Raw genomic sequence first — 71,054 nt, 5'->3', positions numbered from 1 at the left:
TTCGTGACAAACTGCTTCTTCCTTTCCCATCCTGAAGGCAGCTAGTGGTGGCAGCTGTGGCAGCCACAGTCACGATGTGCCTTGTGGCCGATGCCCTTCTACAAATGCCCAGTTGAGGCCTGCATGAAACTCTTTCTAGTCCTTGAAAACAAATTCATCTTCATTAGTTGATTCCTTAAACTATTAAGCCAACTACCAAGTTTTGGGTGTGGCTTGCTTAAGAGCAAAAGTAAGTTTATTCCTGTCATTTCCTGGATTCTGTGGTTATATTCACATTGTAATCAGTTCATTGAAATGTGATTAGCATTACATGGATGAATTAAAATGCCCCAGGGAAATGGCAAGAGCCAGTGTGTAATTTGACCTCATTAGAAGTAAGGGAATCGCCGGGCGGTGGTGGCACACGCCTTTAATCCCAGCACTCGGGAGGCAGAGCCAGGCGGATCTCTGTGAGTTCGAGGCCAGCCTGGGCTACCAAGTGAGTTCCAGGAAAGGCGCAAAGCTACACAGAGAAACCCTGTCTCGAAAAACCAAAAAAAAAAAAAAAAAAAAGAAGTAAGGGAATCGTAGGCTGGGTGTGTCTCAGTTGACAGAGCGCTTCCCTTGAACCCACTAGGCCCTGGGTTCAATCTCTAGCACTGCATACACCCAAGCACAGGGACACATGCTTATGATCCCAGCACTCAGCACATGCAGACAGGAGGATTAGAAGTTCGAAGTCATCCCCTAGACTTAAATGTAGTGAGTTCAAGGCCAGCCTGAGATCCAGGATCACCCTCACAAACAACAATAAAAAGAATAACTGCGGGGCTGGAGAGATGGCTCGGGGTTAAGAGCACTGCCTGTTCTTCCAAAAGACCTGGGTTCAATTCCCAGAACCCACATGGTAGTTCATAACTATCTGTAACTCTAGTTCCAGGGTATCTGGCATCCTCACACAGTCATACAGGCAGGCAAACCCCCAATGTGTGTGTGTGTGTGTGTGTGTGTGTGTGTGTGTGTAAAAGAATAACAGGGTCTTGTCTTTCAGAGATCAATTGGTTAACATGTACTTGTGTATTCAGCACTGAATTCAGAAAAGAAAACAATGTCATTGCGCTTCAAGAGTTTATTGATTGACTTTGAAAATCCGATGAAAGATGAACAAAAGCAAGCCTGCCTCTGAATACAACACCCCACCCTTGACAGCAGCCTGCAGACCACCAACTACCCCCGAGCCTGGCTGGAAATGCAGCCGCAGGTCCTGCCAGCCCACTGGGTCCTAATCTCAGCAAAGGACCCAGGACTCCAGCTGAAGCTCCAGGTGTTCACAGAGAGACGGAAGGAGGAGCACTAGAGCCTCTTTTTATTCCGGGTAGTCTCAGGAGATACTCGAACAAGGACATGGCTGCCAAGTTTCAGAGACTCGCCTGCGCCCTTCTGATTTTCCTTCCTCTCCCCACGCCTCTTCTGCTGAGAAAAACCCTTACCTTTGGGGCTCTTGCTGGCCTCTCCTTTACTACCCAGGCGGAAGAAGCTATGACAGACCCTACTTACAGCCGAGGCACGGTAGCATCCCTCCTACAGCAGGATGGAGGTGGGGACAGGGGAGCCCTTGGAAGCTCACAGGCTAACCAGCATGAGATAGGCAGTGGTGAGCACTAGGAGACACTTCTCACTTCTCACGTAAGGTGGAAGGTGAGATCCAACACCCACATACACACAGTGACATGTATGTGCGCACGCGTGTTAAAGGAACCATCTGAGCTCGAGGCAGGTGAAGGTCACGTTTCTCTTACTATGAGGTGGTTTGTGGTAACTGAAAGCCAGGATGAACTGAGGGCTGTGCACAGTTTCCCAGACTGCCTGCCCAGTGATCCCCTGCAGCTTCTGTATACAACCAGTCTGTTTCCCAAGCTCTCCCCAGGACAGCACAGTGTGGGCACAGAAGTCATCTTCCCGAGGCCTGACTGGTCTCTCCACCGTATACCATGTCATAAGTCACCCTTTTTGTATTATTTCCTAGATGTAAGTTTGGATATAATTTTTGCAGCGAGCTAAAGCCGTGAACCCTTGCCTGGCACTTTTCCCTAGAGAGGGAACGTGCTCTTGAGGACGAGCCCTCCATTTCAGGTGACATCTTTCCCACTGTGTTTTTCTCTTACTATCTTCCTACACTCCAGCAGGCCTGTGATGTAGGTGTTCCACAAATATTTTTTTATGTGAATGAACAAGCTAAGACTTGTAACCCCAAGAGTTCACTGAAATTATCTTGTCTCCCTCATTCTTTTAAAAATATTTTTATTTTATAATTAATTTAATTTTACATATCAGCCACGGATTCCCCTGTCCTCCCTCCTCCCACCCCACCCTCATTCTTTTGAACAAGCTATAGCCCAGGGACTTTGCTAATGACATTCTCCAAATCGTATAGCTGGCTAGGAGCCTAGCACAAGACCCTCAGATTAACCAGCCCTTTGTAGACAAAGCCTTTTCTTCATGGACTTGGGTGGGAGGTGGCTGAGGACAAGACCCAAAGCCTCCTCCCACCACCCACAGGTCTCACTACCAATGCTGATGGGGACAGAGCAGCCCTCCCTTAACCATTAAGAACATTTGAGGCCACTTGTTAATCACTTGCTGAGGAATTGACTGAAAGCAAAAATCAAGGTCCTCTGCTCTTGTCTTACTGTCTTGAACCTACTTAAACCTAAGAGTTGATTGACAAAGGTGAGGCTTTTGTCCCAGGCTGTCATGTTCACAGAAAGGACATTGTAGAAGGAGAATGTTTTTGAAGAAACAGTTCTTTACCACAGCTGTCACAGTAAACAATGTTCTATTGGCTACCAACTCAGAGTTCAAATTTTGTGATGCCACAAGGTGGCCCAGTTGCTGCAATAGCTGCAAGCGTTATTGACATCTGTGTTTTATGGCAAACTTAAAATATTTAATTGATCATGGGGCTCAAGGGTAGACCTCCATCTAGCATGAGCAAAGCCCTGGGTTCAATCCTGAGAACTCTAAGAAGTCTTGAAAAAATTTAGGGCTGAGGATGCTGGAAGAGTATTTGCCTAACGTGTGAAGCTGTGTGCTCCAATCCAAGTACTACAAAAAGAAAAGCCTCATATACACATACATATGAGGATACACACACACACACACACACACACACACACACACACACACACACACACATGCGCACGCACACACATACATGATTACTAAGCCAGAGAAGTCAACTAATCTATTCCTGCCTCCTTTCTTCCATCCTCTTTTCTCTCCCTCCTCTCTCTCCATCTCCATTGTTGTTTGTCCACAGCCTTGTAGGTCTGCTCATGGCCTGATGTACAGGTGTCCATGTAAACAGAAGGAACAGAGTGTCCCAGGTACCATGCCTAGCCTGGAGAGACTTCCTGTGCCCCGGGATTGCCTGGAAGAAAGGATTCTTGTTAACTCTAGCCAGGCAGGAAATGCAGGTTCTACTGCTGCTAAGCAACTTGAGCTAAGAACCAGGTAAAAAGAGACAAACATTTTAGCTAATGTGACTTTGACAAACAGCTAATGTGACTTTGACAAACAGTCAGAACTTTTTACCTTAGATGAGTGCTCTACTCCTGAAACTTCATGAAATTAAAACTGGAAACTAGCCGGATGTGGTGGCACAGGCCTTTAATCCCAGCACTCCAGAGGCTGAGGCAGGTGGGTCTCTGTGAGTTCGAGGCCAGCCTGGTCTACTTAGTGAGTTCCAGGACATCCAGGGATATATAAAGAGGCTGCCTCAAAAACTAAATAAAAATAAAACTGGAAACTAACAACATTGCTTAGGGGCAAGGAAAGTAGATTCTGGTCATAAAGAACTGGGTTCAACTTTGAGCAGTTACACCTTGTGACCATATAGTGGACCTCAGACATGGAATTCTAGCTCCCTGCACCTTGGGCTCTTTATCTGCAAAGGGGAAACATTAGGGGCATGTCAGTTCCCAGAATATTTGATGTCGTGATTTTTTTGTTTGTTTTGTTTTTTGTTTTTTTTGAGACAGGATTTCTCTGTGGAGTTTTGGTGCCTATCCTGGATCTCACTCTGTAGAACAGGCTGGCCTCAAACTCACAGAGATCCACCTGGCTCTGCCTCCCAAGTGCTGGGATTAAAGGCATGCAATACCACTGCCTGGCGATGTCATGATTTTTTGATTATTTGTCTTTGTCCCTTATGGGGTATCCCTTCAAAATCATTTTAGAATTAAGAACCAGTGGTGTTTGCTTATAGCCTTCCTTAACTTCCTGAACTGGTAGTGGTCGCTTGCCATAGCAAATAACAATGGTAAACACCAGGAAGGTAACAGAAACACAAGTATTGGGTAATCCACAGACCTCATATCTCCCAGATCCCACTGAGACACACCCCTACATTTCCTACCCTTAGTTATGGCTCCTTGGTGCCCTCCAGTCTGTGGTAGAGTCATGGCCAGTTCTTCCACAGACTCTCCCCATGCCTCTTGGGGTGCTGAACAAATGTTGTTTCTCACACTTCTACCATCAATAGATGATTCTTGGACATACTATTTCTGTAGTGTTTGCCTAATGGTAGTTTTATTTATATTATTTATTATGTGTTTATTCTTTGGGATTCTGTAATGAAGAACTGTTCCTTCTACTCCTTGTATTAACTCAACTATTCACTTATTCATTTGTATGACTGTTAACTCATGGGTATTCTTTTATCCAACGGGTGAGTAGTACTTGCTATCCCAATACTATTTTATTTTTGCTCAGAATGTCTTCACAGGTTCCTTGGGTTCTGTGTTAGTTTTTGCTCACCATAACAAAACACTCAAGGCAAAAACTTAAAAGGAAGATGTTTGTTGGCTCGTGATTTTAGGTCTAGTCTGATTGGGTGGTCTCGCTTCTTTGGGCTTGCAGCGGCAAGAGAACACAAGGTGGGCAGTACATGATGGAGCAAAAGCTGCTCACCTCCTGGCAGCTGACAAGGAGTTTGGGAGAAGAAAACATCAAGATCCCAGCACTTTCAAGGGTATGCTACCGATGACTTTACTTCCTTCCAACAGACCCTCCCTACCCATTAATGGTTGCACCATCTCCTAGCAGTGCCGCAAGCTGGTGGCCAAGCATTTGGGACATGTAGTGGAACATTTGACCTGGAAGTACTACCCCTAGTGAAGCTTCTGGTAACTGCCACACCTACCTATGACCTGCCCCTGGGGCAGGGCCAAGACGGGAGCCCTTCAGACCCAAGATTCGGACATGCCAGCTCTCTTGGTTCCTTGTGATCCTGGATGCTGGATGGTAGACCAAGCAGAGTCTTCCAGAGAACACTGCTGGATTGCACCTCACCTTTCCCGGATCCTGTAACCAACCCCTTTACTGACTGTAAGTTACCCCCAAATAAACCTCCTTTTTAACTATGTGGAGTTGCCTTGTAAATTCCCCACACTAGACATGGTCTTTAGTGCTGTGGGATGGTCTGTATGTCAAGTGTGTTGCTGATTGGCCAATAAATAAATCACTGATTGGCCAGTGGCCAGGCAGGAAGTATAGGTGGGACAAGGAGGCGAATAAAGCTGGGAAGTGGAAGGCTGAGTCAGAGAGACACTGCCAGCTGCCACCAGGACAAGCAGCATGTGAAGATGCCGGTAAGCCACGAGCCACGTGGCAAGGTATAGATTAATGGAAATGGATTAATTTAAGCTGTAAGAACAGTTAGCAAGAAGCCTGCCACGGCCATACAGTTTGTAACCAATATAAGTCTCTGTGTTTACTTGGTCGGGTCTGAGCGGCTGTGGGACTGGCGGGTGACAGAGATTTGCCCTGACTGTGGGACAGGCAGGAAAACTCTAGCTACACTTTAGAGAACATTGCAGATCCAAACCATATCAGGGCCTCTTCGGGCTCACTGTAGTGTTCTCTTCCCACTGACCTCCTCATCATCTGAGTGCTTCATGAATCTCTGTCACCAAATGCTAAGTTCATTTTGCATTCCTCCCTGCCCTGAGTTCAGTTCTTCTCTGACAAACCCTATGGAAATTCATGTGCTTGCACATGCTCATGGAGGCCAGAAGAGAAGATACTGGATTTCCTGGAGCTGGAGTTACAGATAGTTATGAGCCAGCACCTTCCCCTCCCCTCCATGGGTCCAGGGAACTGAAGTGGGTTCTCTGCAAGAACAGCAAGTGCTCTTAGCGACTGAACCGTCATCTCTCTAGTCCCCAGCACTAGACCTTGTAAACTCACAAGCCCCAGTAAACTCCAGATGATCCTGTAGCTGTTCCTACCCAGGTCCCTGATGCTCGGCAGGCCTACTGTGCAGTCTTTCAACAGGAAGACCGCTGTGACTGGCATACACACCCTTGTCACATCCCCTTTCCGACTACAAAGGCAAGTCGTTCAGCTTGTTTTGTGCACCAGCTGGAAACACTCTCCTGTGCTGCCCCTGATGTTGCAAAACTGGCCCTGATGAGAAGTTCCTCTTGAGTATGTTTTCTTGCCTACTTCTGACCTTTCCCATTGGTAGAGTAGGCTGGTCCGATGAAAAGAGGGAGAGGATATCACACAGTGCAGCAGAGCACAGCTCCAGCAGAGACAGGGAGCAGCGATGTCAACAGGGCAGCTAAGTTACAGAGTGGCCCGTGCATCCATGATGGCAGCAGAAGGTTGGGAAGAGCTGAAGACAAGACACTGCAGCCATGGCTGCTAGAAGAGTTCCTTCCAAGGAGCTTTCAAGGGGGCAAAGGTCTCCTAGATCATCGCACCGTGCCACCAGCTGCCACCAAGGGGTTAGGACCCCGGCACCCTGAGAGCCACTAGAGAATGGAGGACTTAGCACCAATTGTGGAACAGAGTAGACAAAAGCACATACCAGAATGGGGTGAAGATCAGTATGAACCTGTGACTATTAGAAGGTCCTTTCGGGGACAGGGAATAGCCCAGTGGTTAGTGCTTATCTTGCAAGTATAAGGACCCAAGTCAGATCCTCAGAACCCATGCAAGACCCATGCAAGAAAGCCTATGGTGCCATATACTTATAATTCCTGTGATAGAGACAGACACACACAGAGAGAGTTTGCTAGTCAGTGAGCCTAGCCTTCTGAGGAACAACATTGGCTGTTGTCCCCTACCCTCCACATGCGTACTTCCCCACAGAAGTCCTTTTTGGTGATATCTACTGGTACATAAGAAGCAGAGCACCTCTGTTGCATGAGTGTGTCTTCTGGTTTCTTTTTTTTCTTTTTCTTTTTAAAGATTTATTTATTATGTATACAGTGTTCTGTCTGCACATATCCCTGCAGGCCAGAAGAGGGCACCAGATCTCATTACAGATGGTTGTGAGCCACCATGTGGTTGCTGGGAATTGAACTCAGGACCTCAGGAAGAACAGGCAGTGCTCTTAACCGCTGAGCCATCTCTCCAGCCCGTCTTCTGGTTTCTAACACCATCCCTCATAACCAGAGTTCCCTGCAGTATCTACATGTCAGGAACAGGGGAAGAATAGGAGTCAGGAGGAATCTTGTACCAGAAAACATGGAAGCTTTCAGAAATCAATGAGTTTATGTCGAAAGGTTATCTTTTAAGGTATTCCCAGAGGCTAAAGGCATGGCACTAGAGTGCTCCCCCACCCTCACCGCACCCCTTCACAAAATAATGCTAATAGTATAGTTTATGGGAGCCCACAGAGGTTTCCTAGTGAGAACTTACTCAGAGTCAGAGTCTGAGCTTGCTTTACCCAGCAGGACTGCATAAGGAGATGATTTGGCCACAGGCGTGGTTACTAGGTGTTTGGAAGGGTCTATGCTTGGCTGTATGGTGTGCTTTGATCTTGCAAGGGGGAGGTCTTTTAACTCTCCCCTTGGCATGTTATAAAAAGCCCTTTTCGCCTTTAATCCCAGCACTCGGGAGGCAGAGCCAGGCGGATCTCTGTGAGTTCGAGGCCAGCCTGGTCTCCAAAGCGAGTTCCAGGAAAGGCGCAAAGCTACACAGAGAAACCCTGTCTCGAAAAACCAAAAAAAAAAAAAAAAAAAAAAAAAAAAAAGCCCTTTTCAATAAAGGACGAGGCCCTCCTGAAGCTATCCTGTGTTTCTGTCTTTCTTCTCATCAGCTAGGTCTCTCTTTCTAATTTTTTCTTATCCCTCTCTCCTCCTCCTAAGAACCCTAGAAAAGGTGGGGAAGGTAGGAGCTGGACTCCCACAGTCTCCCACAATAGTTAATGGAAGCATATTAAGTCTACAAACGTTTGTGAGTCTGTGCCATGATTAAAACATAAAGATATGTTTAATCTTTAATCTCAGCACTGGGGAGGCAGAGGCTGGCAGATCTTTGGGAGTTTGAAGCCAGCCTGTGTTAGAAACCCACCACAGAGCCACTCCCTTGTCAGTGGTGGCCGAAGGCTGTCATGTCTCAGATGGATGGTCCTCTCAGAGCACCAGAGAATGAGCAGCTCTGCCAGGGGGCTGAAGAACAGTGAGGTTTGGTGCCTGTAGGCCATGGAATAGGTGGGTAAACTGAGGTAAGGTGATTGTGAGCTGCCTAGGTTTCATAACGAAAGGGTCAAAAGAGCCAATCCAGTATTGTTACAGCCACCCAAACCAAGGCAACATTCAGTGAGTCCCCTCTTCCAACAGCCCTTAGGGTAAAACCAGCTCTGTGATTTCTAACCTTGATGGCTCCTCTCCATAGACCTCTAGTCTGTGATGCCCTGTCCCCAAGATACTAACCTGCCCAGGCCGGTCATGCCTACTCACCTTCACTTGTGACGCTGCAGTCTAGGTGTCTACCAAATGTCTTCTTAGCAATCCGATGCACTGTCACTGTCCCCAGGCATCATGTCATTCATTGTGTTCACACCCTCATTACTGTCTGTAAACGCTTCACACTCATCTTGACAACGCCTAAGAAATCTCAGGTACAATGGAAAGTCAGAAAGTCTGCCCTCAGCTTAAGCTTCTGAATGACAGCTGCTTCCTGAGTAAGGTGTGGAAGGGGCAGAAGAAACTGAGTGGTGTGACCTAAAGCCAGCTGAGGTCAGAGAATTATGAAACAAAAGGCCATTGATTTCTCCAGAACAGGCAGCCCATGCGGTTCGCCCCTGGGGCGGACTCCCACTGTGTGGGCTGGAGATTCTTGGTTATACAGGAAGGTTTCACAATTGTCACCTCTGCCCCAGAACTCAATACAAGAAAATTGCTACTGGAGGTGAAACCAACGTGGCACAAGAGTTTTGACAACTGAATTAGTATCCTCTTAAATGTTAGTCACAACTGAGTCTATTTTGCTATTGGAAATGAAAAATACTTGTAGCCCTTATTTTTAAGAGTCATGGGACAATGTAATTTATTATTTTAAAAGTTTGTTTTTAAGGCAAAGGCAGGCAGATCTGAGTTCAAGGCCAGCCTGGTCTAGAGTGAGTTCCAGAACAGCCAGGGCTACACGGAGAAACCCTGTCTCGAAAAACCAAAAAAAGAAAAGTTCGTTTAGTTGGACTTTTAATCAGTTTTAAGTCAGCCCAGCTGTTTGCAGTTTTATCCTGCAGCCTTTCCGTGAATGCCCGGCCTCTCACAACAGTGTTTTATCTGCCTCTTCTCTGACACACACCGCAGTGCTGAGGCCACACGCTGTACTGAAAAGGTCGGAAATCACATACTCTCCGATCAACTGACCAGACATCAATCAAATGCTGTGAAAATGGGCTCCACCAAATACATATATAAAAAACAGGAGCCCCCAGGGCTGGCAGAAACCATTTCCAAATCTTTTTTGTTGGTTTGGTTTGATTTTTTAGAGACAGGATTTGTGTGTAGCCCGGGCTGTTCTGGAATACACTCTGAGAACCACGCTGGCCTCAACTCAGATCCACCTGCCTCTGCCTAACCCTTAGCGCTGGGATTAAAGGTGTGTGCCAACACAGCCTGGTCTAAATCTTTTTTTTTTTTTTAAATTACATCCTATATATTTATTTCATTATTTGTGGATGTGCACACACACACACATACACACACTATAGCTCAAGTGTGGAAGTAGAAAACAGTTTCCAGGAATCAGTTCTTGCTACTGTGTGGGTGCCAACAATCAAACTCAGGTCTCCTGGCTTGACAGCAAGTACCTTTATGTGCTGAGTCTCCTCATCAGCAAAGAAATCTTTATTTCCTCATCTGAGTTTCACAAAGAACCTTTTCGTGAGAAACCTTCGGAGAACTATTGGCTTGCTTTAGGGACCCCTCTGGGTCTCGTCTGCTGCTCTGCTGCTGGGTCTCTGCAGCTCTGTCTTCACCTGGACTCTTCTTCATGGTTGCCCTGGGGAGCTGGTCAGTCTTCCTGACGGAAATAGGAAAAGTCTTGGGCTCTCTCCTCAATGTTCAAGGCTATTCAGTCAGAACTTTCCCCAAATGTTGAAAGAACAAGATTCAAATCCACAGAAACTGGGTGGCTAACTCCTGGGGATCAGAGGCCCGGGAAGGCCATGGCTGTTATTCTGTAACTGCACTTTACATAATAAAGCAGATGAAACAATCCATGGCTCCCAGTGCTGGCTCTCTGGTGTCTGTTAGAAAGGGTCTGTGACAGGCATGCACTGGACCATTCCCAGGGGGCCCCTGGCTATGGCTGCAGATGCAGCTTGGCAGTGGGGAGCCTACAGTGGGGCCCCTTGCTGTGGCTGCAGATGCAGCTTGGCAGTGGGGAGCCTAGAGGGGGGCCTCTGGCTCTGCCAGGTTATCAAGTATTTTGCAACTTCTAAACTACCATCATCCCACCCTCACCAAAGAACAGTACTTCTTCAGAAGACTGTGAGGCCTAAGAGTGAGAACAGGGACCCAGGCGTGTGCATTGTGAACAGCTGAGGCTGGAGGACTCTCCAAAGGACACCCCCTTCAGCTCTTCATTCCCTCAGGTCACATCAACAGTTCTCAGGGAGTCCCATTTTTCTTCTGAAACTACCCTTTCAGGTGTTTAGTCCTGCAGTTTCCTAACCAACACAGCAAGATATACAGTCACACTCAAATAGCAAATATTTAAATCCTTTATTGCCATTAAGTTACAGATCTCAATCTACACACTATGGAAAACACTGGAAAGTATGTGTAGACATGTGGCCAACTGAGGGATGTACTATAGTCATTAAAGAAAGAGTCAAGAATTTGAATAAGTGCTTATAGTTATAAAATTTTGTTCCTTAGATTTTTATTACACAAATCCCAATAGATAATATACATATTACTACAGAGTACTACAGATAAAACCATCATTCAAAATTATTAAATTAGTTGCATATTTTGAACTACTCTTGATGAAGACAAATACATTTTAGCAGTGATAAGGCAGCAAAGAGTTGGCTTGGGAACTCCCAGCTAGTCTATAATGTTGGCATGGTAATTAAAGATAGCTTTCGTGTTTTCCCCTCAGCAAGACCACGTGTGCTGATGCGATCTGTGGCTTGGCAGCAGTGGCTGGGCGCTGTACCTTTAAGAGCTGGTCTGTGCACCGCTATGCAGATGCCTTCTTACTCATCCTGGAAACAGAGAGTTCCAATGAGAAACAAATTCTCCTGCCAGCCTCAGAGGCTCCGCATGGTTTTAGAAGACACATTTCTGTTATGTGGTTTTGTAACAATGGTACATCCTATTTCACACTCATTTTTGTTTTTTTAATAGAGTTTCTCACTAATTCCTCAAAACAATATATTAAAATTTGCTTACTCATAGTTGATAAGCCGTCCTCCCTGAATGAGCTGAGCTACTTCATTTGTTACATGGCAGGCAAACAGAAGCCAGTTTCGAGGTTGTACCTTGTAGGCAAATCTCATGAATGTCAAAGAATAGCAACAGAGGGCTGTAGAAACATCAAAACAAAAGAACATGAGCATCTAGGATACCAGGCTGAAGGAAACAACTCAATATGTCCAATGCAAAGAACTTCTAAGCCTCTATAGAAGGCTGGGAAGCTATGGGAATACTCCACTGTGTCATGGGCATGTCTGTTGTTTATTACCTGAAAGTTTAGGAACATGCATTAGCAGGAACAAGTGGAATTCAGTTCTTGCCACTTCTGCTGTGTGCTAGAGTTTTTATATCAATCCTTTGAAAGAATTGCTGCTTATACTTCCCCTTCATGTATGTTCAAATACTGGAGTCAAGTAAACCCTGCCAGATCAAGTTTATAATCAAATCTGTTGGCTACGAGGATGATTAGAATGACACATACTGTAACTAAGCAAACTACATCTGAAGCAAATAATTTTCACATCTCCCAAATACTTCAAATTACTCTCTCAGAGAGAGCAGCACTCTTCGATGCCCTTATATTCTTCATGTGACTTCCTAATAGCAACCATAACGTGTGGTGAGATGTATGCAGAAGCTACATCATGTGTCATGCCCTCCGTGATCTCAGTGTGTTCTTACCAAAGGTCATCCGCCCACTGATAATCTCTGGAGACTTCTTCATGTCATTGATTGCAGCAATGGGGAGACCCCAGTTGGCAACTGGGCCCCAGAAGTGCTGCAATAAATAGAGGGGAGAGAAGAGGGAGTTAGAGTGAAGCCACAAACACCTGTATTTCCACCCTTCTAACAACCACAGTACATGACAACAAGTCTGATTGTTCACTGTGTCCCTGACTCAGTTCTTCTGTGAGCCCAGAACTACGAAGGGCCGGCTGTTTATTCCAGCTCCTCACTGGCTTCCACACTACAAGTCAGTGACCCCTGACTATGCAGCCAGAGAAGGGAAATGTTACAACTTCTGACAGTCCATCCTTACACAGTTTAAGCCTTGTTACAGCTACTGTCTACAGTATGTTTAAATCTATCAAAATGCTTGGCCTCTAGTTTTCATTAAGTTACCTGTTAGTAAAATGCAGAGCATAAATTGGACACTTTTTCTGAAGAAAAGTTCACAGTAGGAAGGAAAGAATACTTTTTTAAAGATTGATTTTTTTCCCCCAAGACAGGGTTTCTCTGTGTAGCCTTGGCTGTCCTGGAACTCACTCTGTAGGCCAGGCTGGCCTCGAACTCACAGAGATCCACCTGCCTCTGACTCCTGAGTGCTGGATTAAAGGTGTGTGCCACCACTGTCTGGCTTGATTTTGTTTTTTTTGAAATACAGTCTTACTAAGCAGTGCTGGCTACCCTGAAATTCACTATGTAGACCAGGCTGTCACCAAATTCACAGAGATCCACCTACTTCTGCTTGGATTAAAGGCAGGCACACTATGCTCGGCTTAAAAGATTTTCTTGAATTCTGTGTCTATGTGTTTGTGTTTGGAGGGGTATCTATAGGTCTAAGAGTAGGTGCCTTTGGAGTTGAGAAGAGGGCATCAGGTACCCTGGGAACTAGTTACAAGTAGTTGTGGGCCACCCAACGTAGGTGTTGGGAACAGAACTCAGGTTCTCTGCAAGAACAATACCTGCTTTTAACTGCTGAGCCATCATCTCTTCAACTCAAGTAAAGAAATATTTTTCAGCCTGTACATGAAATATATTAAGATCAAAGAACCTGAAAATCTACGGCCAGGGTCTCCCACATTAGGAAATTAAGATTGTTTGAAAATACTTTTTGAATACAAAAAAAAAAAAAACAAAAGCAGATCATTCTAAAACTATGCTTATCTAAAGTAACTAAAATTAAGCTGTTTAATAGCAGCTATGTCTAGTTTATTCTAATTTCTGAGGCAAAAATGTACTAAGTCAATGATTTTTGTCAACTGAATTAAAATTGTTTGCATAGAGTTTGAAAACACTAAATGGTGAAAACAGCCTTCACTGGACTTCCAGCTCAGGGGGGATTGTGATGAATAAAGACTGAAATATATTTCTAGACTTTGCTTTGAGTAGTGGTTGTTACAATCTTAAAAACCCTCCAGGAAGTGGGAAAACAAGGGCAATACAAGAAAAATAATTTAGGACCGCATTTGGCATGCTGGGAGAATACACTGAAATGCTAACCCAACATGCTTAAATGTTAGTTCTGAGGCTCATGCTTTGAGTAATTATGCTACAATTTCTATTCAGCCAGCATGATAAGGACTGCCCAACTCTATAGAACACGGCTTGTTGGTTTAAGGAATCTCTGGGCTTCTGTGTTGAGCAACTAGTCTTCATGCAGTCAAACCGCTATTATCTAAGTAAGCTGTTCACTGCTTATGTCCTCATTTTTGTAATTCAACACGAGATTAACTTTCAATTCTCCCGTACGCCCAGACCTTTGTAATGTGAGTCCTTCCTCCTTGATTACTCTGCTGACTTCTCCTCCTACCTGTCTCTTTATTAGATGTTGCTTCATCCTCAACTTTACTGCTTGCTCCATAACAATGTTGCTTTTCCTCTTTTCTCTCTCTCCATTTGGTCTAGTTCCATCTCTTTCCCGTTAATCTCTTTCCAGTGCTCTGCACTGTATGGTTGATTTGATTTGATATTTACTTTATGACGCAGATTGTGACTTCTCTAACAAAGCCTCAAGAGTTACTCTAAGAGGGGCTTACAGCCCTGTCTACCACCAGGTGTAACCTGCCTTCTGCCCAAGTAGGAACAGACAATGGAATCGATCTGAAGCTGTCTAGATGCCTGAAAAATTCCTAGTTAACGCCTAAAGAATGTCTAGTTAAATGATGGCAACTTTAAGAATAAATTTTTGATTATATGACATGGAATTCTAAAAGCTAAGAAAGACACACAGAACTATAGCATTGAGCTATCTATTAATTTTATTTAAATATATTCCTTACAAAGGCAAGGGTGCTGGGTGTGTGGTACATGCCTCTAAATCCCAGCACTCTGGCATCTATGGCAGGAAGATGGTGAGTTCAAGTCAACCTAGCCAGGTATGGCAGTACACACATTCATAGAGGCAGGGGGATCTCTGTCAGTTTGAGGCTAGCCTGGTTTAACATATCAAGCTCCAGACCAGCCAAGGCTGCTTGCTTAGTGAGACCCTGTCTCGCTAACAAAGGAAATAATTAATAAATTAATAGTAAATCAGCCTGGTCTACACGGGTCTCTGTTACCAACAAATAGACAAACACACATAAGGCAAAAATCATTTCAACAAAGAAAGCTTTTTGTTGTTGTTTGTTTTGTTTTGTTTTTCTAGACAGAGTTTCTCTGTGAAGCAGCCTTGGCAAAGAAAGCTTTTAATGCACATTTTCTATCTGGTGCAAAATTGTAATTCTCTCTTCTCTGTTCTGAAATATGTGTCTGATCTAAGTTGCCAGAAATTGTAGTCAATTTATAGAAAAATAAGGAATTTTGTCATTAATATTTATCAGTTATATGCAAAAATGTTACTGTGCTATTTTTATTGTGGCTATAAAAAGTTCCAACAGAAACGAGCAGCATGGTGTAGGATCTGTCACATGGGAAGCAGGCCATGGAAACCACCCAGTCTGCTTCCCCTTCTCTCCCCTTCTCTTCATCAGCAACCAGTTCTGAAGTGACTCCAGTTAAGGAAGAAGTGCAGGCTCCTGTCTAAGCACAGGGGAGCTGTGGTCTCCAGAGGCGGGGCCTGCCAGCGTGCTTCACTTACAGCTCACCATCGAGCATGGCAGTCAACAGGCCACCCCAGCATGCCCACTGTCTGTAACCCCTACAGCACAGAGTCCGCAAGTGCCCAGAACGGACACAGTTTCTTACCGTACTGTTTGGGGAGGCACCAAGGTCCAGACAGGAGACATGGAGGAAACAAAACAGAAGAGAAGAATCAGATACTTCCGGGCACTTCCAGCCCATTTCAAACTAACATGCATCTAAGTTTCAGTTACATGCTAGCAACGCAGTTTACGTTAGGGCTGGCCAGATGGCCCAGTGGGTACAGGTGCCTGCCACCAAGTCCAACAACCCAAGTTGATTCCTGGGGCCTACGTTGTAAGGAGAAAAGCAAATCCTTCACAAGTGTGCTCTGACACATGAACCTCTCCCCACATAAAATAAGTGTAAAATGATTTTTAAGGAATCATATGCAATAACAAGTGAAGTAAAATCTTCACTCTATGAAAACAAGCTTCATCTTTAGAGCTGAGCTGCCTAATAGAAATACAATGTGAATACAACCCGGGCTGTACGTGTGACTTAAATTCATCCACAAGTCCCCTGAAGTGAAAAGAACAGAGTATGGTGGTGCACGTCCGTATTTGAGCACTCAGGTTAGAGACCATTTAATGTCACCAAGCAAATCTGAGGCTTGAACTATATAGTGAAACCCTGGTGAGTGAGTGTGTGTGAGAGTGATACAAATCATTCTTAAAGTTGTCCTAGAATATAAAAAAATTTAATATGAACATGTCATCACTAAAATTACTAGTTAGCCATGTCACATACTTTTTTATACTCATTGTTAGAAGTCTAGTGTGATTCTACACTTAATGAACATCTCAGTTTGGACTAGCCACAGTTCAAGTGTAGGCCAGTGGCCTATGGCTTACAGTGGACAGCACAGTCTTGGAAAGTGTTGAATTTTATTATTAATGAACCTTCATTATCACATAAAGTTAGTCTCATGAAAGGCCTGTATTTTTTTTTATAACTGACGTACCTAAAGTGGTGTCTGATGTGCAAAGTAATTATTGAATGAATGAAGGATGAATGAATGAGTGAATGAATAGTATTATTTTACGAATGTTATATTTTTTATCTTTTAAAAAAGATTTTTAAGGGAGTCGGTGGCACACGCCTTTATCCCAGCACTCAGGAGACAGGGCCAGGTGGATCTCTGTGAGTCTGAGGCCAGCCTGGTCTACAAAAAGCGAAATTCAGGACAGGCACCAAAACTACATGGAGAAACCCTGTCTCGGGAAAAAAAATCGAAAGAAAAAGATTTTTAAAATAAAAGTTTTGTAGGGCTGGAGGAGAGATGGCTTAGTTAAGAGCATCTAACAGAGGTCCATCTTGCATAAGACCTACGATCAATTCCCAGCATACGTGGCAGCTTACAACTATCTATCCCTCCGGTTCTACAGGCTCCTATGCTTCTTGTTGCCTCTGTGAGCACTTGCATACAAGTGCAGATATGCAGGCTCACAAACATACCCATTAAAAGGTCTTTTAAAAACAAAACACAGAAATCTGAAAAGTGAGCTAGAGAGATGGCTCAGCTATTCTAGAGAACTGAGTTTGGTTGGGCAGCAGCTCATAACTAACTACTGATAATTCTAATTCCAGGTGAGCTAACACCCTCTTATGGCCTCTACAAGCAGCCACACATTTAGTATACACCCATACAGACCCATATTTAATAAGACAATTGAAAAATAGAGTCATATTTCATGTTTTAGGCACATACAATTTGTGTTCTGTTTAAACAATATGAAAAGCATATTTGTGCAGAGCTACACTAGAAAAAAAATGCCTCCCCATATGTAACAGTCCACGTCCAGACAAAGGAAACTTGTAAGCAACACACACATCACAACTTGACCTTGGTGGAATAGTGGCAAGCATGGCTACTTTCAACTATAGCTTGGGGCAGTAATGTAAATCATGTGGAAAATGTTTGATTTTCTCTTTGTGTGGTCATCTGCTGTATTTCGGTCGAACATGAAAAACTGCGTTTGGATTGACACAGTGAACTCCAACTGTCATGGTAGAGAAACTATATTTATTCTCTGGACTGGATGAGCACGTGCCACATTGACACACTAGACAAGGTCACCGGTGGTTCTGCTGCCGTAAAACCCTGCACTCTGCCTTCTCTTCCTCTCTTACTCTTAACCCCTGGAAACCTCAGGTCTTTTACCTGACTCTGTAACTTTGCCTTTCCCAGAATGTCACATAGTTGGAATCTGTCCTAGTTTGTTCTGTTGCTGTGAGGAAGACCAGAGCCAAAAGCAACTTGGAGAGGAAAATGTTTATTTATATTATGGCCTACAAGCCATCATGAGGGGAAGTCAGAGCAAAAACTCCAGAGGCAGGAACCAAAGCAGAAGCCCTGGAACACTGGTTACTGGCTGGCCCTCCATGGCCTGTTCAGCCTGCTTCCTTACACAGCCTGAGACCATGTACCCTGGGGTAGCACTGCCCATAGTGGGCTGAGCCCTCCAGTCTGAATCAATAATCAAGAAAATAGCCCACAGGCCAGTCTGATAGGGAGAATTCTTCAAATGAAGTTCCCTCTTCCCAGATGACCCCAGTTTGTGTTAAGTTAGGCCTGACTAGGGGTTCCAACAGATCAGATTTGGCTACTCATGGCACTGTTAGGAGGTGTGGCCATGTGGAGTAGGTGTGGTCTTGTTGGAGGAAGTGTGTCACTGTGGGGGTGGGCTTTGGGGTCTCTTTTGCTCAAGCTTTGCTCAGTGTGACACTCAGGCCACTTCCTGTTCCATGTCTGCCTGCACGCTGCCATGCTCTCTGCCATGATGACAATGGACTGAACCTCTGAACTGTAAGCCACCACCTCAGTTAAATGTTTTCTTTGTAAGAGCTGCTGTGGTCATGGTGTCTCTTCACAGCAACAGAAACCCTAACTAAGGCACAGCTCCAAGTCCAATCAAAGGCATGGCTGTGAAGCAGGTTACTCGATATGGCCACACAGGAGGAGCAGGGGACTCTCATTCTACAGGCTACCGTCAAGGTGCTGGCAACAGCTTATAGATTACTATAGTATATAAATAACAGATTGCACTGGGGAAGGAACAAGAGCAGGGACAAGGTGTATGCATAGCAAGCAGTGGTCAGCTGTGTTCTGGGTGATCGTTTTCTCAGCTCTGGTTCTGTGTGGTCCTGCTGTGGAAAATTACCGTGTGTGTCAGGGGGCGGTGGGGGGGTGTTCAGCTCTTGCTGTGAAATAATTTCTTCACTTGACGGGGAGCTTCAGTTCCATCATTGAGTGATCTGCCTGCAAGTCTTATTGTTCCTGGAATTTTGAAAATTCCTTAGCTACCCTGATCTTGGTGTCCTCAGACTTCAGAGGGGAAGAAAGACTAGGTCACTTTAGGATGAATCAGCTTTGTAGTACCAGTTTTAGACTAACACTCCTTAAATAATTAACATGTTTACTTGCAGAGCTGGGCAGGAATCTGACCTCCAGTTTAAGGTAGTAGAGACGACAGATGCAAAACGAAGGCAAAGATGCTTTTCTGTGTGGACATGTTTATGTGCACATATGTGTAGGTCAGAAGACACCCTCAGCTGCTACCCTTGTCAGGTGCTACCCATCTTAGTTTTTGTTTGTTTACATCGGTCTGGAGTTTGCAAAGTAGACTAGGTATACTGGCCAGCAAACCCAGGCTTCTGCCTGTCTCCACGGCCCCAGTGCTGGCGTTACAGTGTGCCACCACTCCCAGCCTCATCCTCCCTTTTGAGACAGGGTCTCATTGTGTATCCCTGGCTGGTTAGAATTCACAGTTGATATGTAGACCAGGCTAGCTCTGAACTTGAAGAGACCCACCTGCCTCTGTGCTGGGTTTAAGGGAGTATGCCTCCACACCTGGCTTCATGTCAGCTCTTTTAACACGTTTCTAGAGATCACATTTGTCTTAGTTAGCACTTGTATTACTGTAATATAAGTGATAAAACACCATGACCAAAAGACAACTTGGGAAGGAAAGGATTTATTTCAAGTACACTTCCAGGTAATGGTCCATCATCTGAGGCAGTTAGGATAGGAACTCAAGTAAAGCCAGAACCTTTAGTAAAGGTAAATTAAAGGAGAAGCTGATGCAAAAGCCATGAAGGAGTGCTGCTCATTAGCTTGTTTCCTCTGGCTTGCTCAGCCTGCTCGAATCCAGGACCACCAGCCCCATCACCAACAAGGAGCTGGGCCCTCCCGCATCAATCACTAAGAAACTGCTGTACAGGCCTGGCTACAGCCTGGCTTTATGGAGACATTTTCTCAATCAAGGTTCCCTCCTCTCAGAAGACTCTAGCTTCCATCAAGTTAACATAAAAACTAGCCAGCACAAAACAGAACTATCACCCCAGGCAAATGCTAAGCTTTAATCCTGCTTTGAGTTGCCCACCAGACATCCTTTTGCAGGCAAAGAGCTTTTGACAAAAGAAGCCTGAATCCTGATTACAGAATCTTCTACTATTTGCTGTTTTCAAGTTATTTCATTTAGTAATGTTAAGTTCCCTTTATGTTTTCATGATTTTGTAGCTCATTTCCTTTTGGTCCTGAACAATATTCTACTGTCTGGATGTGCTATTAATCACTCACCCACTGAAAGACAACTTGTTTGATGGGCAATTATGCATAGAGCTGCTATAAATAGCCGTATGTTGGTTCCTGGGTGGAAATGAATTTTCAAGCTCTGTTTATATCAGGTGGTATGACATCAGATATATAATAGGAGCAGGTCAAGCTTTGCAAGAAAGGCTGAACTATCCTCCAGAGAGGCTGTACCATTTGTGTTCCCACCAGCAGCAAAGAGTTCCCCTGGCTCCAAAGTAGCTGCAGTACTGCCAGTGCTGCATGTGGGCGATCACAGTAGATGTTCTGTTCTATTTCATTGACTTAATGTGCACTTCTTTCTATGGTAACGCAGGACGAGGAGCAACTTTCATATGCTTACTTGCTGTCTGTGTGCCCTTATGTGATCTGTTATGACCTTCATCCTGCTTCAGTTTAGTTATCTCAGGAACTTGGTCTATTTCAGGTAATGGTTATCGTTTTCAAATACTTTTAACATTGTTTTCTGAGACAGGGTCTCCTTGTGTAGCCCAGGCTGGTTTGCCTCCACATTTTGAGTTGGCATTTACAGGCATGAAAAACTTAGTCTTAAGGAAGATGTGCCCATTCTTTCTCTCACGGATCATGACTTTGGCGCTGTATCTAAGTCATTGCCAACCCCAGATCACTTACATTTTTCTCCCACATTCTATAGTTTGCACTTTATGTTTAGATCTACAAATGTAAATTGAGTAAATTTTTTGTTAAAGACATAGGATGTGTCTAAATGTTTTGTTTTGTTTAATGTGGATGGCCAGTTGCTCGGTGCCATTATTTTGTCTTTGACCCTTGGTCAAAGTTCACTTGGCTGTACTTATGTGTGTTTACTTATGACCTGTCTAGTCTGCGCCACTGACCTATTTGTCTATCCCTGTGTTAGTGGCACAGGTTTGATTACTGTAGCTTTACAGTGAATTGTAAAACTGGGTAGTATCAGCCTTCCAACTTCGTTCTCCCTCAGCACTGTATTGCTTATACTGGGTCTACTGTCTCTCCATATAAACTACTTATCTACTAATCCATTCTTATTATTTCAAACTATATGAAGTCCAGAATCTATTTCCTGATACCACAAAATCATTTTGTGGTAGTTTGACTGGTACTGCACTGATTCTCTAAGTTAAGCGGGAAGAATGGTTATCTTGAAGATCTAGAGTCTTTCCATCAATGGACTTGGAGTAGCTCCTCTCCGATACTTAGTTCTTTGATTATCTTTTAAAGTTGTTTTCTTAGATAGCTCTTACATATAATTTTGCTAGATTTTTTTGTATCTACATCTATTTCATTTAGGGATAGGGATGTAGCTTAGTGATGGAATGTGTGTTTAACATGCACAAGGCCCTGGATTCAATCCCCAGCACCCAAAACAAAATAAGACTCCAGCATTTGAATGTGATAATGTAAATGACATTGTATTTTAATTTCAAATTGCATTTATTAGTTGAAAGTGAATAGGAAAGCAACAGACTTTTATATATTAACATCGTACCCTAATCCTTGCTATAATCACTTGTTAGTTCCATAAAGTTTTGGTCCTTTGGGATTGTCTACATAGAAAATTATATCATCTTTAAGTTTTGTTGCTTTCTTCCCATTATGACATCTATCTTTTTTTTCATAACCGCATTAGTCAGAACTTATTTGATGTTAAAAAATAGTACTAGGGGCATCTTTGTCTTGGTTCTGATCTTAGTGAGAGTTAAGCTTCTCATTATTTGATATACATACATATATACACAATATATAATATATATCTATTTCTTGTGGGGTCAACAACTGCCTATTATACTGTTCATTCTATACTGAGAAACACAGTAAGCACTATGAATTTAATCAAGTGCTGCTTCTATTACTCAATTACAAGTTTGATGACATAGAATGATAAAGACAACTACCATGGGATGTGCTTATCTTTGGTTTTCCCTTATTCTGAGTAGTGACTGGCTGGCTCAGAGTTCTTTCCTATGCTCATTTTTATTTTCCAGCATCTGATGAGTCTGCTGACTTCAGTCTCTTTGGGACTGATAGGTTTTGCTATATTTCTTTGAAAACACTGAGAGCAATTTAAGGAACATAGTTTACTATAAACTCATTTAAATTTTTTCATTTATTTTACATCCTGATCACATGGGATGAGATTTTAAGGTTGTCTGGATTATAATTCTGTATTTTGCTAAAAATGCTCACCTATATTTCAATTATTTTCACAAAACTTTATCTATTATTTTAGTTGTTATGTAACAATTAGAACCTGTGTTAAATGATAGTAAAGACCCCTGTAAACTGGATAAACTGGACTTTCCAGTTATCAAGAGACTCATAGCTAGGTCTCAACATTTTCATCTTCATTAATTCTGAAGGTCAATAACAGAACAAGAAGTGCTGAGAGAGTCCAAAGGCAGAATGTGAGAAATAGTGTTGCAGAGAGAAGGTGTCAGGGGCAGAAGGTACCAGGCTGGGTGTGGAGGTGCACACCTTTACTCCCAGCACATAGGAGGCAGAGGCAGGCAGGTCTCTGTTGGTTCAAGTTCTCCCAGGTCTACAGAGTTCCAGGCCCAGCCATGGTCACATGAGGTGAGCTTGCCTCAACCTCTACCCCCACCTCCCCCAAAACAACCTGCTCTCTTCCGAAGCCATTTCCATGCATCACTCTTCCTGAAGTCTTAAGCTGACAATTTTCTTTTGGCTTCACAAGTTGAGCATTCAGAGGACCTCAAGTTTTCTGCTTGGTCTAAACGTCAGTTTTCTCAAGTTGCAGGTGAAATGCTCGGTTATTTCCACTCTAATATTCCATGTCGGAAGCATTCCCTTTATTTCCACTAAAACTTTTCATTTTTTTTTCATTTAGGTAGACAATATAAACTCTTAAAGCTTTCCTGGGAATGCAGAAGTTAAAGTCAACTTAGAATAGAACACCTTATTAACTTGAGAATATTCACTGCCAACATCTCACTAATCCCAGAGTTGTAAGCATGCTGAATGGCTCTCTCTCTCTCTCTCTCTCTCTCTCTCTCTCTCTCTCTCTCTCTCTCTCTCTCTCTCTGTGTGTGTGTGTGTGTGTGTGTGTGTGTGTGTGTGTGTGTGTGTACACAGTCACCTCTGCTCCTATATATAAACTTGAAAATAAACCTCTAAAATAAATCTGTACAAGTGCTGATTTCCTCAGTCCTTAAAATACAAGTCTTACCTGACTGCTCATTCTAATTTAATCAAAAATCTAAGAGGAATGAGAGAGAGAAAAAAGGGCTATTTTGTTTTATCCTGTCAGTAAGGTACATAAGGAAATAGTTTCTTAAGAAAAAAAACTTTGCAGCCAGGTGTGGTGGTGGCACACGCCTTTAATCCCAACATTCAGGAAGCAGAGGCAGATAAATCTGGGCCTAGTCTACATCTGAATTCCAGGACAGCCAGAGATATGTAGAGACCCTGTTTCAAAAACAAAACAACTAAAAATAAAAATAAAACTGGGGTTGGAGAGGTGACTCAGCAGTTAAGAGTGCAACTGCTCTTACAAAAGACCTGGGTTCCATTGCCAGCACCAACGTGGCGGCTCATAACTGTCTGTAAAGCTAGTCCAGGGGATCTGATGCCTCTTCTCACCTCCATAGGTACATATACTCAGGCACGTATCAAACACATAAATTAGAAAAAGAAATTGGAGGGCTGGGGTATAACTTAGTAGTACACCTTGTCGGGCTTACAAAAGGCACAAGTCCCGACTTTGGGCCTCAATATTCAAAAAGAAAGAAAAAGAAAAAAAAGAGAGAACTATTAAGAAAATACTGAACTAGAAATCTAGAAAGTTCTTGATCTGCAATTCTTATGGAAAACCAAGTCTGGCAACGTGGTTACTCTGGAGGTTGGAGGCGCTCAATTGAGTCTAGGCATTGAAGGCTAGTCCCAGGAAAAGAGAACCTCCTCTCCAAGGAAAAGACATCCTTATCAAGGTGAGTAAGGAGAGTTAGAGACATCCAAGGTATCAAACATATAATATCACAATAAAAAATCATGGTATGTTTGTCAAGCATTGCAGCTACTAAAGCATAAAACTAATCGTCACAAAGCTAGGAGGCAGCAGGACCAGCTTGCCTAGCACCAATCCAAGAAGCCCTGGGCTTCACACCCAGTACCACATAAACCAGGTGTGGTGGCACATGCCTGCCATTCCAGCACTCAGGAGGCAGAGGCAAAAGGATCACAAATTCAAGATTATCCTCAGCTATATAGGGAGCTGGGAGGCCAGTCTGCATTAAATGAGACCCTGTCTCAAAAAAAGAAAAACAGGCCGGGCGGTGGTGGCGCACGCCTTTAATCCCAGCACTCGGGAGGCAGAGCCAGGCAGATCTCTTTGAGTTCGAGGCCAGCCTGGGCTACCAAGTGAGTTCCAGGACAGGCACAAAGCTACACAGAGAAACCCTGTCTCGAAAAAACCAAAAAAAAGAAAAAAGAAAAACATTGTTTTTCTAATTCTAGAAGGACTTCAGTTCAGAAAATCTGAATAGTCAGCAGGCTGTAAACTCATGCAGATCTTTAGTTGGCAACGGATGTAAATAAAGCATGTATAAGTCATTAATAAAACACAAAGGACTAGAACCTTATATGTACAGAGCCATAATTAGATTTTTCTATGTATGATTTATTCTCCCTTCCTAAAGTAAAGCCAAGTTGTTGAGTGGGTGGCATCTAGAAGAAATAACTGAGAATATATATCACCATGGTAAGTTCTAGAAAGAAAAGTATTTTTTTCCTAGGGGAGAAAAAGCTAAAATTAAGTTTGCATTCAACACTTTACCTCTTTAGTACACTATTAACTATTAAAAAGAAAAGCTAAAAAGCAGACTTCCACTTACCTAGGTTTTAAAAATCACAAGAAAATAAAATTATGCTTGGAAACATTTTAAAACTGTTTCTAAGTTTTATGAAATACTTATACATAGAAGCGGTCAGCAGAAGACTTTAAGTGAAAATGAATTCTAGAAAGTGCCTCTTCGATCTCTCAAGGTCAAGCCCCCCAGACACACCGCTGTAGGGAAAAGCCCAGTCTCGGACTGCTTGGCTGCAGCTGACAGACATTGGTCGGTCCTGCCCCACCCTCCCTGCATGTCCTGTACCTTAAAGATGACAAAAGAAAAAACGATCTCGACGCAGCGGCAAACTCTAGCTCCCAGGACCCATCTCCGCGCGTCCGGGAACATTCCAACACCGCTCCCGCCAAGTCCCAGGCCCGTGACGATGGGGACACGAGGAGGGAGGTGGTGGCTGTCACCCAGTGTCCCCGCGTCAACCCACGCAAGGGCACCTCGACTGCCTGCCCGCTCGCCCAGTCACGGTCACGAGAGGGAGTGGTGTCCCTCCAGTCACCTTCCGTTCCCTGTCACCTGCCATTCCCTAGGTCGCCCTGCCCGGGAGCGCCGTCCCCTCGGTCACCTGCAGTCCCCTTGATCACGGGTGGGAGCACCGTTCCCCTCGGTCACCTGCAGCCGCCCCCTTGGTCACGGGTGGGAGCAGCGTCCCCTCGGTCACCTGCAGTCCCCTTGATCACGGGTGGGAGCAGCGTCTCCTCGGTCACCTGCAGCCGCCCCCGTGGTCACGGGTGGAGCACCGTCCCCCTCGGTCACCTGCAGCCGCCCCCGTGGTCACGGGTGGGAGCAGCGTCCCCTCGGTCACCTGCAGCCGCCCCCGTGGTCACGGGTGGGAGCAGCGTCCCCTCGGTCACCTGCAGCCGCCCCCTTGGTCACGGGTGGGAGCAGCGTCCCCTCGGTCACCTGCAGCCGCCCCCTTGCACAGGGGAGGGAGCAGCGTCCCTTCCGTCCCCCGGCGTCCCTTCGGTCACGGGTGGGAGCACGGTCCGCTTGCCCGCGCGCGGCTCTCCCACCTTGGCACCGCGCCACACAGGGTTGTCCCGTGGCGGGGCGGCTCCCCACGGCCCTTCCCCGACGCTCACCTCATGAGATAGTCCCGGAAATCCTTGCTCCGGACATAGTCCGCCGCTTTGCGCACCAGCGTCCCAGCCATGGCCGTGCGGTTGGTTCGCGGTGCAGCCGCTCTCGGGACAGATGACACCAGCGTCGACCGGGCAGCGGCCCTCGGCCTTCTCACCCTGCGCCCGCCTCACGACACCCGGATACGCCTTACGGCCGCCCGGCGCCCCGCCAATGAGGGCGCGCCAGGCTGGAGCGCGCGGCCGGGATTGGCTGGCGCGGCCGACACACCTCCCGCCTGCCCTCCGGGCGGCGCGCGCCCGCGGCTCGGTCGTAAAAGGGCCCCACCCCCCCCCCACCCCGGCGGCGAGCGCAGGCTGACGGTTGCTAGGGACTGTAAGGGTGACACGTCTCTGTCCCCGGGCCTGCGTGGGCCTTGGGGGGGACACGGCGGGTAGGTCGGGCTCCCGTCGTCCTGCTCCCGTCCCTTGGCCCCGCCGGCGACGGCAGAGAGGCAGTGAGATCCTGCAAGCCGGCGGCAACCGGCTCGGGATGGAGTCACCGGGAGCCGAGCAGGAAGGCAGTTAAAAATAGCAGGAAGCCTCAGTCTCCAGAAGTGTGTGGCTGCTGCCCACGTGTGGAAAGTGAAGGTTACGTAAGTCCCCTCCGTGTGCACGCTGGAGGAGCGTTAGCTGGGACACCCGCCCGAGCCGGTGTCGAGGCTCAGAGCCGCGCCCCCGGACGTGGCGGGTGCAGGAGTGCAGAGCGAGTTGAGCTGACGGAAATGAAAAGGCCTGGGTACGTTTGCTCCTGTCACTACCACCTCCCCTAAACAAAGGAACGGCGCCCCGATCTCCTCCGCTTTAAACCGGATAGCACAAAGAACTCAGCTGCCTTCGATCCTCACCCTAAAATCTCATGGTCTCAGGAGACAGGGCCGCTCCCAGCCACACCTGAGTGGACCTCCCATACGAGCTAGTTAATGCCTGTCCCCTGATTCAAGTGCCAGTCTCTTCCTCTCTATAGGGGCTGGGACTATTACACCGTAGGTAGCATTCTTGCCTGGCATGCGTGGGAAACCCTGACTGGGTTCCATCTCCAGTAAGGCACAAACCAGGCGGGATGGTGAATTTGGGAGGTGGAGGCAGTATGATCAGAAGTTCAAGGTCACCACTGCCTGAGTCCTCAGGGCGGGGAATTTCGATGAATGCTGTTAAGCAAATAGTAATCTCACTTCTATGACTTACCCCTTCTGCATATAGTAAATGTGTGCGCCCTTTCTGAGATTTAACTTTTGTCAGTTTATCCTAACAACCTTCTGAGAATAGAGGAGACTCTACTTTACAAAAAGTACAACATGAAGCTGGGTGTGGTGGCACATGCCTTTGATCCTACCGCTCAGGAGGCAGAGGCAAGAGGCTGAGTTTGAGCCAGCCTGGTCTACAGAGCTAGCTCCAGGACAGCCGGGGCTACTCAGGGAAATCCTCTTCCCCCCCCCCCCCCCCCCCCCCCCCGGTTTTTCCAGACAGGGTTTCTCTGTGTAGCTTTGCGCCTTTCCTGGATCTCGCTCTGTAAACCAGGCTGGCCTCAAACTCACAAAGATCCGCCTGCCTCTGCCTCCCGAGTGCTGGGATTAAAGGCGTGCACCACCACCCGGCTGGAAGTCCTCCCTTTTAACTGCGTGGAGTTGCCTTAATAATTTCACCAATACCTGTCTCAAAAAAAAAAAAAAAAAAAAAAAAGGAGGAGGAAGAAAGAAAAACAAAAAACAAAAACACAATTTGGGGATTACACCCCAAAGCAACCGAAATTGAGTCATTTAGAATGCTTTCTGGGGAACACGGGCTTTGGAACGCACTGGCAGAAATGGATATAGGAAGATAAACCAAGCACTCAAGGGAATATATTCGTATTAACAGTGGGCATGCCTTTTGACCCAGAAAGTTCCTTTCTAGAGCTGACCTTTAACAGGCTAGTTTGTGCATCTTGTTTTAGTATGAAAGCAATCCTCGAGGAGGGTTAAACATATCACAATACACGTCTTTAGCAGATTATATAATATTCAGGGTAAGTTCTGGCATGTGTGGTGGCACATAACTAATTCCAGCAGGTGAGAGGTGGAGAAAGGAGTTTCAGGAGTTCAAAGCTGGCCTGGGCCACAGAACACCCTGTCTCAAATAACTAAACAGTCATAAGCCAGACCTGGTGGTTCACACCTTTAGTCCTAGCATTCGGGAGGCAGAGATGGATCTCTGTGAGTTCTGAGGCCAGCCTGGTCTATATAGTGACTAGCCAAGGCTACATAGTGAAATCCATAGTAAGAAAAAAAGAAAAGAAAAAAACAGTTGTTTATGTTCTGATGTTAAATAATTATAATATTTGCAAGAAAAAAAGGATAGGGAATACTGTGTAAAGTATGCTACTCATTTGTGCATAGGGATGTGTGTGCAAAGATACTGGAACAACATTGTCGGTGGCTGTCCCTAAGTGTAACTAATGGGACATGAGATGGAGAAAAAGCAATTTCATTTTTTACTGTGTAGCTCTGGCTGATATGGAACAGGCACAGGGCAGAGAGAATGCTGGGAGGAAGAAGGGTGAAGTCACAGGAGTCTGATGAGACGCAGGAGAACATGCCTTGCTGAAAGAAGGTACCACCATGTGGCAGAGGGTAGATAAGAAATATGGGTCAATTTAAGTTGTAAGAGCTATTTAGTAACAAGCATAAGCTATAGGCCAAGCATTTATAATTAAGTCTCTGTGTGGTTATTTGGGCACAGGCTGAAAGTCCACCTACAGTAGCTCACTACAGAGAGCCACACTGGAGATGGTATGGGCCACAGAGCATCTAGCTCCTGCCCAGTAGAGAGTTTGAAGAAACACTACAGAGGCCTTTGTACTACTGTCCCATTGCTGCCTCTGAAACAATATCAGGACATGTTTCTTACTCAGGGCTTCTGGACCTTGGAGCTTTCCATTAGCTCACACCCATGGAACACAGTGACATGGAATGTTGAAATATAGGAATAGAATCAGGAAGTCCCACTCTATTAAAGATCTTGACTGGAACGTGAACCCAGCTTTCCTGGATTCCAAAAGCCACACTTTCCACTGATGAAGAAAGAATTTCCCTTGTGTTAACATACATCTGCCTGAAGTAGGATTTGGGCAGTTCAGTCTAAAGCCTAAGAGAATGTGACAGCAGGCAGGCACACTGCTGATAATTTTCTGGAAGTTTAGAAGGCCAACTCCATATGCTCTTGCATGTTTGGACAGTGTGTGGAAGGTACAAAGACTAATGAACCCATCGCTGGCTACTTTGAGCCCAGTGTGCAGGTTGAGTTTGAAACGTCAGAAGGCAGTCCACCTCCTGAGCCCACGGATGCTCTAAATACATACTGTCACTGAGCTACATCCCAACCTCAGCATCTCCATATATGTATCCAATGTTTAATGGTCAGATCAGGATCACTGGCATATCTGTCACTCAAATACTCATCAGTTCTTTATTTTGGACCCTGAGAACAAGTGTCTTGGTGCATCCCAGCACTGAGAAGGCAGAATCAGAACTCTATAAAATTGAGGTCAATCTGGTTTATATGGTGAGCTTTGGGCTGGCCAGTGCAGCATGAACTACAGTTTTTATGGTACACAAGCTACAGCTTGGTGCCTAGTGTATTACTTCTGTCATTGCTATGGCAAAATACCTCACATTTTGGCTCATGATTTTGGCACAGAGTGTCCATAGCAGGGGAGGCATGTAGCAGAAGCTCCTCACATGGCTGTGGACTGGAACCAGGACCAGGCTGTAAGTCAAAGGCCTCCAAGCAGAGATGCTCATCTGTGGCACCCAGGCCCTGACACCTGGATGTTTTGTAAATGCCCCAACACATCATCACCAGCCCTGGAGATCAGGCTTCAAACTCATGATCCTGTAGGAGACATTTGGACATTTCACATTCAAACCATAACACCTAGCATGTGGGCTCTGGCTTTGATCTCCAGCACACATAAAAAGAATGTTGAACTGAAAAAAAAATAAAAATAGCTTGCCAGGCTCAGTGCCAGAGGCCTGTTAATACAGCACATAGGAAGCAGACACTGAAAGATTGCGAGTTTGAGGTCAGTTTTGAGTTACATAGGGAGTTCCAACCCAGCTTGGTCTATACAGCAGAACCCTGTCCCAAACATCTCTTATGGCTTACCTGCAGGCCCATGCTATGGGTTTTCCTTTGTCTACACAGCATATTCATCACGGTCTCGCTAATTCCCTCATGGTGTTGCTATGTATTCCCACCCTTTGACCAGGCTGCTCTGAAGCAAGTGTACCTCTGTTCTCCTTCCTCTTCACCTTTTTATTTTCAGTTTTTGATGTTTGAGGCGGGTTCTTACTGAACAGCCAACTAGAGACTCACTCACAATCCTGCTTATATAGCAGTGCTGGGATTACAGGCCTGAGCAACCACACCTTGTGCATTTTCTGTCCTGTCAATCAATGGGAAAGAGGGGTGAGGCTGAGGGGTTCCAAGTCTGAGCTAAAACCCTTCACTCTCCAGCTCAGCTCTTATCCAAGCATCATGTGGAGCTGAGGATGGTGAAAATCTACTGTCTGCCTGGCAGTGTTGTTGGTACTATAGCCGAGAATTGGAATTTAGATGCTTCAGGAATAGCTTGCTAGATGTGAAAATAGCCACCCTGGAACCCTGGTGCAGGAGAAAAGTTATCTACCAGAAGAAATCTCTCCCAGGCTGGTAACTGGGACCCCCAGTTCATCTATACATGACTTTTGCTTCATCTCTAGTATAAGTAACTACATTACTGTGGCAATGTGCAGGCAGAGAGCTTCTGTACCCAGTTTTGGCCCAAACTGTAAATAAAATCCTATCACCCATGTCAACTGATGTGAGCATCTCAGACCCAGCTCTCAGCTGAGTCCTGAGGTAATGTAAAGAGGCAGTTTCCCAGACTCCTGCGCTGCTCTTTTCTCTACGTCTGTCTTCATGTCTCAAAAGGAAAATAACTGTGTAACGACTGGCGTCCTTTGTGTTGTTTCTGCTTTCTTCAGTTCTGTCTCTGTCACTGACCCTCTGCTCAGCCTGTTAGGACTCAAGGAGCAGAGGGTCAAGGGCCCCAGACTGGAGAATGAAGCCACTTAAAGAGGGGGCGGTGAGTTGCTGGGTTTGTGCCTGATGAACTGTCCCACACAAGCACTTGCCTTCCCTCTTCATCTTCGTCCCGGGTTCTGGTTCTCACCCACAGACAGGGAAGTCACAAAAGACGGGTCTCACAGGCCAGCAGCTTTGAGGTTCCCTAATGAATAAGTGGCAGAGAGATAAGGGACTCAGAAACAGCCCCAGTCCGGTCACTGTGGAAGTGAGGGACTCATGTAGGGGTCAGTAAACACTGGAAGTTCCCCACTGAAAGCTGGGAGGACTGGATCATGGCAGAGTGCTAGGCTGTCATCCAAGCCACAGGGACCACTCTTAGTTCCCACATAAACACAGCCTGTGTCCTCGGGAGCTGAGCGGAAAGGGGAGCTCTTGGTCATGTAAGTGTGAAGCCTGTTTGCATCAGAGAGTTTGTTAGTGTAGTTTTCTGAGGCAGCCTGCATCCAAAGCCCCTTAGCCCAAGAGCCCATCCACTCAGAACATCTCACATGTTGGAGGGGCCAGTTGAGCTTTCTGAGTGGGGTGCCCTGGAATACTCAGAGTTGTCCACAAGTGGAAGTCATTAAATCCTACAGGGCCTCACTTTCCTAATCTATAATATAGACACAGTAACTATTATGTCACACCCTGTAGGTTGAATCTTTGTTTGTTTGTTTGTTTTGTTTTTCCAGACAGGGTTTCTCTGTGTAGCCCTGGCTGTCCTGGAACTCACTTTGTAGCTGGCCTTGAGCTTACAGAGATCAGCCTGGCTCTGCCTCCCGAGTGCTAGGATTAAAGGCGTGCACCACCATTGTAGGGATAACATCCATGGCAATGAGAAAATCAAGGATGGAACATGTACCTTCTGTGGATTGTGACTCAAACAAAAAAAAGAAAAGGAATAATGTCTTGGTGCTGTCACAGCACACTCCATAATACTCCCCTGCCCCTTCCTCCTTCTTTAAGGAACCTCAACCACTCTACCTGCTATATCCTCCTCTGGTTAACAAGCTGGGTCACAGCCCTCTAATGCTGCAAACCTTAGCTCTCCTGTCAAAGGGCAAGCACCAAGGATGGTATCCCTGCTGATTTCTGAACCTGGGAAGGTCAGGGCTGTGGCTTCTCTTACTGTCTGTCCTGGTCTGCCTGTCTGCTTCTCTTGCACACGGCCCTGTTTCCATGCAGGGTGACAACCAAGTTCCAAGAAGCTAATCAACAGCAAAGTGACACGTTTCTGCTTACAGAGCTTTCCATGAGGAAGCTGAGCTCCCTGGCCACAGTCAGCAAGAGTAGAGTCTGGGGCTGGAGAGATGGCTCAGAGGTTAAGAGCACTGGCTGTTCTTCCAAAGGTCCTGAGTTCAATTCCTAGCAACTGCATGATGGCTTATAACCACCTGTAATGTAATCTGGTGCCCTCTTCTGGCCTACAGGGATGCAGGCAGAACACTGTATGCATAATAAATAAATAAATATTTTTTAAAAAAGAGCAGAGTCTGTGATTGCCAGAGTGCCAGGTGTTCCTCCAGTCTGCTCAGCATACTGACTAGAATTCTACCGATAGCAACAGAGCAGGAAGCCATCTTTTAGGGGCTCCCAGTAGCCACACACAGGAGAATGTGAATATTGAAAAGAATATGTACTACAGATGTTGAAACACTGACATAAAATTCTATGATTTCCTGGTCCTGGAAGGGAAAAACAAGACTACAGAATGGGAGAAAAATGTTTGCAGATCACCTGTCTGATAAGGGATCCATATCTAAAACACACAAGGAACTCTTTTTTTTTTGGTCTGGTGCTGGTCAGACCAGGGAGCTGAAAACCCACACTACAAGAAGATAGATGCCCCTATGCTCTGTCAGCAACCATTATTGAATTACGTTTTCTTATTTTTGCACCAAGTCCTCAAGATCTGGTATATATTTTACATACATGATTCCTTTCAGTTCAGATACTAAATTTTAATTGACAAAATTTGATCTGTATTTAAATTTCTTAAAATGGAACGTCTTCAAAGTGTAGCCAGACTGAAGTTTTCCAAAACTGAACCTAGTCATAACATCGTCTTCAACGGGTGCAGTCATATTGACAAAATGTGTTCGTCTTTTTTCAGGAGAATTGATTTTCTTTGAGGCACACATGGTAGTTTTAAAATCCTATCACTTCAAGTCAAACAGTCTTACCTACTTTCCCCTCCCCATCTCCCCACCTTTCCTCTCGGTCCCTCCCTTCCGTCCCCACGGGGTTTCTCTTCTTACCACATAGCTCAAGCTGGCCTGGAACTCGCAGTCCCCTGTGCCAGTTTCCCTAGTGCTGGAGTCACAGGCCTGCACCATCACTTCTTGCTTGGTTCACCTCCTCTCATGGCAACTCATTTGTATTAACACGAAACCCACAGGTTATCACATAGCTGAAGACCAGCTCTTCCCTCCCAGGAGTAGTTTTAGTGTTTAATGTACATAGTGCTGTCCACCGCCATTAAAGCCTGTGCTCACGTAAAGGTACGTGAAGTTACTCTTACTGACTCACATCCCAGCAGCCGTAGTTGCAAAGGCATCCTCCTAGATAAGCTGGTCCTACATGAGCTGTCACAGGATGCCCTGTACCGCATGCTCAGCTTGTCCCTGTGGTACCACATGCTCAGGTCGTCCTGGGCAGTGGATTCGGTAAGCAAACAACGCCTGCCATTGCTACCTTTAGTTTCTTATACTTGTCAAACATTTTATTGCAGAGATTCTAGAATTGGAGTTGGAATAAATCCTTATAAAGTTCTACTGAAACTGTAACAGGCACCAAACCTTAGTACAACTGACTCCATGATGGAAATACCAATCTGGCCATAAAACTCGGCACATAGACAGTATCACTTGCCAAAATGAAAACAAAGACCTAGTCCATCAAAGTCCACAGTTCTGGGAAAGTCTCTACCTTGCTTTCTGGCTTCTGTAGTTCCGCTTCTGGCTAACTGTTCTTGTTAACTGAAGTCAACCCAGAACATGGTTTTTGTGCTTAAAAAGTCACCCCGAGAAAGGTTCAGTGCTACACTGGGATCCCGAACACCCAGTGTTGTCGCTGATAAAGGACTTTCTATGGACTTAAACAGTCTTCTCCAGGGAATGCCCCACAACACTCATGAGCCAGCACAATGGCCACATTCCCTATGGCTCCCAGTACAGCTGGTGGTCAGCACTGGCTGATACTAACCCATTAGTCTGTATCCTCACTGTCCTGTCTCAGATAAGTCCAGGGCACCAATGTAGCAGGAACACCTCCATGCGGGTGGAAGCATTCTGTCCTCCTGTAGCTGACATGCTGAAAGGTTCCCAAATGCCTGTACCACTGCTCCATTTGTTAGGCTGTCATTGGCAAGATCCATGCCTGAGACTCAGCATATTTCTGGGGTGTGGCTCTCCCTGAGTTTCCTTTATCCTCTTCAGATTTAAGTGCTGTAGTTTAGGTGTGTTTGAGATCTTTTCATCTAAATGGTGCTCCAAGCAGATGCAAAGGAACCTTCCTGCCCTCCAAAGGCACAGAGGCTTGGCTCATTCCCGTCAGTAGCCAGAGGCTTCAGCCTCTGCCCTGCCATGAACCAGGCCGGTCTCCTCTGCAGTGCTCCCTGTGTTCTCTGTCTTTGTTCCGTTTGAAATGGGTGTTACACAGCACAGGCTGGCTCCCAGCTCCCACCCTCCTGTCCCCTCTTCCCAGGTGCAGGGATTATAGGCGGGCACTGCCACACCTGGGATCCTCCAGGAATGCTCACTTATCTTGGTGATTGTGTCTTCTTCCTCTTGCTCAGGTGTGCCTCAGTTCAAGACAACGCTGAGTTCCCGTAGCAGGAAGCCACAGGGGCACCTTGGGTTCCAAGGACTCAGTCTCAGTGGGACTGGTTTCTAAACGAAACAAAATCAGGGAAGCTGATGTTTGCCAGCTGAACTGTGATGTAGGAGTGTGGCTGACCTGGCCAGCTGACCCAGTGCCTGGAAGCTGAGGCTGGAGGAGCCATCCACGGTGAGCCACCCACAGGAGAACGTGGCAGTCTTAGCCTGTTCTTCTCACTCAGAAAACAGATCGAAGTCTGACTGGGTTAGCTTTGCTTACTCACCCTCAGAGACACTGCCACGTGGACCACAACGACTAGCCCTGATGGACAGAGCAGCTATCTGAAAGCTAATATTTGCTGTGTGCTCATCAGCTGTCCAAGGGGAAGACGACAGACAGCAGCCACATCCCAACATTCCACCAACAGATCAAGGAGTGGAGTCAGCTGTGGCCCTGTGCTGCCCATACCTTTCCTTGTCCCCTGGGCCCCAGAGCTCTGAGAAAGTCACGCAACTGCATGTCACAGCCCACCTCCCAAAGTACCTAGGGCAGGATGTCATCCTCACAAACCTCAGGGCTGCAGCTTAGCCTGAGACACCTGCTCAAGCACACACATTTTCTCGCCACGTGGCATTAGATTTCTCAGGGACTCTGTGCGGAGTGAGACAGGAGCAGAAGGCAAGGGAGTTTTCTCTAGCATATTAACGTCAGATCAGTCCGGTGTGACTTAGGTCCTTGTCCAATTTTAAATCTCTCCATTCACCTTTAATTCTTTGTCTGCCCACAGGTGTCATTAGACACCAAAGGTGCCAGGTGGTGCTGCTGGCAGCAGTTAAGATAAGGGGTCTCCACCGCTCACACCTCCACAGAAACACGGACGCTGAATCGGGAGGGATGTATTCATCCCAAATTCTGCTGTATGCCAGGAGGAGGATGACCAAACAGAGATTCCCGGGAGGTAGACAGGACAATTGCCATGCTTCCTTGAGACGGTGAGGTTCAATCCCTGAGGGACTCTGTGCTTAGAGGCTGAGGAAGGTCAGCTATGTAGACGGCAGAGCCCTGGGCCACAGGGCCAGGCATCCCCATCTCAGGGGGAGGTTCTAGAAGGGCTCCAGTCAGGGATGCAGGACAGGCAAGCATAGAACTTACTGGAAGGGGCCCTGGCACTTACAGGAAAAAGGTGCCACAAGCATCTCCATGGGCCCTGGTCCCAGAGGCCACAATCAACCCCTGAGGCTGTAGAAGACACCATGTTCCCTTCAGCAAGTAACTGTTTTCTTTAAAAAATAAAATCAAATTAGTGGTGCATGCCCATTGTACATGATGCTATTTCAAAAAGGACATTTTCATACAAATCTGTATTGTGTATCAGGTAGGTTCCTCCCATGGCCCCTACTCTCTCCCTTTTCTCTTTTTGAAAAACAACTTCTGGATTTTTCCCAGGTCCTAGTAGACTCTAAAAGCCTGGTCATGGGATCCAACACAGCCTGACAGTTTACAAAACTCAGCGAGCACACTTGGATTTGGATGTGCCCAGCAGGGGTGCCATGACTTGGGAGTGGATATCTTGTCTTCCAGCTGGCCAGGTCCCCAAGCACAGCTACCTGGTATGGGAAATAGCCTGTGCCGGGGGGAACCTGCCCACTGTACTTTGCCTGAGGTCTCAGGAGGTGAGGGTGCTCTCTGGCTAGCAAGTCTGATTTGTAGCCAGCTCTATACAGTGAACACCTGAAGGTGCTGAGCTACACTCTGGGCTCTCCACAGTGGGGAATGGGTAGAGGCCCCTCCCTGAACTGCCTTGCCTCATAGTAAATTATTACCAGTGGCTCTGCAACACCATGAACAGATAACTGCCCAGGTCGAGCAGGGGTAGAAACCAGAAAATCACAGGAAAAGTTTCTACTGTTCTTTGGATCTGGAATTTCCCCAAGGGCTGATATACTAAAGGCCTTTAGTCCTTGTCTTAAAGCTATGGGGGAAATAGAAGCTTTAGAACATGGGGAGGTTGTTGGAGGCATGCCCTGAACAAGGGTCATGACACTCAGTTCTTCTTTCCCTCGTGTTCTAACCATGAGTGTAGCAGGAATCTTAAAAGTTCTTATTAATAAAATCAAACCCGGGGCCAGGTATTGGGGTGAACACCGGAAGGTCAGAGAGACAGAACAAGCCACAGCTAACCTCACCTGGCCAACTTCTCAGCTGGTCTTGTTTCCCCAGACTGGAAGCCTCTGTGTCCTCATATCCGAATGGCTCTCAGCTAAACTGCTGCTAGAAGCCTGAAACTTAACTAGCTAAATGCTTAACCAGCCAAATGCCTAGTCAGCCAAATGCTGCTAGTTTCTGGTCCTCACGCCTTATATACCTTTCTGCTTTCTACCACCACTCCCTGGGATTAAAGGCTCGCTTTCTGGGATTAAAGGTGTGATAAGTCACCATGCCTGTCTGTATCCTTGAACACATGGATTTCTGCCTCTGGGATGCTAGGATTAAAGGTGTATGCTACCACTGCCTATCCTTTATGTTTAATATTGTGGCTGCTCCGTCTCTGACCCCAGATAAGTTTATTAGCATGCACAATATTTGGGGGAATACAATACCACACATGAGCTTTCTGTGCCACATGAGCCCACTGTGGGAGCTATGCTACCATAAGTTCAGAGCAATGGGACCCGTCATAGACTGAATTCTCTACAACTGAACCTTTCTTGTTTTTAATGATTTCTGTTATTTTGTCACAGTAACAGAAAGCTAGCACAATTTCCAAACAAGTCAAGTCATAGGTAGGAAAAGGAATATGGGGACACTAAATCAGTTGGGGATACCAGTGGGCCCTACTTGGGGGATAAGGACTATCTGTGGTAGCTGTTTGAGTTTCCTAGAGCTGCTACAACAAACTCCCATCAATGGATGGCTTAACTAGACATTGTTCTCAGAGTTGTGGGGGCTGGGCATCCATGACCAAGGTGTTAGCAGGAGTACTAGTCACATTTTCCATCAACCTGTTCAGAACACCTAAAGAAAACAGAGGAGGAAAAAATTATTAGCTCATGGTTCAGTCCATCACGGCAGGGAAGGCAAAGCAGAGGGGCTTATTCTAGAGACAAGAGCATGGAGTGAGGTGGCTCACATCACAGCAGACCAGGAAACAGCGAGACAGGCCAGATCCAGGGCTAGGTGTCACTTTCAATGACCTGCCTTTCATGACCTACATTTGTTGTAGAACATTAAGTTGTGATACATTAGTTTATGCTGTGGAACATTTGCTCTTATAATGATGGAAAGATGTGCTGCATTCTTTGATGTTGCATTTGTTTAACTCTGTGAGGCTGTGTTACTGTGCCTGTCTAAAGCACCTGATGGTCTAATAAAGATCCATATGGCCAATAGCAAGGCAGGAGAAAGGATAGGCGGGGCTGGCAGGCAGAGAGAATAAATAGAAGGAGAATCTGGGAGGGAAAGAAGTTTGAGGAGCAAGAGATGAAGGATCGAGAAAAGAAGGGGCCAGCCACCCAGCCACCCGGCCACCCGGCCACCCGGCCACCCGGCCACCCAGCCACACAGCCACACAGCCACACAGCCAGCCACGGTATGTTGGTGAAAGTAAAATTGTAGAAGACAGGAAAAGGCCCAGAGGTGAAAGGTAGATGGGGTAATTTGAATTAAGAGAAGCTGGCTAGAAGCAAGCCGAGCTAAGGCTGGGCATTTATAAGCAATAATAAGCCTCTGTGGGTGATTTATTTGGGAGCTCGGTGGTGGGCTCCCCAAAGGAGCAAAAACAAGCAACAATATACTTTAGCCAGGCAGGCCCCACCTCTTAAAGACTTCCAGGCCCCCCCAAATAGCACTGCCAACTGGAAACAAAACATGGAACTGTGAAGGACTTTTCAGGTTCAAACCATTAACAGCAGAAGGGTTGGTTCCTCCAAGGTCCCTTTTTTTTTTTAGCTTCCAAATGGTGTCTTGTCTTTACAACTCTACACAGCCTCTCTGTATAGCTGTCACTGTGTCCAAACTTCCTTTAAAGTGACTTAAATATTTATTTGCATGTGTGCATGTGCAGGTGTGGGTGCCTGTATTCATGTGTGGAAGGAGAAGAGGGCACAGAGCAGCCTCCTCTGTCACTCGGCTTCCTCCCAAGAGGCAGGGTCTCATGTCATGCTCTGCTAGGCTTGATTAGCAAGCCCCAGTATTTCTCCTGTCTCTGCTCCCCTGCAGAGCTGGGGTTACAGATGTGTCCCCAATACCCAACTTGGTATGTGTGGGATCCAACTCAGTCCTTATTATTGTTAGGAAGTTCTCTTACCCACAGTCATCTCCCCAGACCCCCAAGCCTCCTTTTAATAAGGACACTGGTTATGCCTCATTAGGGCCACCCCAAATGGCATTATCTTCATGGCCTCCATGAAGAACCCATCTCCAAATACAGTCACACAAAGTAGGTCCTGGGGCTCAGGACTTCAATAGGTGATAATCTGGAAGGAGCCAGGTACATGGTCACATCAACAGTAGTTATCTAGATTTTCCTCCTGGGTCTGCTCATCAGTTCTCCCACTGAGGCACAGAGTGCTTCACAAAGGGCAGAGTGCTTTAGGCTGAGCCTCAAGGGACATTGATTCCTCACAGTCACAAGGCCCCCAGGCCTGATTTCCTGCTCTCTGGAAGTTTTACAAGCTACCTATACCCTTCCATGTTTCTCTTTTGGGAACTTGCTGGAGCCATCCCTGAATCAGCAAATCCCGAACCAGAGGATTTGGTAGAGCATGACCTCTGTGCCATCTACAACAGAGGTCACAAGCCCTAAGATGAGTAAGCACTTGAAATGAGGTTGGGTAGCCGTGAATCTAAGTTTGGAATTGCATTTAAGTAATTTAAATGTCAATAGCCATGGGGAGCACATGGCACTGTGTGGACTGCTGAACCTGAGCACTGAAGCGTGGATTCACACTGGGGTGCCTTGGGGGTGACTGGCCAAGGTCATGGGCACCAGGCCAGAAGCCTGGACTTCCTCCTGGAGGATGAGAGCTGCTCATCTTTTCAACACAGCTCAGAGGGGTGGGCAGAGCTGTTCTAGTGGAGTGCTGAGTTGGGTATGGAACAAGTTTGAAGAGACCAGCTAGGTGTGGCTGCTGACAGCACACATGTCCCGGGGTGGTAGGGTGGAGGGACCCAGGTCAGGACCTGTCAGGACACCTCAAGGCAACAAGGTTTCCCCGTGAAGCCGTGAAGCAAGGTGTCTTGACCTCCAGCAGAGTGGGCCTGCTGTTGAGTAAGGGGCATTCCTGCTGTAGACCAAGGAGAACTGACTGGGGAGAGGAAGCACAAGTCTATTCACAGATGCTAATCTGAGTGTTCTTGGCTTAGTTATTGTTTGGGAAAAAAAAAAAAAGAGGAGAGAAGTGTATCCCTGGACTGACAGATACTACTGGTCTTGGCAGTTGAGGTCCCAAAAGGCTAGCAGAATCCAAAAGCTTTTCAATTCCTCTAAACAAATGATTTCCACCAATATGTTGTCAGAAAGTCCTTAAACCAAGAAGGTAAGAAGCCAGAACCAAGGCACCCAAGATTCAGTATCTTATTAGTCCAGGTGTCCTGCAACACCAATGCCAATGTATTGTTCTGAAGAAACAATACACTGAGGCTGTGAATTTGCCAAACTTTTGGCCAAGAGAATGAGGGAAAGCAAAGAACATGCCAGGAGCAGATAGCCAAGTGTCAGAAGCTGTCTTCACTGAGAGCTTCTGCTTCTGAGTCCTGTCGAAGACAGGACTTAAAGAGTAACACAAAGCCGGGCCGTGGTGGCGGTGCACCCCGAGCACTCCCGAGGTAGAGGCAGGCGGGTCTCTGAGTTTGAGGCCAGCCTGGTCTACAGTGTGTATTCCAGGACAACCAGGGCTACACAGAGAAACCCTGTCTCAAAAAAGCAAACCCAAACCAAATAAACAACCAAATGATCAGATCCCCAGGGAGGGTGTGTGTGTGTGGGGGAGAACAGAGAGCAGGGAGATGGCTCAGCAGTGAAGGCGCTTGCAGCAAGCCTGATGATCTGGGTGTGGCCATTGAAATCCTCGCATGTCTCCCAAGGTGGAAGGTGGAGACAGGAGAATCAGCCAGAATCACACAAGCTGAACAGCAGCAGCAGAAGCAAGCTAGACCCTGCCTCAAAACCAGGACTGCAGAGAGAGAACTGACTGGCCTTGCATGTGTGCTCTGCTACACACACACACACACACACACACACACACACACACACACACACACACACACACACAAAGAGTACATTTTTGTTTTTTTTAAAAAAGTAAAAATATTTATTACAGGGCTTGGCAAATGCCTCTGCTCCAGTTCTCAAGAGGCTGAGTCAGGAAGTTCAAGGCTAGTTTGTGCTACACAGCTAAAGAGACCCTGTCTCAACAAAAAACCAAGAAACAAGCCTCTCTCTAAAGTACCTATGGAGCAGGCATTTTAAAGGAGGCATCTAAGCCTCCTACACGAAGAACAACCAGTGTTAACATCCTCGGTTCCTACCAAGCCAACCACACTCTGATCATCTCAACACCTTCTCCTGTGCAGGTCTCTGGTGGATTTATGGTTCTCAGCTTCTCCCAGTAAGGACCATCAAGCATGGACTCTGTGTTCTCAGGGCCAGCAGTCGCCTGACCAGGCTGTAGAAGGAACCAGAAGCAAATGCAGCCTGCTGTATCCCCTGTGGGCACACTGTCTGGTGCAGGGCTCTTCTTCTGAGAGGGCTGGGAAGGCTCTAATTACCCGCAGGTCTGAGGAGGCAAGTGCCGCCTCTGTGGATGTGCACTTATCGCCCTCTCGTGGCAGATTATAAAATTGTAAACACACAGAAGTTGCTGTGAGGTATGGTTCCAGAAAGAGGCACCAGACAAAGAAGTCCAAGAAGGGCACTTCATCCCCCTGGAAACATCGAAGCCCCATTTAGAAATTGTATAGCCCCAGGCCAGTGAACGGAACATGGTTCTGAGACATCCAACTCTTTTTCTCTCCACCTGCAGGCTGCAGCACTCAGACTGAGTTCCCAGTACCATTTCCACAACCGGGAAGCTTCCAACCCCAGGTCCCTCCTACTGAAATAATGAAGTAATGGGGGGAGAGGAAAGGAGAAGGAGAGGAGGAGGAGGAGGAGGAAGAGGAGGAGGAGGAAGAAGGGGTCGATAGCTGTACCATTGTAGACCCTATAGGATCTCTCTGGTATCCTGGATTTCAGGAAGGTAAACAGCACAAGTATATGCATCACATCGTGTACCTGTGTTGTCTGGAACTGAACCTTATACACCTGGGAGTGAAACTTTCTGTGTTCCCAGGATGACCAAGGACAGTCAGAGACCATCAGTTGCTTTCCCACAGGGTCAAGCTTGCTGCTGTAATGCAAATTATATTGGTAAGCTGCCATATGCTATTACAACTTGTTGAAAGTGGACTCTTGGATCAAGGGGCCCTTCCTTGTTTCCTGTAAGCCCTCCTGTCCTGGGCCAGGCTGTCCAGGAGAAGGAACACCGGCAAGCAGCTAAGGACATTGACAACATTGAATCTTTGAGAACAGCCAGAAGGGGGACCGTTTCCAGCAAGGTTTACCACGGTACAAAAATGCCTGAAGAGGGAACGAGAAGCAGGATGCTCATCCATGGAGAGAAAGCCCTGACGTGGGAACAACAGCCAGCCACCTCAGCTTCCTCGGGATTCCTGCTGGTCGCCTGTAAGTTTCTGATTTGATGATGTCACCTTCGTTTTCTCTCTCTGTTTCTGTCTCTAGTTAATTCTGCTGGGTGTTATTAGCACCCAGTTTGATGATGTTTTTCTGTCTATCTGTTGCTTTTCCCAATTGGCTGTTTATTCTTTTACTTTTCTGCTCTCTCTCTCTCTCTCTCTCTCTCTCTCTCTCTCTCTCTATATATATATATATATATATATATATATATATAACAATTATATGTAATAAAATGTAACAATTATATGTAATACATAGCACATATATATATATTCACTCATTGAAAACAGGAAGCATGCATGGCTCTGGTAGCTCATTACTTGGACTGTACAGAACAGCCGCAGGTGTGGGCTTTGGTTTTCTGCATGGACTATGCAGCAGAAGGGATCAAGTGTAGCCCTGGATTAGCAATCCCGCTTTGATAAAACAGGAAGAGGGAACACACATTCTCAGGCCTCGGGTTGCACGGTGGCCCTGTCTGGAGGCAGAGTGGGGACGCATGCATGGGAGGTGATAAGGCACACGCTCAGCCTGACGGTCTCCGGCCACTTCACCTGTGGTCCAGGGATTTTGAGGAGTGTGTACTCATGTGCATGGATGAGGCAGCAGCATGTCGACCTCACAGAGCAGCTCAAATCTTCAAACTCTTCCTGGTTCTGGGTCCAGGTCTCAGTGGACCTCTGCAGCATTTCCCATCATCCTCTTGGAAAGCACTGCCCCAGCAGTTTTGTGGAAGCTATTTCTCCACTTCACGTGCTGTCGGTGTGACTGTGACCACATGTCTGAGTCATTTTGCAAACCAGGTGTTATGAACAACAGAACAAGTTCATAGAAAAGGAAACTGAGGTGAATTGCCTTTCAGGAACTTGGTTTTATTAAGGGAGTTTTAGGCTCATGGCTATAGGCAGCTGAAAGGAGGCTGTGAAGTCAGAGAGCATTAGGAGAAACAGACACTGTGTACAGCATGCAGGAGGTCCTGAAGTGAGAGTCTCCGCATCCCTTTAGTTCTGGGATTTTAGGAGAGTTGCTGGATTGTATGATAAATGGTGAACTAGGTCCTAAAGGGGTTGGAAAGCTCTTCCCCACTAGGGAACAAAGAGGGGGCTTGCTTTTACCAAATTTGTTTTGCTGTAGAGTTACGTTCTGTACCACAGGACCAGCCTCCACACTAGGAGTCAGGAAGCCACTGCTAAGGACTAGATGTGACTCTAGATTGACTTGTGTTTGGGCAGATGGGAGGGAGGCAGGTCTCCACCAAAAAGGAGAGAGAGGGAATTCGATGGTGTGTAGAGCAAGGTCACAGCAGTCCCTCGCTGCCTTGCCAGGGACTGCAAGGGTTGTGTGACTTGAGTTTAGGGAGCTGAGCTAGAGGACCATGAGCTGACAGGAGGGCAGGACCTAAGCCCCTGTCCAAAGCCTCTGATGCTCTCTGTCCCAGCCTGAAGGCTCACCAGGGCACATGTCTATGGCATGAGAATTTCTGTGCTGGAGTCCCAAGTTTCTCAATTCCAGTTTCTCATTCTCTTCACAAGCAGCCACTCCCACAGGCTTGGTGCCCCTTATATCCTGCCACCCGCTGCTAATGTGGCCCATCCTCTGTGCTCTGCTGGCTGCTCTCCATCAGGCAGTGTGCCCCGTCCCATGGCTGCCCCACTTCTCACTCACTGCAATACAGATGCCAGAACCAAGAGTACATGCTGCCTGCTTGCAGCCATTGGCAGAGGGTGAGAGCTGGAAGTCCACGGGCGAGGTGGCATTGGCCCTCGTCTGCAGGAAAACCCTAGGGATCCACTCTTAGTTAGCTACCCTGGTCCCTGTGGTGTGAAAGCATCCAGGGTTGTCAGAGCATGGAGGAGGGGCCCCCTTAGCAGCAGATGGAGAGAGATAAGGGGGCAGCAAGCCCAGAGAGAATGAGAAACTGGAAGTGAGAAACTCGGACTCCAAGCACAGACATTCTCACGCCGCAGGCAGGGCTGAAACTCTCGGTGTGATTTTACGGAGAGAGACGCTGACGGCTCGGCTCGTGAAGAACAAGTTCGAAATCAGTCAGACACTGATTCTGTGATGTTAAAGAAGCCCAGCAGCTTCTCAGTGTGGGTAGTCCTCCCAGGGGAGTCAGAGGCTGGGGATGCAGCTGGCGGCAGAGCGTGTGCCCTGTGAGCACACGGCCTGGGGTTTGATACCCAGCCCTGCGACATGAGAAGGGAGACGAGAGAGTCAGGATGCTGGTTTGCGAAGCACAGGGTCCCCACAGCACAGCACCAATCCCTAGGTGATATGGTTCTGCTGAGCCCTCCATGGCAGTGGGTCTATGCAGCCTTCATGGGGCACTCACCAATGTATCCTCGACCTCATCACAGCCCATGAAGGCTGAAGGACAGGATCCCAGCAGAAGAGCAATGAGTATTTCAGTTTTATTTTATTATGATTATGACTATGATTATTATTTGGGGGAGGGCGTTTCGAGACAGGGTTTCTCTGTGTAGCTTTGGAGCCTGTCCTCGCTCTGTAGACCAGGCTGGCCTCGAACTCACAGAGATCCACCTGCCTCTGCCTCGGGAGTGCTGGAATTAAAGGCGTGCACCACCACCACCCAGCTATTTTTTTTTTTTTATGTTATATTTTGAGATAGTCTCACTATGTTGCCCAGGCTGACTTTGAACTACTGGGCTCAGGTGATCCTCCTGCCTCAGGCTCACAGTTGCTGGGACCACAGGCGGGTGCCGCTGTGCTCGGCTCACTTATTTTTGTTTTAGGTCCTGGTTTCTAGCCATGAAGGGGTCGAGTAGATAGAAGGATAAAGGTGATGAGTCAGTTGGTTGTTGAAAGAGCAGGGCCAGGACCTGGTTTGTGCTCTGGATCCTCAGCTACCCAATACCCAGCAGCATCCTCCGCTCTCCGTCCCTCCCCTGCAGGCTGGCCACCTCGGCACGCTCTGCATTTTACCTGTTGTGTCTTCCTCTGCAGGCTAGAAGACGCCCATGCCCTCAGCAATGCATTCTGTGTTCCTCTGCCTTCATCAAACTTAGATGTGAAGTTTAAAAACCCAGGCCGAAGGCTGTGGGCAGCTGACAGAGGGATCCATGCCTGCGAGGCCAGCACAGGGTTTAAGGGCCTCTGTTACCTAAGCATGGTCCACTTTCTTTTCTAATTCTCTAATGAGAAACAAAATAATTCATAATTAAAAATAAAAACGATTTCAAAGTTATTTCAGCCTTGGAACAAAGCGTTTTCCACTGAGGAAATACTAAAATTGCCCCCAGGGACACCACGTGTGCCCATTAATTTTAACTGCAATCTTCACGCAGCCTAGGATTATCTGGGAAGCGTGTTAGTAACTTGTTGTCTAGGTGACGTTGGAGAGTGTGTGTGTGTGTGTGTGTGTGTGTGTGTGTGTGTGTGTGTGTGTGTGTATGTGTGTGTGTGTAGAGAGGAGGGCTTGTCTTGTTAGTTGGGTGTGAAGACCCATCCGGAATGTGGGTGGCGGCATTTCATGGATGGGGCCGTGAACTGTATAAAAAAGTAGGAGAGCTAGCTGGACGTTGGAGCAGTAAGTGGACAGGGATCCACACATTCGTTCTCTGCTCTGGACGCTGGCTGTTATTTTCCTTCATTGACTTCCGCACGATAATGGGATGTGCCCTAGAACTGCAAACTGTAATAGACCTGTTCTTCCCAAAGTTGCTTTCGGTCAGGCTGAGTCTTTTATCACAGCAACAGAAATTAAACCAGGTTTAAACTCCATGAAAGCGGGTGCACATTCTGCCCCGACCCCCCCCCCCCACACACACACACTTTCTTAATGGTTCTTAAAACAAAGCAAACAAAAAGACCCAGAGTTCTTAAAGCTTGTGAATAAGTTTATGTTTTAATATGTGAAACAATCAGAGTAAGCTAAGGAGTTGCGTTCCAGTGCTGGGCTGGGGAGATGCTTCAACAGTAAAGCACTTGCCTTGTGGGCACAAAGACGAGTTCAATGTCCAGAACCTATGTTAAAAAAAAAAAACCAAAAGACAAAAACAACAACAACAACAACAAAAATAAAACCGTGGTGGTGCACGCTTTTAATCCTAGTGCTGGGGCGCAGAGGTAAGTGGATCTGTGGCTCCCGTGACCTGCCAGTCAAGCCTACTTATTGAGCTCTGAGAGACTGTCTTAAACAAGAAAAAAGAACGCCTGAGGAGCACACCGGAAGTAGTTCTCTGGCCTCCACACTCAAGTACACACACACGCGCACACACACCAGTATTTTAACACTCATCAGCAACTTCTGTAAGGAGGTTTGTGTTTCCGCGTTCCCAGTTCATATTTGCCACCTGCATATGCTGGACTTTATGGACTAGAGTCTCATGAACTTCTAATGAGGCAGACGAGACTTAGCAAAACCTGATTCTACCGCTAACTGTGACTTTGGGTAAAGCTTCCTTAAGATCAGTCTCAGAGCCAATCATAGGTCTGTAATCTTAGCTATTTGTAGAGCTGAAGTAGGAGGATTTCAAAGTTCAAGACTGGCATGGACATCTTAGGCCCGTCTCTAAACAAAAGATAGGGAAAGGTCTTGGAATACAGCACAGTGGCGACACACTGGCGGAGCCTTATGTGAGTGAGACCTTAGGTTCAATTCCCAATTTAAACACACAACAAATCCACTTGGTCTCAGAGGCCAGCACGCTTTCCCCTGTTCAGGGCCTAACTTGAAGTTCTTGGTGGCCAGAATCCTCAGCTCCATTTCAGAACTGGAAGAAAAGCACTTTCAACTACAGACAAGCCAAGTTTACCATCCATGGGATGAATGTTAAACTATGCTAGCGACTGCTGAACTGCTGAACTGGTAGCCTAGCCTGGAACTGGATCCCAGCTTGCCTCCTCAGGCTCCACCCACCTCGGAGGGGGAAGGGAGCCACAGGAAACCACTTCCTGAAAGGGAAGCAAGCCCCCATGATGGTAACATGCCCATGTCCTGCTTGGTTCCAGTTTGTGGATACTTGCCCTTGGTCACCCCTCCCCCCACCCCACCCCCGGCCGCCTAGCGCTTGCTGAGGTGATAAAAGGGAAGCTGTACAGGATCTTTGCCACTTGCCATCAGGGATGGTAAACATCTTGTTAGCGTCCCGTGAGTCACAGGAGGGCTTCTGTAGCTTTCTCAAGCTGTCTCCTTGTTTTGTGCTCTAACTGGGTCTGCAACCCCTTCACGCAGTTTGTGAATATGTTCATATTCATACCATATCACTCTAATCCAGCATTCCCCACAGCTTGTTTCGTGGAACACCAACCCCAGGACACAAGAGCCACTAACGTTTCTTGTCAACCACACGGGGGAGAGCTTGGCTATTGGTGCCCACCTGCCAACTGGTTCTGATCCTGCAGGAAAGCTTCATTTAATTTCCATAGTTATTTGGGCATGGCTTTCTCTCTCTCTCTCTCTCTCTCTCTCTCTCTCTCTCTCTCTCTCTCTCTCTCTCTTTCACATGTGATAGCAAGTTTCACAAAGGTTTTTGGGGTATGTGGCTTCATGTTACATGGTAAAGGATGATGCGTTGTCATTGTCCATAATCTCACTAGTCTGCCGGGAAACGTAGCTTTCTGAGTACATCCGGGCACAGAGGAAACCTGGCACCTTGTTCTTTCGTTTAGCACACCACACATCCTTCATGATCTTCATGAAGTAGTTTCTGAACTTCTGTCCAACAAATGCATACAACACAGGGTTGAGGCAGCAGTGAAGGAAAGCCAGGATCTCGGCCACGTTCCTGGTGTAGGCGAGGCGTATCTCACCACTGCAGGTCCGGTTCATTTTGCCCATGTTTACTGAAGTCAGGAGGAGGACGACATTGTGAGGGATCTGGCAAGCCAGGAACACGAGAACCACAGCAATCACGACACGGATGGCTCTGTGCCTTTTAGAATTTTGGGCCTGCACCAAGGTCTTGATAATGAACAGGTAGCAGAACACCATGAACAGCAAAGGGATGAAGAAGCCGAAAAGCAGCTCGAGCCCCAGCCCCAGAAGTTTCCAGGTGATGGGCTCCAAGACAAACTTGTACTGGGGCTCGCAGACCTCTCTGCCCAGCAACTCGTATTTCTCATTGAAGATAAATGTGGGACTTGAGATGAAGACCGATATGACCCACACCACCAAACAGATGATCTTACTGTGTGCCAATGTTCTGGATCGTACCCGGAAAGATTTGGTTGCCTGAACGATGGCAATGTACCGGTCCATGCTGATACAGGCCAGGAGCAGCATCCCGCAGTTAAAGTTGACCGCGTAGATGCCTTTCATGAGTTTACACAGTGAGTTGTTGAAAACCCAAGTGCCAGTGGCATGAGTGACTGCCCAGAATGGCAGAGTGAGGACAAAAAGGATGTCTGTAATGGCCATGTTCAGCAGGTAGACATCAGTCATGGACCTGGCCTTCTTGTAGAAGGCAAAGGTCATCACCACCATAATATTGCCCAGGAGGCCAAAGACGCATATTAAGGAGTAGGCGATTGGCATAAATACCCTGGTGAACTCTCTGACCTCTTCCAAGGAGCATTGCAAGTCATCCGTAGGCACAGAATAGAAAGTCGGGTCAGAGTAATCATCAGTCGAGGAGTAGAGCTCTGTGGAATTCATTGTCTCCTGGAAAACAATGAAAACGGAATTAGTGACAACACATTTTTCAAGCGACCACATTTAGCCAAGCTCCCACTCTTTGCCAAAACAAAGCAGATCCTCACTTCGTGTGTCATGGTCGTTGGGGAGATCCAGGCCTGGTGTCGACAGTGAAGTGGGCGGTTCAGCCACACACTCGCTAGCACAGATGTTAGGAGAGCAGAGGGGAAGCTATGGAGGAGAGAAGGTAAAGTGTGTTCAGGCACCCCTGTTCTGGAACATTCTACCCCACCAGAACATACTGCACTGTGTATTATTTGATGTGAAAATACCCACTTAATGGGACGCTTTCTGAAGAGCCAGAGAGCAAACACTATGGGCTCTGCAGGCCCTGTGGCTCTGTCTCGGCATCTCAAGCCAGCGTTGGTGGCTTGGAAACAGCCGTAAAGAACATAGAAATGAATGAGCCTGACCAGACTTGGTTAGCCATAGACTGTGACTTTCCAATTTCTGATCTTTTTGGCTTAAGAAAAGTCATATCAAAAAAAAAAAAAAAATCCACAGCTCTTGAACTGTACAAGAGTCTTCACCCAAAATTCCAGTTAAGAATATACACGAAAATCCCACAGAACAATATATCAATATACATGGATAGAAACTCATGATTTGAGGACTGGAGAGGTGACTCGGTGGTTAAGAACACTCGCTGCCTTTCTGGAGGACCTGTGTTTGATTCCCAGCACCACCCGTATCAGGTGCTCATAGTCAGTGTGATTCCAGTTCCAGGGGATGTGATGCCCTCTCCTGGCCCAATGCATGTGGCAGAAACTTCCTGTGATCAATACCATGAGTAGACACAGTCCACATGGATAAAGCCATTATGATTCTACCCTAACAAGAAGACTTAAAAACTGAAAGCTGGAAGCCCAGTGCGGTGGTGCATGCCTGTAACCCCAGCACTCAGAAGGCTGAGGCAGGAGGATGGTGAGTTCAAAGCCAGTCTGGGATACACAGTGAAACTATCTTGAAAAAAAAAATATCAAAAGATAAATTATGAGAGCAGGAGGGAGGAGGAGAGAGTGGGAGGGAGAGAAGGGGATTAAAAAAAAAACTCATGGGTGGTGGTGGCGCACGCCTTTAATCCCAGCGCTTGGGAGGCAGAGCCAGGCAGATCTCTGTGAGTTCGAGGCCAGCCTGGGCTACAAAGCGAGTTCTAGGAAAGGTGCAAAGCTACACAGAGAAACCCTGTCTTGAAAAAAACAAACAAACAAAACAAAAACAAAAAACTCACAAAGCATTAATGAACAAGATTTATATGCTGAAAATCCTAATAGCTGAGAGAAAATAAAGTGTGTCGACTTAGGAGAGGGATGTCTAGAGCAAGGCTGAATGGCTCTTCATTCAGATACACGCTCCACAAACTGATGTGTATCTACAACACAAACTAAGTCAAAACTCTGGAAGGTTTTCTAAATAGAGAAAGTGGCTAACTGATTCTGATTCTACAATGAATTCAAGAGAGAATGAAGTTGGAGGATTCATGAGACCCTGTGAGACTTAGGCCACTTCAGTGTCAGAGCAGGTGACGTCCATGAAGGAGAAGGAACAGGAATCCGTGGACAGACACAAAGCCCAGAAACGAACCATGCCTACATTAAGTAGTCAGCCGATTTTTAAACAAGGTACCGAGGTGACTCTGCAGTGCAAAGACACCTTGAATTAATGGCGCTGGTACTGGGCCTTATGTGAGAGAGCTGATCACCCTTTCACCCCTCCCACAAGAAAAGTGAGCTCACATTGGTTGTAGCTCTAGATGCAAGAGCAGAGACAGAGAACATCTAGAGGAAAACACAAGAAATCTTCATGACTCAAGGAATGGAAGAATTTTCTTACATAAGTTGTGAAAGACATGTATTATAAAGTAATAATAATAAATCATTCTTAATAAGAATTAAAAACGTCAGCCAGGCAGTAGTGGTGGCGGTGGCGGTGGCGGTGGCGGCACACGCCTTTAATCCCAGCACTCAGGAGGCAGAGCCAGGTGGATCTCTGTAAGTTCAAGGCCAGCCTGGACTACAGAGTGAGTTCCAGGGAAGGCGCAAAGCTACACAGAGAAACGCTATCTGGAAAAACCAATAATAATAATAATAAATAAATAAATAAAAATATTTGAAATAAAAAAGAATTAAAAACTGCTCTTTGCAAAACACTTCAGAAAATGAAAAAAAATGTATTTGAATCAGAAAATAGCGTTTATAAAACCGTATCTATTCACATCCAGAACATACAAGGAATCTCAGCTACTCAGTACCTGGAAGACAACAAAATACGTGATGGTGAATATGTACAAAAGATGTTGTTAGGGAAGCCAAGCCACAGCCTCCCTGAGGTGCCACTTAATTCCCACAAGGATGGCCGTGGAAGGTGAGGGTGTCAGCAATGACACGGAGCAGCTGCAGATGTCCTGGCTGGGTGGTGGGAATGTGAAGTCAAGCACGTGGACAAAAATGTGTTCACCTCGTGTGACACTGGCTGTGCACTGGATTGCACTGGCTATGCACTGGCTGTGCACTGGCTGTATGCTGGCTGTGCACTGGATGTACACTGGCTATGCACTGGCTGTGCACTGGCTGTGCACTGGCTGTATGCTGGCTGTGCACTGGATGTACACTGGCTATGCACTGGCTGTGCACTGGCTGCACGAACCAGTAACTGGCTCCTAGCATTCACCCAGGTGGGAGGCAGAAACACTAACTGGAGTTTTTAGAGAAAGTCCTTCTAATAGCTCCAAACTGGGAAGAGCCTAAATGCCCAGGGGCAGCAGAGTGAATCATAGTGGGCCCACACTCAGTGGAATACTACTTGATGTGTGGCCACGTGTCTATCGAAACCCCTGAACTGTCTTCTTCGATAACTGTGTGTAATTATGCCCCAGTAAAGCTAATTTTAAAATTATTAGCCGGGCGGTGGTGGCGCACGCCTTTAATCCCAGCACTCGGGAGGCAGAGCCAGGCGGATCTCTGTGAGTTCGAGGCCAGCCTGGTCTCCAAAGCGAGTTCCAGGAAAGGCGCAAAGCTACACAGAGAAACCCTGTCTTGAAAAACCAAAAAAAAAAAAAAAAAATTATTGAATGTTCTTCTATGTAAACAGCCTTGCACCAACAGTGATAGAGGTCAGAGACCAGTTACAGAAAGTGCACGGGCCGAAGGACTGAGGTGACCCTGAAGGGTGGTATCCGTACAGACTTGGGGAGAGTGGGGGCTACAGAAGGTGGTGGGAACCTCAGAAGGAGGTGTAAAGGTTCAGGATACTGCAGAGGCTGCCGAGGGGCAGTCCTACAGGGGAGAATGGTACACCCATTGGGAAGACTGAAGAGGGGAGTGGTCAGTATGGTCCCTTAGCTAGAGGGGCTTGGGTAGAGACAGGACATGGTAATTTCTCCCCATGCTCATTGTGTTGGTGGGGAAAATGCTGTAATTAAAGATTATGAGGGTCGGGCCTGGAGAGATGGCTCAGAGGTTAAGAGTACTGGTTGCTCTTCCAAAGGCCCTGAATTCAATTCCCAGCAACCACATGGTGGCTCACAACCATATGTAGTGAGATCTGGTGACTTCTTCTGGCCTGTAGGAATATGTGCAGACAGAATGCTGTATACATAATAAATAAATAAATTAAAAAAAAAAGATTATGAAATAAATTTAAAAAAAAAGATTATGAGGGTCAGCCAACCGTACTGTACATCAATGCCCAGCTAGACTTCCCACATAAGCAAAATATTTATCTGCACTATGATAAGTCACATTTTCTGCATTTAAGTAAATTCAGTTCAGTGGAAGTTTTAAAAGTCTCTTGAGGATGGGCACTGACTCACGACATAGAACTAACATGAGCCTGAGAGTCAAGAAGGTACCAGGCAACACAATAGCCCCAAACAATGTAATTCAGACAAGGCATACAGAAAACCAGGCCAGCTCCTACTGAAGGGATGGCTGGTGTCAGCCATGGTGGTTCCTCATGGACAGGAGGATCTGCATAGTTTCCAGACCAGGCTGGAGGGCACCACTAGCAGAGGCAGACAATTGTTCAAGTGTATATTATATTCAAGAGACAGTGTCTTAATTTACCTTCCTTGATTACCATGGTAAAAGATCCTTGCCGGGCGGTGGTGGCGCACGCCTTTAATCCCAGCACTCGGGAGGCAGAGCCAGGCGGATCGCTGTGAGTTCGAGGCCAGCCTGGGCTACCAAGTGAGTTCCAGGAAAGGCGCAAAGCTACACAGAGAAACCCTGTCTCGAAAAACCAAAAAAAAAAAAAAAAAAAAAAAAAAAAGATCCTGTCTCGGGAGAATGCTGTGAGCGTATTGGGCTAACCCTGTGAAACTCAGAATAATAATGATCTCAGCAGTGCTGGGGTTGGCAATCAGTGCTCTCAGTAAGACAATAACTGTCACGTTTACTTGAATGCCAGACACTCACAGTACCTTGAAATGAATCAGCCTGTCAAACCACGACTGTCACCACAAGAGTGATGCATATCGTTGCTAGGAAATCACACTGGACACAGATTGGCATCTGGGCCACCACAGCACGTAGAGTCCTGAGCATAATCTGCCTCATCATCTCAATGTGTCAGCATTTTCTGTTAGGAGAATTTGTGCGCGATGATAAACCTTGGTAAATTCTTTTCTTTTTTCTTTTTCTTTTGGGGATTGTTTGATTTTTTAAAAATTATTTATTTATTTTTGTTTTATGTACATTGGTGTTCTGCCTACCTGTATGTCTGTGTGAAGGTGTCAGATCTCCTGAAACTTTAATTACAGACAGTCATGAGCTGCCATGTGGGTAGCTCATGCTGAGAATTGAACCCAGGTCCTCTGGAAGAGCAGCCAGTGCTCTTAACCACTGAGCCATCTCTCTATCCCTCATCGGTGAATTATGGGGGAGAGGTTGAGATAGGGTTTCTCTGTGTAGCCCTGGCTGTCCTGGAATTCTCTCTGTAGACCAGGCTACCCTCAAACTCAGAGATCCACCTGCCTCTGCCTCTTGAGTGCTGGAATTAAAGGCTTGTGCCAGTACACCCGGCACCTGCTGGTGAATTCATTCCTGGTTAAATGTTTCTGTCTGTCCCTTAAAGAATTTAGAACCATCTAGACAGTCAGTCTACCAAGAGGAGAGCTTCTGGAAGGATAGGGCCTACAGCCTGTTTTTCTGTGAACCAACAAACCATAGTCAAGCTACCCACAGCAAGACACCACTTTGCCTTGTCCTCAGGCTCACACTGTTCTCCTTCACATATGCCCACTCACTGGGTCTTATTTTGGCCTGACACATAGAAGACCTATGTTTGTCAACTGATTTTCAATGCATAATATGGTCATCTTTGGTGTTTAATGTTCCTAAGTCAGCAGTTCTCAAACAGGTATGTATAGAAATATTCTAAAGAACAATTGATATTAAGAGAGTCTCTGAAACCTGCCCCAAATTATCCTTTGGAGAAAAACTTCCGGGGTCCTGTGAGGGGATGGATATGAAGACACCACCTTGCCTGCCATCATCTTTGAGTAAAGTGTCACTCTTTCTGTCATCCTCTGTCTGCCTTTTTTTGGACTTTCCCCCTTTCCAGGCCACTGGGGTCTCATGTGGGACGCAGTAGGACCCTTCAGTGTGTGTCAGTACAACATCAAAATGTTAGCACCTGAAGGTTCTTCCTCACCACCAAGTGTGTCTCCGTGAAGTTCATTATGTCTTCAAAACACGAGAGAAAGCAGTTTCTCACTCCTGTCCGTCCCCCCCCCCCCCCCGCCCCCGCGCCCACTCTAAAGTCATTTCCAGATGACAAGAATGTCAATGTTAGGCTGCCTACTCCATGAGGAGAAGGAAGGTGGGGCTATTGTCAGAACCTTCAAAACTTAGTAAAGGGTTTGCCATGACGCAAGAGAAGAAGAATTTGGATCCCGGAACCCATGTAAACACTAGGTAGGCATGCAGCTTACCTGTAATTTCAGCCTCCTAAGGTAGAGATGGGATTCTCACAGCAAGCTTGGTTAGTGAGACTAACCATACTCCAGGTTTGGTTGAGAAACCCTGCCTCAAAGATTAAGACAGAGCCGGGCAGTGGTGGTGCACGCCTTTAATCCCAGCACTCGGGAGGCAGAGGCAGGTGGATCTCTATGAGTTCGAGGCCAGTCTGGTCTACAGAGCGAGATCCAGGACAAGCTCCAAAACTACACAGAGAAACCCTGTCTCAGGAAAAAAAAAAAAAAAAAAAGAGTAAGATAGAAAAGCGACTGAAGAAGATTCATGTCGTCAACCTGGGCCTGCACACACATGTGCCCACACATGTGAACACACATGTGCACATGTTCCACACACACACATAAGCAAGAACAGGGTAAAGCTTCACAATGTAGATACAGAAAAAGTGAATGTCACCACTGAGGTATGGAGTCAGTACGAATCCAAGAACGTCATGAAGGCCTGGGCAGTGGTAGTATCTTTAGTCCGAGTGCTCAGGAGGCGGATCTCTGTGAGTTCGAGGCCAGCCTGGTCTACAGAGTTTTAGGACAGCCAGGGCTGTTACTCAGAGAAACCCTGTCTCAAATCCCCTCCCCCCCCCACCAAACAAAAGAACATCATGAAGGGATTTCAGACACCTGGTCTAGCATCACCATTTGCTGACAGACAGCCACCAGGTGGTCCGAAGCCTTCATAGTCATGGTCACAGACCGCAGATAAGGGAAGTGTGACAGACTTTGCAAATCTGTGATTAAATCTGAAATTTAAAAGTAATCATGAGAAGGAACTATGGTCTGGGTGCCAGTACAGAGAGATGGACGGGCCACTAACCGGGCAGCGGTTTGGGTATGGTGACAATCCATGTGGAACCTGTTTCCAGGCACACTGGGACAGACCTTGACTGGCATAGTGGCCATCAGAATCTTCACTTGAGAGTTTCTTCTCGTTCACACGATGAATAAGGACAAAGAGAGGAGGTAAGTGCACTGTGTTGGAAAATGTCAAGAGTTTTAGAAGATAATAAAGTGGATGACCCAGGTCCTCAAGATCAGCAAGTGCTCTTAACAACCGAGCCGTCTCTCCTGCCCGGCCCCCGCACTTGCATTTATTTAAATAGTCAACAGCTCAGATGAAAAATCCAAGTTCCAAAAGAGCATAACGTCGGCATTTACTTGATAGGAGGTTCACCAAGCCTGCTGAGCTGCCCCCACCAGGCACAGCTGTCTAGCTGCTGTGACTGTCTCCCTCCACTTCAGTCACTCAGCCTTCGGAGCCAACGGTCCGACACACCGACAGCACCGTGCTCAGCGCTCCAGAGATGTCTGCTCCCTAATCGCTGGCCAAAGGGACTGTGCAGACATGATTCAGTTCCGATGAGTAGCCACATGGGGCAGATAGAGTTGAAAGTACTTGGCCCTCAAGACTCTCTCGCCTGAGGCAAGGGAAGAGATGGAGGTTGGGGAGGGAAGCATCTATTGCTGCTCATGTTGAAGGCAGTTGAGGAACCACAAGCCAAGTGGGTTCCTTGAAGAGGCTGGCAAGTGCCCTCTCTGGCAGCTGTTGTAAAAATAGGAATCTGGGTCCTGCCCCAGGCACTGAGGTCTGACCACAACTGGAGGGATCAGTCACAGATTGCCCCCCTTTGAGGCCCAGAAGAGAAGGTGGCACTGTGCCCACCTGCCCTGCAGCTGAGGTTGGTGTCAGATCGCTGGCTGCAGGACTGGAAGCCAGGAAGCTCAGCCATGTGAACTGCCAACTCGGTGGTAATGGTGAGACTCAGAGAGAGCTCAGCAAAATGAACATTTGCTTAACTTTTAGCAAAAAAAACCACAGAAACCACCAGGCTAAGAATGAGGTCAGTGCCAGTCTCTGCACCTGGCTCTAGCCAGTTCTACACAGTGATTAGGGGTTGGGAGAGGGGTCTAGGGACCCTTGGTGATTGAACAAGCACAGTGAGGTGCTGTTTAGCTTCAGAAGTGGAGGGTCAGCTAGAAAGGACACCCATCGTGGTGTGGGAGATTGTGACTTGAAAGAGGGACTTCTACTCTGCCCTAAAGTCAGACTCTGCTTGGGAGTAGAGATGACGTGAGTGCCAGGAAGAAGGTCAGGTGGTCCAACAAGAGCACAGGCGCCCTGGGACACGGTGACCACTGCCGGCTTGAGGTGGGGAGTTGAACGCAGGATGGATTGGACCTCTTGGGCCAGGAGCCCTTGGCTGCAGGAGGTGGGTGAGCATGAGATGTAGCTACAGGTGCCGTGAGACCCAGGAGTCCTATCCGCAGATGCTTGCCATCAGGGTACACCCACAAGTCTAGGCTGCTTACTGCCTATGTGCCTGGAGTTCATGGGTGATCTGAACGGGGTCTCTTGGAGGCAGGAGAGAGTTTCACAGGCATCTACTATCTGGTGAGGAGTGGATGTACCAGGGATCTTGAGAAGAGCATGTATACACACAGTGCTTTTCATTACTCTGTAACCACACTCATTCCTAGTCAGCTGTGCCTGGGGGCTTTGGCCCTGCTCTGGGGAAAGGACTGATTCCTATGCCAAGTGCCTGCTGCTGGCCGTGGGTCACTGGGAAACCTGCTGCCAGGTGAGGCCCCTAGGTCCTCTGGATGTGTGCTTTCTCCCTTTCAAGCTGCAAAGCTCCAGTTTTCTAGGAATCTCACCAGAAACCTCACTCACGTGGGAAGGACATGTACTCAGCTCTTGGTGCACCCTAGTGGTTCCCGGCCTAACTTCATCACATGGGAACTCCATCCAAGGAATCTCCAGTCACCCCTGTAATCTCACATATCAAAAGAAGGGGGGGAATGTGTCCTAGCAGGCTTTTGAGGTATACTTTGAGGGTCACCAAAATGATACATGTGACTAATGCTGAGACACTTAAGTAAGACCCACACTTGGTGTCTTACTCTCCATGATTCATAGAGAAGCCCCCACCCTTGCCCTCAGTATATCTTAACTTTCTTTCCCCAAGTGCCTAACCCCTGTGCCTGAAGTCTATTTTAAGATAACTTTAATAAAAATCTCCATATCTGTTTCAGACCAGCTATGCCTGAAATTCTTTTCTGTATCAAACCCATAAAACTTGATTTGGCTGTGTTGAGGTCCCCAAAAGATTATGGGAGCTCCTCGGGGTGCTGAGGGTGAGACATCATGGATCTGGGTCCCTGTCCCGTCACCACTGACAAACCTCCTGCCTCTGGGACTTTTTCAGCCCGTGATCTCTGCAGGGGACTTCGGAAAATGCAGAGGACGTGGAAAAGGCAGGCCCAGGGGCTCCCAGGAGCCTGTTCCCGGGCCATGCCACGCCACGCCACACCACACCACGCCACGCCACGCCGGACTGCAGTGGCTTGTGGTCTCTGCAGCACTGCTCTACCTGGTTTGGAAGGGGTGGTGTCACAAGTCACAGTGACACGGTGACCCCTGTTACATCACATCCAAGTGGATCCTGTCTCTCGAAACTGTGAAAACCAAGCACTCCCCAAGCTGTGCTCTCTCCCTTCACTGGCTTTAGAAACCAGCTCCTGCTCAGCACGGCTTTGCATGGTTTTTCTCCTCTTCCAGAGGCACTGTCTCCCTCTCTCTGCTCTCCCTCTCTCATTTCTGCTCTCCCCGCTCTTTTCCCTCCCTCTTTCTTCTCTCTTTCCTCCCAGCACCCAAAGAATAAGCTATGCTCTTTCATGGCTTTCACGTCTACGGTTTGAAACCGCATAGGCACACTACCACTTCCCCCTTTCCAAAGAAAGGAACAGAGCTAGGGTGCCAGGATGGAACCCATGCTCATGGTCTGGGCCAACTCTGCTTCTACCTCTGGGTTCTAACATTTCAGAGGTAATTCTTTTAATCACATCGAAAAAGAAACCATTATTTTAGGGAAAATTTAATACTAGTAATGCTTTCAACACAGTGTAAAACTAATCTTTTATGTACCATGATATGATTTCCTAGAGACATTTTCACTGTGTACACTGTGCCAAGGAAATTGTTTCTGAAGGTGACATGCATCTCATCATCATGACAGTTAGTGCCTTCGCTGGTGCCAGACAGTCAATGGTAAGCCTGGGAGAGTGACTGCAACTGACTTTGAGATGGGACAGAGACAGGCAGCCCCCCCCCCACACACACATACACACACACACACACACACACACACACACACACACACACACACACAGAGATTTTATGCATGTGCCCAGATGTGTATGTGTGTGCATGTGTTTACGTGTGTATGTATGTGTGTATGTGCGTATGTGTAGATGCATTGATGTCCGTGTGTAGGTATGTAGGCATGGATAGTTGTGTATACATTCACGTATCTATACGCATGTGTCTATAGGCCTACATGTGTTGTCTCTGAATGAGCATTTCTGATGGTATGTATGGGTGTGTGCATGTCTGAGTTTATGTGTGCATATACACATATATGCATGCGTGGTATATACTGTCTTAGGTGTGTATGAATGAGTGCGTATGCAGATGTGCACAGAGGAGTATGTTTGGACAAGGTGAGCGTGTATGTGTGTGTGTGTGTGTGTGTGTGTGTGTGTGTGTGTGCAGCTGTGTGTGTGCAGCTGTGTATTGCAGCTGTGTGTGTGTGAGCAGCTGTGTGTGTGTGTGCAGCTGTGTGTGTGCAGCTGTGTGTGTGTGAGCAGCTGTGTGTGTGTGTGCAGCTGTGTGTGTGTGTGCAGCTGTGTGTGTGCAGCTGTGTGTACAGCTGTGTGTGTGCAGCTGTGTGTGTGTGCAGCTGTGTGTGTGTGCAGCTGTGTATATACAGCTGTGTGCAGTCTGTAAATCAAGTTCCAGACATGTGCTGGGCACTGAGGTCACTCCGGGAACAAACAGCATGCCAGTGTCCTAGCAGACAGCCCACCTGGACTATGAGCAGTGCTGAACTCCCCCATTGCCTGCCACCCAACATCTGGGTCACTTTGCCAGGCAGTTCCCATAAGACCTTCAACAATAAGTTTAGTTAAAGCTTCTTCCATCAAGTGTTCTCTACTGCTAGGTTTAGTACGTTTTAAGTTCACAGGAACCACAGGCATGCCGGCTTCTCCCCTCTGTCGACCTCAGTGCAGCTGAAGTGCTACCCAGCTTCCTTCTGCTTTTGAGCTGGTGGGTAGGAAGAACCCAGAAGGTATTTTCCAGTGATTTGCTTTCGGGTTTGGCAGCTCACTTTTATACTGTATTTTGTTGTTGTTGTTGTTGTTCACTTTGTTTTTAGAGGCCAGGTCTCACTATTTGACATATGGGGGAGTTGTACCCATAATCCTTTTTTTAATCTACTGAATTCTGGGAACACAGTCTGATTCTATATGCACAGCTAATATTTCCTTATTTATTGCAGGAATTAAATCTTTAAGCATTTCAAGAGTAGCTGTGATGCAGATTTTGCGTCTGTTCCGTATTTAGGGTGCTGGTCTCCACAACGTCCTGCCCACAGCTGTGCATTGCCTAAATCTCTTGCAGCTCTGTGTCTTAACTTAGTACTTGGCTTCTCAAAGTTTCTCTGTGTACTGAGTTAAATAAAGAATTGTATTTTTAGGGGTCCAGAGGATGACTCTGTTATTAAGAGCGAGGACCGCTCTTGCAAAAGACTAGAGTCTGTTCCCAGCACGCACGTTTGTTAGCTCCCGACCATGTGTAACTCCAACTTCAGTGGGATCTGATACTTTTGACCTCCTTGGACACTTACACGAATGTGTTCATATCCCCACCCAGACACACACATGTACACATAATGAAAAATAAATAATAACTCTTAAGGAGGACTGGAGAGATGGCTCAGAGGTTAAGAGCACTGGCTGCTCTTTCAGAGGTCCTGAGTCCAATTCCCAGCAACCATATGGTGGCTCACAGCCACCTGTAATGAGATCTGGTGCCCTCTTCTGGCCTGCAGACAGAACACTGTATACATAATAAATAAATAGATTTAAAAAAAAAAGCCTTAAGGAAAGCGTTCCGTCGCTAGGACTGGGTGCAGCTAGGGTAGCGCCGCTGCCTGGCATTTGTGGGGCCCGTGCTTCACTCCTGGCACTACAGAAACAGTAGCCTGAGCTTGGTGGCACAGGGCTGTGATCCTATGTACTCAGGAGGGTGAGGCAGGAGAACGGCAAGTTCAATGCCTGGGTCGTGATGTGAATTTGAAATCAAGTTACACACCCTAGTGAGACCTTGTCTCAGAATCAAGAGTAAAAATGTATCCAGGAGTAAAGCTCAGTGGTGGAGTGCTTGTCTAGCATGCACAATACCCCAGATTCAATTCCTACTAACACACACACACACACACACACACACACACACACACACACACACAAGCAGATACACATACACAGAGACACACAGATACAGACATATACAAACAGACACATACACACAGATATACACACACAGATACACACTCAGAGACACAGACACAGACAAGCACACATAGGCACACACAGACATACACACAAACACACACACCACACAGACACATACACACACACACACACACACACACACACACACACACACACACACACACTTCCTTGCTAGACTGAAGTTTCTCATATATTTCCCAAAGAAAGAAGTAGTGACAAACCATCTCCAGACCTCTGGTGTGAGGTGGAGAGAAGCAAGCCTCCCGGTGAGCCTCCCGGTGAGCCTCCCGGTGAGGCCTGCAGAAAGAGCTGCTTTCTGGAAAACATGCTCCTGTCTCCTAAAACCACAAGAACTGGTACAAAACAAAATGGTAAGAACTTATTATGTGGAAGCTTGGTTGGCATGCCCACATCCCACAGGAAACTATCCCTTCCAGACATCCCCGCCACAGGTGAGAATGTCTGAGAAGCTAAGACATGTCTGAGAAAAAAATTGGGAAGGGCTGCATGCTCACCCCAGGAAATGCTGATCTTCAATGTGGATTGGCCAGCTACTCCCGCCTCAGTGGTTATCCAAGCTCCAGCCTTAGCAGTGCGAGGACCATTCTGTCACCAGATGCGACCAGCAGTGGTCATTAAGAGACGAGACGCTAGGATTGTCAGAAGAAAGTCACCGAGTCGCTACTTCCTATTTAAAAGCAACGCCTATCTGCCTGGATGCAAATGGTTAACCATGTACATCCTGTAGTGTGTAAAAGAATTATTTGCGATCATCATCACCATCATCATCATCACTATCACCATCATCATCATCACATTGCTATCACCACTACTGTCAATCACCACCACCCTAATCTGACTTGGAGCCAGACCAGAGCAAAGTGGAGAAGAACTTGGTTTTGTGGTTTCTCAAAGGAGAGAGCCTTTGTGCTGTTTTCTATGTGAAGTGTTGGGGTGTGAATCCACCCGGAGGCAATGTGAACATCTGCAGTGTTCCGAGTGGCTGAAGTCAGGGTCTGGAGCTTTGGTTCTGCCCTGCTCTACCCCAGAAGTCCTGCAGGCACAGGAAGGATGCTGTCCCAGACCACAGCCAGATCCACAGTAGTTCCTACCTCAAGTACTGGAGAGAGTGGGAGGGCTGTGAGAGCGGCACACAGGACAGAGACGGAGGAAAGCAGACTTCAGCCATCCCAGCTTCCACTCCTGTGCAGGAAGAGTGAAAGCAGCGATCCCTAAAGTAGTGCTCCTTACCTCCGTGAGATGGCTGGGGAGGGTTACCATGACCACCCTGTCCTTAGCCAGATCCCGGGAAGCGACAGGTGGGGACTCACTTGAGAAACTCACTTTTAGGTGGTGCAAGTGTTTGAACTGTAGCTAGTTCCTCTGAATTAAGACACTCCCTCCAGGAGAGAGGCTCAAAAGAGTCCAAAAGTAAACAAAATTTACAAGGTTGAGGAAACTCCTTAACTATACAGGATCCACAAGGACCCTCCCCAAGGTTATGTACGCAGTGGCAATTGCTGGAGAGTAGACTCTGTGCCAGGAGCTCCAAGGATGCAGCTACCATTCATTGTCATCAAAGCCAGGGTGGGGTTCCAGGATACAGCTTACCTTTGAGTCACCCCCTTTCTGTGTGTGAGTGTTTTGCTCTGTGTACCGCGTGTACGTAGTGCTGGTACTCAAAGAGGTCAGAAGAAGGCGTCAGATTTCCTGGAACTGAGGTTGTGGATGTGTGTGAGCTGCCATGTGGATACTGGGAATCAAACCCGGGTCCTCTGCAAGAGCAAGTGCTCTTAACCACTGAGCCATCTCTCCAGCTCCATGGCATGTTAGGAGAATTCCCGCAGAGCTACAGCTGGTTTGGCTCCAGAGTGTTAGCACCCAGCCTTTTGTGATTGCTGTCTTTGTTTCCCAGGTATCCTCTATGTGAATTTTGTCTGAGAGTTTCTGAAGGTGCAGAGCCAAATGCAAATTTGGTTGAGGAAGAACCCGGAACACCGCAGGTATTTCTCAACTGAAAATTTGCATTTGGCATTGTCCCTTTGGGGAGCTTAGGTGAGGAGTGTTGGGGTACAGAGATTAACTTGCTAAAAGGTGTATATTGGAGAACAATAAAATGACCCTTTCCTAAACTGGAGTGGACCAGTCATAGAGATGGATCCTCCCTGCAGCTGGGAAAGGCTAGAACATCCTTGGGGTGCCTCTGTGTCTTGATTCCATGGACCCATGTGAACCTACACCCACACCCGATATACAGCAGAGTAAAGAGATGTTTCTTCATGTCTCTAGTGGTTTTAATACTAGAGAAGCACAAAATCACAGTATCATGAAGTTGTTCACTCTTCGGTGGCCAGGAAGCAAGTCCCAAGAAATGCTGAATACAACGCCGAGGAGACACAGTGGTCAACCCCGAGCAGGGCTGACTGATCCCCACTCTCACTTCCTAGAGGTGTTGACCACGTGGTCTCACAACCCAGCCCGACTGGCTCAGTCTGGATACACTTTGTTTTACACCTTTCTGCTCCACAGAATCCTGAGCTCAGCTTATCCCCAAACTTGAGTGTGACAGGAAAACTGAACCTGCTCTGCTCCGTTCCTCCAGGGAACCGGCTGTCACAATGGGATCTTTGTCCAGCCAGCATCCTGCCAGCACCCTCCAACTTCCCCACCCAAGACACCATGGCTCTGCCCCCTGCCTTTGGCTCTACATGGGAGGTGAAGTGTCTGCAGACCCTGTGACCACTGCTGTCCCTGTTCTTTGGACAGACGCCTCCTTCCCGAGTCCTGCTACCCTGTTCTATAGAAGAGCCTGGATTTCCTGTGGTTACAAGTGGCCTGGGCTTCTTGCCTGTGGGAGGGAGGCCTGTGCTGTGGCAGTATCTTCCTATGCCTAGAACCATCACCCCCAGATAGGAAGGAAAGCTAAAAACACCTACTCCTGGCCTCATTCCCCTCCAGCCTCCAGGGCCCCTTGGCTTCTGTTTCTTTCTGGGGTAGAAGCTGGCATGAGTACCCACCAGGAGGTTCACATCAGGGGGTTCACACTAGAGAAGTTCACTGGCCACACAGAGGAAGAAGCTGGTGTGAGTACCCACCAGGGGGTTCACTGGCCACATAGAGGAAGAAGCTGGGCTCCTATGATGCTTGGGGGTACACGTGGCTGACCTGGCCTTTCTACCCACTGCTCCTCTCTCTCTCTCTCTCTCTCTCTCTCTCTCTCTCTCTCTCTCTCTCTCTCTCTCTCTCTCTTCTTTTTTTGGTTTTTCGAGACAGAGTTTCTCTGTGTAGCTTTGTGCCTTTCCTGGGAACTCACTCTGTAGCCCAGGCTGGCCTCGAACTCACAGAGATCCACCTGGCTCTGCCTCTCGAGTGCCGGGATTAAAGGCGTGTGTCACCACCGCCCGACTTCCTCACTCCTTTCAGGACCTTGTCTGTCATGAAGATGAGAAGGGTCTGACTCTGTAGCCCTGACTGTCCTGGAACTCACTGTGTAGACCAGGTGGCCTTGAACTCACAGAGATCCACCTCCCTCTGCCTCCTGAGTGCTGGGATTAAAGGGGTGTGCTACCACACCCAGCTAGAAAGCAAATCTCTTACAGAGAACTAGCCCCAGAAACGACTCGCCTGAAAGAAATACAAATCAATATAACAGATTTAACCTTGTTAAGGACCAAAAAAGAACACTAAACAGAAATCCTGCATGTTGGGCCAAAGCACTGTGGGTGAGTCACTCCAAAGGCTTCGGACCCATCTTCCTTCCCTGAAAACAGGGATCCAGAACTGAACTTTGAAGAGGCTAGAGGGGAAAGGCCCTCAGGGCCTGCTCTGACCTCCCTTCTCCACCCAAGGGAGTAAAGTGAACCACAGAATATCCTCCCTCGGCCTTCCAGGGCTCTCAGGCCACACCAGATGGCTTCCATTCAGGTGGCCACTGTTGCCTGGCCTTTGCCGTTATTACGGAGCTCTGCTCTCCCAGACTCTGGGGTGTTTTGTGTGTTCTCTGTCCCAACATTCCTTCCACATCTCAAAGCAAAATCCAAATTATTATACATCACCCCGAGAACACCTCAGTGCGTTTGTTTTTATCTGGGAACGTCCCATGCCCAAGCTCCACCCACAGATGTGAAAAGACACTGCCTCTGCACGGACATTGTGGGGTACACAGAAAGTAAACCCACACAGTGAGCAGCAGTGCGCTCTGTATTAACACTTTCCAGTCTGAACAGGACACAGTCAACACGGAAGTTTCATTTAGAACAAGATCCAGAGGCAGCTGGCTAAGGTGAGGCCTCAGCCACCAGGCGCTGTTTGAGCTTCCACCTTCCAGCAAGCAGGGCAGATGGGTGTGTCACGTGAGGTTCTTGGGTGGAGGAGAACAAAGTCCGTGGGAATACAGAGTCTTGGGCATGCCTGACCTGACTAGGCTCCTCACAAAGCCACACACCGGTTGTGTTTTAAGCCTGCCACTCCATGGGTGAAGGAAGGAGGACATTTGTAAAGAATCAGAGGGACCAGGGGGCCCAGACACAGCTTTGCAGTTATAACTGAGTCCCGTGAGGGGCTACAGGAAGCGAGGAGCTTCAGAGAGAGAGAGATGCAGAGACAATGAGGCCCAGAGAGGTGATGACTGAGGCCAAAGTGTAAATTGAAGCGAGGGAGAGACACCTGATTAGTACCCAGAAGTTCAGGTCACTGAGAAAAATCAATGCAGGGCGACTGGGGGGCGGGGGCAAGAGAGGAAAGTGGGTAAAGGGACATCTCCGTGGTGGAGATTCTCATGAAAACTCACTGTGTGTCTAATAGCTCATGCTCAGCAGCCGGAGAATCACCTCTTGGTATGAGTGTGCAGGAGGAAGCTGTACTCCAGGGAGGGAGTGAACACTGAAGCTGCCTACAGCAGCTGTAGAGAGGCCTGAAGATTGGCCGAGACTCAAACGGGAGGATGACTTACGGAGGCAGAAAGCCTAAGTCCTAAGGGTCAGCAGCGACGCCACCTCCCACCCTTCACATGGTCTCCCAGTCCCCCTTCCCACTTCAGCCCCAGCTGCGGAGGACAGAGATGCAGAGACCGTGGGGCATGGGGAGCAGAGCTCATGAGACCTTGGGGGACAGGGACTTCAGAGATCATGGGGATGGGGATTGCAGAGACCGTAGAGGTTAAACATTCAGAGACGTGGAGCTAAAGTTGCAGAGATCACGGAGCTTGGGGATGGGCACAGAGGAGACTGTAGGGGACGAAGGGAAAGAGATGATGAAGGATGAGGGATGCAGAGGCTGTGGCAGAGAGGGATCCAGAAACAGTGTCCCTTTACCCACTTTCCTCTCTTGCCCCCGCCCCCCAGTCGCCCTGCATTGATTTTTCTCAGTGACCTGAACTTCTGGATACTAATCAGGTGTCTCTCCCTCACTTCGATTTACACTTTGGCCTCAGTCGTCAAACACGGTCTCCAGATAAAGAGACCGTGAGGGAGGGAGACGAAGTGACCATGGAGAACGGACACGGAGAGTCCACGGGGCAACCAAAGGCCTTACCCCTGATGGACAACTCTCATCCAACAGGAGTCAACCCTTAACCAATAAGAATGGTTCAACTTTTCTTGGCCACTTGGCCCTCCTGGCTCTTCTCTTTCTGGAAGCTGGCCTCAGAGTGACTACACCCTCTCGTCTCCGGGAGTATGTAAAGTTCAGTGTCAAAGCCAAGCTGGAAAGGGGTCCCTGTGCCCTCACAGAGGTGCTGGTAGCAAGGACTGGGATACAGGCGCTCTGTTCCTCCGCAGGTGAGGATCCACTCGGGGAAGGAGGGAGGGACACCAGGAGGTCAGACTGCGTAGTGGGGTGGTGACCGAGGGGGAGAGTGCAACTGTCCTGGGTGTGGAGGACAGTCCAATTCCCCATTGCACCATGGGAAAGCATGGACCGGTGCCTTCGGATGGGGTAAGGCACATCACCCGACACCCAGAAATAGAAGGTACCCTTTCCTCCTGTCAACTGCCAGAGTGGATACAGCGCAATACCTGCAGTGTTCTGAAGGGAAGGTGGATAGGCCTGGAAACTGAAGTGCTGGAGGCCAGCTGTGGGGGAGGGGCTGGCCCCTGTGAAAGGCTTCGGTGCCACAGGGCAGGCAGGAAGCCTCAAGGGGCACCAAGCGAGTTTGGCATCCTTTCTTCTGACTACCTTTGACAACTCCACTTCTGCGGGCATGTGCCGAGAACCTGGAGAGACATGTGCTTGTGTGGTCGACGTCCTGCATCGGCTCCAATCTGGTCACTGCTTTTTAAACCTGGACTCCACCAAACCAATCATAGTTGGTCGCTCTTTATTGAATAGGACATTTTGATTTGATTTCGTGGAAATACCAGCACCTTTGAAAATGCTCTTTGAGGTCCTGGAATTAAACTACTCTGGCAGTAGTGTCCAACACACGGCTTTATTCTCATCAAAGTGTGTAAATAAAGGTGGAAACTGACAAGCCACACCCAGAAGATGGCTAGCAGCTGAGGGGCGGGGGCGGGGGGGGGGGGGGGTAAACACTTAGGACTGCAATGGGAGTGTTTGGGGCGGTCTAGGAACTTAGGGGCAGCTTCATGTCTACATCCCCACTTCCGTTATGTCCCTGGATGAGACTAATCAGCCGCACAGTGAGCCAGGTGTCAGAACAGTGAGAGGCCACCCACTGCTGGAAACAGTACTTGGCCACCCGTCCGCCCCACTTAGGAAAGTTAGCTGAGCGAAAGGCCTGGGGCCTGCGCTGGTTTATCCTGACCCAGATTTAGGGCCTTCAACTCCACTCCCCTTGCTGGGAAAGGCCGCACTGACCTACAGAGAAGGGCCTTGCTCACTTCTGTGTTTGAGGGCAAAAATGTAACAGCAGCAGCCATGGCTGCTACCAAAGATTGAAGATCCTGTTGACTGAGAATTTTATACCAGTGAGGGCTACCCAGGTGGGCCTCTGAACGCATTTCCATGGTGCTGGCACCAAAGTGCAGGCAGGCCTGGAGAGGAGCAGGGACCCTCCGTCCCTACTCCCTCTCGTCCTATCAGGCCGAGTGACAGCCACTTAAGCACACTGTGACAAATCATCAGATGCCCTGCTGACTCCTACAGCAGAGCTCCCGGCCTAGGACCCCAGAGCCAGGTGGTGGGGAGGATGGCAAAGGTCAGTCCTTCCGTCCCTGAGCTCCACGGAAGAGAAGGGACTGGAAGGAAGTACAGAAATGGCCTCAGGGGCGGCCTGCCCACACTGAATACTTGGTTCTCTTGTCCCTGGGGCTGTGGGGAGCCGTTCTTAGCACAGTGGCTGTTTGCCGCTGTGGTTAGTCTGCCCAGCCCTACCCTGGTCCTGGCTGGCTCTCCTGCCCCACCCACGCACACCACTTCTTCCACCCCCCTTTTTTCCTTCTTTGGTTTCCCCTCTCTGCTTCGTCATCTGTAGGCTTTTTAATTCTTGTCAAATAGAAACATGTCAACAAGTAAAAGAAAATGTGTGGTTGGCAAGCATTCATTCCTCTTCTGTGAAGTCTTCTTTGCCTTTTGTTTTCTTCGAGACAAGAGTCTCGTGTGGTCTAGGCTTCCCTACCACTCGCTGTGTGACTGAGGATGACTTTCTGACCCTCCTGCCTCCATCTCCTGAGTGCCAGGATTACAGGTGTGGGCCACCATTCCCAGTCTTGAGCAGTGCTGGGGGTCAAACCCAGAGCCTCTGCCCAGTCCTTCTTTAGGTTCTGAATGCAGTTTCTTACCATCGTCTCTACTAAGGTCTGAACCACTCACTGGGAGCTTGCTGTATTACATGTGGCAACCACAGTGATGGCTGTTGGTATCTATCTCCTCCTGGAGACTTCTATTCCTACCTCACTTTCAGGGACGGCTACCCATCTTGAGCATCTCACACATTTACCGTGAGACTCCGCGGGAGAAAGCCAGGCTGTAACACAGCACCTGATACAGTTCCTGGTCATGTTCCGCTAAGGTCTCATCTTCCAGTCTTGTCTCTCGCCTTCCTTGGCTTTCTGCTGAACACAGGTATGCATCCCCTGTGTGGCAAATGAAGACTCTTCAAACTCACAGGCCTGGGAGTCTGACTCAGTGGCCCTGTGAGAACTGTATGGAGCTGGTGTGACTGTGTTAGTGATTTCCATCCGCCTTTGCTGGTAACTCAAGGTCTATCTGCTACATTGGTTGGCATTCCTATTAACTCTCTGCTTCTAGAAGTTCCAGGCTGGGAAACCAGGCAGTCCTATTTATCAGAACTGGGCCTAAAATAAGAGTCAGTATATTTGAAGGCACACCTGAGAGTCTCCCCTGGGAGAAGCAGCCAGGCTGAGGGCAGGGGCTTGCGGTATCTATTTTGGCTATGGTCTCTTTTTCTGCTCATTTCCTCTTTTTGGGACTGACTTAGAAGATATTATTAGAGAGGAGATCTCCAGGTAAGTCCGGGCTCAGGAGGCCTAAGTCACTTAGTGGAAAACAGCCAGGGAAAGCACAGACCTCCGATGCTGTCATATTCACAGCACAACAGTGTCTTTAAATGACACCCATCAACCCACAGCGCCTCAAAACCCGCTGTTTGTCACTTTCACTTGGGAGTCGATGCTATCGGAAGAATGTCTTCCGACCAATTGTGGCATCCCGCATTCCCCTGAGCGGAGGCGTGGATGGTCCTCAGTGGATCTGTGCACTCCACTTGGTGGGTTCCAGGCTCACTGGCCGCTTCCTCCTTCATTCTTAGATATCTGTCAGCGAGGGGCAGCGGCCCCTCCCCCTGACCTGGCCCTGTTCCTCTGCCTCAACTCTTCCCTACTCTCCAGGGTCTATTTCCTTTGCTGAGCCTCACCCAGCTCAGGGAGGGCCACCCTGCAGCTGACTCTGCTGCCCGGTGAAGCCCGGGGAACAAAGACCCCGGAGCTAGTTTGGGTTTGTGGAATCTGTATTTTCTCTCCCTTGTTATGTCGTTAGAGAGGAATGCTTCTCCAGAGGTGGTCTTTTGAATCAGGCCCTTTGCAAATGTTCCCATGCCTCTTTGCCAAGCACTGGCTGCCTTGTAGTAGGGCCATGATGCATTAAACATTGCATTCTAGGGCTCAGTTGGGAGAGTGCTTGCCTTGTATTCATGAAGGACTGGGTTCAATCCCCAGCAGCACATAAACCTGTTATGGTGGTGTATGCCAGTGATCTCAGCACTTAGGAGATGGTGGCATGAAGATCAAGACTATCCTTGGCTACATAGCAAGATCAAGCCCAGCCTGGGAAATATGAGACCTTGTCTCAAAATCAACCAGATGAGAAAATGTCATATTCTATCATCTTATGAGAC

At 47.4% G+C, this 71,054-nt stretch overlaps 2 protein-coding genes and 1 long non-coding RNA gene across 7 annotated transcripts; 1 reads left to right on the top strand and 2 right to left on the bottom strand.

Moving 5' to 3' along the window:
* Nucleotides 1-10,987: 10,987 nt before the first annotated feature.
* Mpc1 (mitochondrial pyruvate carrier 1) lies at nt 10,988-26,263 on the bottom strand. Its single transcript, XM_052750801.1, has 5 exons — nt 26,084-26,263; nt 15,612-15,615; nt 12,387-12,483; nt 11,682-11,814; nt 10,988-11,494 (listed from the first exon to the last, which is right to left on the bottom strand). Exons 1-5 carry the CDS (start codon nt 26,152-26,154, stop codon nt 11,470-11,472), a joined length of 330 nt encoding a protein of 109 aa, XP_052606761.1. The 5' UTR covers nt 26,155-26,263; the 3' UTR covers nt 10,988-11,469.
* A 113-nt stretch (nt 26,264-26,376) lies between these two features.
* Nucleotides 26,377-60,931, top strand: LOC128118273 (uncharacterized). Of its 5 annotated transcripts, none has more exons than XR_008221092.1 (5): nt 26,377-26,858; nt 35,004-35,215; nt 42,049-42,749; nt 58,594-59,213; nt 59,331-60,931. It is a non-coding gene; the product is annotated as an uncharacterized LOC128118273 (long non-coding RNA). The 5 variants fall into 5 exon arrangements; XR_008221091.1 differs by having other exon boundaries at nt 58,594-59,435; nt 60,727-60,931; XR_008221090.1 differs by having other exon boundaries at nt 58,594-60,931.
* Nucleotides 43,018-51,349, bottom strand: Ccr6 (C-C motif chemokine receptor 6). The gene has a single exon (XM_052750800.1). It carries the CDS (start codon nt 49,438-49,440, stop codon nt 48,277-48,279), a length of 1,164 nt encoding a protein of 387 aa, XP_052606760.1. The 5' UTR covers nt 49,441-51,349; the 3' UTR covers nt 43,018-48,276.
* Nucleotides 60,932-71,054: the final 10,123 nt, after the last annotated feature.

This window comes from Peromyscus californicus, unplaced genomic scaffold, assembly GCF_007827085.1.
Source record: "Peromyscus californicus insignis strain IS unplaced genomic scaffold, ASM782708v3 Scaffold_22__1_contigs__length_63687245, whole genome shotgun sequence".
Classification (NCBI taxonomy): domain Eukaryota; kingdom Metazoa; phylum Chordata; class Mammalia; order Rodentia; family Cricetidae; genus Peromyscus; species Peromyscus californicus.
The sequence above is the reverse complement of the archived record's forward strand: the minus strand, read 5'-3'. Positions and strand labels throughout refer to the sequence as shown.

Bases quoted from the DNA above. Each gene is read 5' to 3' on its own strand.
- Mpc1 (XM_052750801.1), bottom strand. From the start codon at position 26,154: ATGGCTGGGACGCTGGTGCGCAAAGCGGCGGACTATGTCCGGAGCAAG. The intron at 11,815-12,386 runs GTAAGAACACAC...ATGTTTCTACAG, and splicing joins CAGTGGGCGGATGACCTTTG to CCCTCTGTTGCTATTCTTTG. The intron at 11,495-11,681 runs GTAAGCAAATTT...CTCTGTTTCCAG, and splicing joins GGACGGCTTATCAACTATGA to GATGAGTAAGAAGGCATCTG.
- Ccr6 (XM_052750800.1), bottom strand. From the start codon at position 49,440: ATGTGGTCGCTTGAAAAATGTGTTGTCACTAATTCCGTTTTCATTGTT.